The sequence below is a fragment of the Pleurodeles waltl genome, chromosome 1_2, assembly GCF_031143425.1.
Source record: "Pleurodeles waltl isolate 20211129_DDA chromosome 1_2, aPleWal1.hap1.20221129, whole genome shotgun sequence".
Taxonomy (NCBI): domain Eukaryota; kingdom Metazoa; phylum Chordata; class Amphibia; order Caudata; family Salamandridae; genus Pleurodeles; species Pleurodeles waltl.
Genome location: NC_090437.1, coordinates 625,447,859 through 625,519,947, shown reverse-complemented (window position 1 = coordinate 625,519,947; position 72,089 = coordinate 625,447,859).

Genomic DNA, 72,089 nt, shown 5'->3' with positions numbered 1-72,089 from the left:
CGGGTGCTCTGAGGCGGGATCAAGATCGCAACCAGTCGATATCCGTATATAGATCACTCCGACTCACTGATTCTGCCGGCAGGCAAAGATATCCCTTGCGGCTGCCACAAGACGTTGGGGGGGAGGTGTGACTATGGGCCGCCCGAGCCCTATAAGAACATTGAAGGGGACTTCCATTGCTGTTTGGGGCCCCGTGCGGCAAATAACTTGCCTGCTGCCACCCGCGACGGATATGTGATGCTGGAGCAGAGTGGAGAGGGACGGGGCTGTAGTGTCGCGCCTGTGACGAAACTGTGCGCTGGACACTACCTTGTAATATGGTGCTGGAGGGGTGTGCCCACTCCTCAGCACCTCGTGGCGTTTCCCCCTGTTAAGGGGCTGGTGTTGAGTGAACCCGCGGTCATGTGGCCCGGGTAATAAAATGGCGGACGGCCGGGTGCGTGGACAGAGTACACCGCGGCAGACACGAGAGAAGACCGTGTCTGCGAGAGGAGGCTATGTCCACTCGTTGGGCCTATCCCAGCCTTTAAACTTGCACTCCATGTCCGCCTCATTTCTTCACCAAGGTAGTGCCGGCCGTCGCCGACACTACAATTTGGCGACGAGGGTCTAGAACCCTCCCAGCGTGTTTTGCCCTGTGGCGGCCACAGCGTGCAGTGCTCGTGCCGCGAGGGGCTCTGAACCTCCAGGGAATGTGTTGCCTAGCAACAGCATCGATGCCGAGGCCTCGCTCCGTGGATCAAAGGAGCGTCTAGGCTGGCAGACAATCAGCTGTTGGAGCGCGAGGTGTTGGGAGTGTCAAAAAAAAAAAAAGAAGAAAAGACGGACGGCTCTCTCCAGGCAACACAATGGTTCCAAGTGAGTGTTGACAGTCCCCTGCGGTGAAAAGTATGAGACTCCTGGTATGTCAGCACAGAGGCCACGCCCACAACATAATATGCCCCAAGGCCACTGGTAATGATAAACTCTACTGCTAAGAGCCCAACTCATAGAACCACAGCACATTCTGCCTGTGCCTGCAGAGGGGGACCCAGATGACTGAGCGCTGATCCTACTGGACATAAACCCTTAGCTCTAGTTAAAACACATAAAGAATACTGCGCTGTGAGAGACACTGCCCTGAGGGATTCCCCAAATCTACGTTGGTCAAACACCCACGCCCCCAATTGTGATCCATCATGTCTGTCATACCACCCATAGAACCGTTCATAGAGGAAGGAGCTCCGTCAGCACAAGCTCCAAAGTGAAGAGACTGGGTGGCGAGAGTTATGTTGTTTTTTGAAGCAACGAAGGTAGAGGACGATCAGAAGAGGGCAATGATCATTTACCTAGGGGGAAAGGACATTTACAATATATCCAGGAACCTTCAAGAAGATGCCCCCAAAATGCATCACACCCTGATAGCAGCTCTAAACAGACATTTTGAACCGATGGCTAACACGGATTACGAGCGTTTCATTTTTAGACAAGCAAGACAACAACCAGAAGAATCCATTGACTCGTTCCACTTGCGACTGCGTGGCCTGGCCAGTACCTGTCGATTTGCAGATAAAGCGGAAGAAATACGAGGGCAGGTTATACAGGGGCGCGCATCAATAAAACTGCGTAAACGAATCCTCGAGGAATCCGGGAGGTCAATAGCGGACATCCTCATGATGGGACGCACCAAGGAACTGTCAAAGGCGCAGGCGTCTCACATGGAGGCAGCACTGCAGAGACCCATCAAAGAAGAAGCCGTAAATATGGTGACTGCACCCACGACCAAGACAAAGCAGCGCTTCCCGAGACAACAGCAGAGAAAATGTGGGTACTGCGGTGGCACACCACACCAACTGATGGAATGCCCAGCGAGAGGAAAGAAGTGCGCAGGGTGCGGGAAATTAAATCACTTTGCGAGAGTGTGTCGGTCAGGTAAATCACGCACCAGCACAGCAGTAGTCAACATCACAACTGAAAAATCTGAACAAGGGAGTGACATGGATGATGATGAAGTAGAGGAGCATGTCATTCATTCATTATTTACCATTGGGAACATGGCCCAGTCATCGAAGAGGCTTCCCAGATGCCAGGTAATGGTGAACAATCAGGACATCACTCCTGTTGTCGACACAGGGGCGTCTATAAATATACACGCTGCTAGCGAATATCAGAAAATGAGCCCGCTACCGACACTCACGAACACCAAAGTCAGAGTGTATGCTTATGGACAGAACACCCTGTTGGCCCTAAAAGGTATGTTCCATGCCACTGTAGCACATTAATCTAGTGCAGTTGGTGCTAAAGTCTATGTAGCCGATGATGGACGGGGAATGCTGTTAGGCTGCCAAACGGCAGAGGACCTGGGGGTCGTCACTTTTGCGCTTGGCATACGCCAGGAGGCGGTGGCAGTACTTTAAGGACCTTAAGGACAAGGAGGTGAAGCTGCACATTGATGAGACTGTTCAACCTGTGGCACTTAGGCACAGAAGAATAGCGTTCCACCTCAGACCACAAGTAGAAAAGGAACTTGAACAGCTAGAGAAGGCTGGCATAATCGTGAAGGTGACAGGCCCAACTCCGTGGGTGTCGCCCATAGTGGTTGCGCTCAAGCCAAAGAAACCTGGAGAAGTCTGCATATGTGTGGACATGCGCCTTCCCAACACGGCGATCAAACGTGAGAGACATCTAACCCCCACCATAGACGACCTCATAGCCGAGCTCAGTGGGTCATGTTGGTTCTCCAAACTGGATCTACGTTCAGGATACCACCAGTGGGATTTATCTAAGGTGTCAAGGTACATAACAACTTTCTCCACCCATGTTGGTTTGAGGAGGTACCGACATTTGAGTTTTGGAGTATCGAGTGCAGCGGAGGTGTTTCAAACACCATACAGGAACTGTTGAAAGATCTACCTGGCACGATCAATGTGAGTGACAACATTTTGATTCATGGCCCCACCATCGCTGAGCATCACTCCCGGCTCCGACAGGTATTATGAAGGATTCAAGAATCAGGTCTCACCCTCCATCGCCAGAAGTGTGAATTCTTAACGGATCACATACTATTTTTGGCTATGTTTTCTCCGCTGCTGGGGTAGCTCCTGACCCTGCGAAAGTGAGAGATGTCAAGGACGCTCCTCCCCCGACCTGTGTGACGGAGGTTCGCAGTTTCTTGGGAATGGTCAACTATTGTGGCCGGTTTATACAAGAGGCGTTTGAGGCAGTAAAAAATGCTCTGTCAAGTGACACCACGTTAAGGTATTTCTACCCAAAGAAAGAAACAAAAGTCGCGGTGGATGCGGCCCAAAGGGATTGGGTGCGGTACTGTTTCAAAAACAGAGCTGTGAAGATTGGTCCCCGGTGGCATTTGCAAGCAGGTCTCTGACTGACACGGAGCAGAGGTACTCCCGGATAGAGAAGGAGGCCATTGCGGTACACTGGGGCTGCAAACACTTTCACATGTATGTATATGGTCACTACCGACCATAAGCCGCTTATACCTCTGTTTAATGGCACGGCTTCAAAGCCTCCACCAAGAATTGAAAAGTGGATGCTCCAGTTGCAAGACTATTGGTGCCAGCTGGAGCATCGCCCTGGATCAGACAATCCGGCTGATTACCTTTCCAGACACCCCAGAGCTGCTTCAGACAATGAGATCAACGACGCCGAGGAGACCGAAGAATATGTCAGATTGATTTCTGATCGATCCCGGCCGAAACCTATCGCCGTAAGTGAAATTGTTCAAGTTACGGCCAGCAACGAGTGTCTCCAAAAGGTGTTCAGAGCCATCTGTGATAATCAGTGGTTTGTGGTGAAAAAACAGATTCCCACGTTGGTTTTCTCGTCACAAAGGATTCTAGGGAGCTTATACCAGATGAGAGATGGATTAAATAACCGTGGATGCTGAGGAGTGCCTTCTCCGAGGATACCAATTGGTAATCCCATCGTCGCTCATGTCCCGAGTGGTACAACTGGCTCACACTGGACACCAGGGCATGGTGAAAACGAAGGGCCGGTTAAGGCCCAAGGTGTGGTTCCCACTCATGGATGAGCAGGTGGAAGAGGTGGTAAAAACCTGTGAGTGGTGTCAAGCTTCGGGCGAACCGAATCGCCCCACTCCTGTGGAAACTGAACATGGGCCAACCTCTCCGTGGATGTCTGCCAGTTTGGATTTTGGGAGCCTTCCTGATGGGCGACACACTTTGGTTATTGTTGATGACTTTTCCAAATATCCAGAGGTGGAAGTAATCTCCTCTCTTGCTGCGGAAGTGGTGATTCCGCGTCTTGAAAAAATAATGGCTACTCATGGTCTCATATCTGAGATCAAGACTGACAATGGGCCTCCGTTTCAGAGCAAGGAACTGTCTGAGTACTTTGAGAAGACTGGTGTTAGCTACCGACGAATCATCCCAAGGTGGCCACAGGCGAATGGTGAGGTTGAACGCTTTATGCGCACGTTGAATAAGTTATTACACATTGCTAATGCAAGTGACCAGCAAAGTGAGTATGCAATAAATTCCTTCTTGATAAATTACAGTCAGACTCCACATTCCACAACTGGTAAAGCTCCGGGGCATGTCGTGTTTGGACGACCAGTGATGGACTCCATTCCACATCACAAGACAAGGGTTGCCAGTCCCATTGATCCCGTTCAGGTGCAGAACCGCTGGTCCGCCACCAACGGACTTGCAAGCCGTCACCGGGGAGCAAGGTTGTCTGATCTGAAGGTGGGAGATCGGGTGTTGCTCAAGGTCACCACTCCCGGCAGCAAATTCTGCATGCCATTCGATCCTTCCCCCTGGATGATTGTGAAGCGACGTGGCTCGTTGGTGGTGGCTCGAAGAGGGAAGGATGTGGTGCCCCGAACTGTGTCTTTGTTCAAGAGGTTTAACTGTCCCGAAAAATCTCAGGTGGATGCTGAAGTCCATGCATCTAATGATGATCTATCTTTGTTTGATAATGGCGAGCACTGTGATGAAGACAATACTGAGAGTTGAGTTGGTGTCCCGCCAGTTTTTGTGTCAGATGATGCCTCTTCCCCTGCCTCAATTCCATCCGTGAGCTCAGGGCGATCGGAAAATACTCGATACCATCTGCGCCATAATCCTGCCCCCTCCATAGGACTTCGTGACCATCTTGTGGATGTTCAATGTGTGTTAATCTGCATTGTGTGTAGTTATTGTTTTCAATTTTTGGGAGGAATGTAGTGTTGCGCTAGTGACGGAACTGTGCGCCGGACACTACCTTGTAGTATGGTGCTGGAGGGGTGTGCCCACTCCTCAGCACCTTGTGGCGTTTCCCCCTGTAAAGGGGCTGGTGTTGGGTGAACCCGCGGTCATGTTACCCGAGTAATAAAATAGCGGACGGCTGGGGGCGTGGACAGAGTGCTATGTCCACGCGTTGGGCCGATCCCAGCGTTTAAACTTGCACTCCGTGTCCGCCTCATTTCTTCACCAAGGTAGTGCCAGCCGTTGCCGACACTACAGGGGCCAGTGTGATGGACTAGGCCTGAGTTGCTTGCCGATTGGCGGCGCAGGGCATTACAGTGCTGCAGGTGCATGCCGCACAGTGCAGAGGCTGCAAGGATTGTGGGATTGGCGGCCTGGGGATACCAAAGAAGATGGAGTGGCAGAGAATCGGTGGTGTCAGTGCAGATCTGTGTGCTTAGAGATCCACCATCTCACCCATTCCCCTTACATAAACTGCTGCGGAGGTGTTTGGCTTCGAAGGGGCCCTGGGAGATGAACAGGCATGCAAAAAGAATAAGGGGTCCCTTGTTGAAGTCCGTGAGGAAGCTGGAAAGTGAAAGGGCTGCCCCACCTTCCCGGTCCTTACTGTTATGGGTGGGGTTCCCCCTTGGTGGCCCTTGGGGCCACAGAGGACCTCTGTGGATTGTCTGTGAGGTCCCTGACGTTTTCAGGCCTTGTTATCCAGTGCCTATGATCTAGTGATAATCTGGAGATGGTGGCAGTGAAGGTCTTGCTGATGACTGGACCCTAGTGATGGACTGTCAGCGGGGCCTGTGTGGCGGGCTGGAAGGGAACATATAGAGCTGCGGCAGGTCCCGATGTAGCCTAGGAGACCGCCTCGGAGAAGAAGCTGAGCGGGAGGATGTGTTAAACCAACATTCACGACTGCCCAACAGAAGATCGACAAGAATTCTAAGCACCCCAGTGGGTGGGGGGGGGGGAGGTGACTGGAGGGGCACCTGTGATGGAGAACAATGCAAAGACATCAACTGCACTACAGGCTATTCAGGATCTTAAGGTCACCAGGTAGGGCAAGATGGCATTGAATCGTCAAGACCTCTGCAATACTACAAACAGAGTCACCAAAGTGGTAAATCGTCTGTCAGAAATGGAATGACAGGATCAGGTCTCATGAGGAGTGTTTGGTGAAGATGCAGTGGCTGGTGAGTCACTGCTAGACCTAGAATCCTTGGTGTGGTTTCACCTGTCTTTTTGCCTCTGCTTCTTTTATTGTATTTTTTATTTTTATTTTTGCTGGACTTCATTTTTGCTGGGTTTTGGTACTCTGGGTACTTTACCACTGCTGACCAGTGCTAAAGTGCAAGTGCAACTGTATAAATTGTGATTATGATTGGTTACCCCTGATTGGCATATTTGATTTACTATTAAGGCCCTAGTAAAGTGCACTAGAGGTGCCCAGGGCCTATAAATCAAAGGCTTTTAGTAGGCCTGCAGCACTGATTGTGCCACCCACATGAGTAGCCCTGTAAATATGTCTCAGTTCTGCCACTGCAGTGTCTGTATGTGCAGTATTGCACTGCCAATTTGACCTTGTAAGTCACCCCTAAGATTGGCCCTAGGGAGCCCCTTCGGCAGGGTGCAGTGTATTTAAGAGGTAGGACATGCATTGGTGTGTTTTACATGTACTGATAGAGAAATACTGCCAATTTCAGTTTTCACTATTGCAAGGCCTATCTGTCCTGTAGGTTAAAATGGGGACTGCCTTTAAATGGGAGCAGATAGAGATTTGGAGTTTGGGGTCTCTGAACTCACAATTTAAAAATACATGTTTTGGTAGAGTTGGTTTTTAGATCGTCTGTTTGAAGATGCCACCTTTATAAAGTGAGCATTTTCTTGCTTAACCATTCTGTGCCTCTGCCTGCCTTTGGAATCCACGTCTAGGTCAGACTGACAGTTAGGCTGTTTGTGAATTCCCTCTAGACAGTAACACAAAGGGAGCTGAGGTGTATCCTGCGTATCCTGATGAGCCTTCCTGGGCTAGAATGGGGAGGGAGGAGCTGACACCTGCATCTGAAAGGGATGTGCCTGTCCTCACACAATGCAGTCTTCAACCCCTTGGAGTGTGTCAGGGGCCATGCCTGGGCAAGGCAGGATCTTGAGAACAACAGTGACTTTCCTTTGAAGTTTGCCTACTTCAAAGGCAGAAACGAGTATAAGTAGTGGACCGATAACCCCAGATTTTTATAACTAGTACTTAATTTGTGCTTGCTGTTTCCGGTGCGGAGCACCTGCACTTATTTCTGAAGGCCTGGGGCTTAGTTTTCTGTCTCAAGCATTTACTACGAGCAAAAGACATGTGGGAAAGACAGAGGAATAGAAAAACAAAAAAGCGTCAGAAAGGAGAAAAGCAGGAGTGATCTGAAGGGGTAGGGGGTGGCTGTTAATTGATTGAAGACGCCCTAGGTGGCTTCAGGGTTACGCTGCTTCAGTATTGTGTGCTCGCACTTTTAATTGCAACAGCCGCTTGTTTAAGAGGAGAGCTTTGAGCACCGGCATCATTTTATTTACAAATTAAGCACTGTTTATAACACTACTTGATCAAGAGGAACCACTGCCAAGGAGAAGAGCTGGGGGAGGAGTACTGCCCCTTTGCTGTGTGTGCTTTGCTGGGTTGGCCTGCAGTTGCTGCTTCTGCCTTAAAGAGGACAAAGACTGGACTTTGAAGTTTCTCCAAGGGCTTTGACTGAGTTTGTGTCAAAGACTTCATCTACCAGCCTCTGGGTTCACTTGCTGTGGACCCTAACTCGTCAGGTGGTGCCTATTCCAGTTTCTGGGCCCTCTGGAGTGAAAGCTGGCCTAAAAACAAGAAGAACCAGATGCACCGACTCCTGTGAGCCTATCTGCACACACAGTTGTGGTCCCCGCTGGAATGCTGTGACTGCAACTGACACTGCAGGCCCGATGCAGATACAACCCAGCTGACGTCCTGCGACTTTGTGAGTCCCGAGTGCCATGTCACCGATGTCCGTGACACCCGACTCTGCCGCTGCGCCAGTAGCCCTGTGGCGCGACTGCAACCGCGTGAGGTCGTCCAACAGGTCTTGACTCGCCAGATACATCGAGCCGGCCGGATCGTCAAAAACTGACACCTCACACTGTCGCTGCATCATCTCCCCTGCTCTGCAGTAAGGAACTGATGACGCACTGGATCACCTCTCCTCGACTCCGTGCACCGACTTGCTTCCTTATTTCCAAAGGTACTATACCTGCGGGGTCCATGCGACTCTGTGACTGGCACAGCCCTCCTTGTAAGTGGCGTCTGATTGTTGGGAACGACTCCATCAAAGACGCTGTGATAGCCCAAGTTGGAGCTATTGTGTTTCTAAGCGCTATATTGAAGTTTAATCTTTGAAAATATGTATCTTTGCTAGTGTATGTTGGATTTTTGCCATTCTGGTCTTGTTTTACTCAGATAACAATTGACTATTTTTCTAAGCTGAGTTCTTTTGTGGTGTTTTCATTGTGTTACTGTGTGTGTTGGTACAAATATTTTATACATTGCCTCTCAGATGACTGCTTGTGCCAAGCTACCAAGGGGGTGAGCAGGGTTATCCTAGGTGTGTATCTCCCATACACTGAATAGAGTGAAGGTCCCTGCTTGGGCAGAGTGCAAACTGAGACCCCTTTCCTAACAATCACCCTGAGGCCAGAGCTGAGGACACTGAGGGGATATCCAGAATGAACAACTTGAGGGTGGTGGGCATTCCCAAAGGGGTCGAGGGCTCTACCCCCAGCACATTTATGTGAGACTGCCATGGAAGCTGTGTCCCCAAGGAAGAAGTATTGGTATGCTTTATTATTGAACATGCTCATAGGGTTCTGACTGATAAGCTGCCGGTGGGGGTTCGGCCCAGACCGTTAATTGTGAGGGTGCTCAATTATGCTAACAGGAATGCTGGCCTCAAGGTAGCATGGAAGACTGAGCCTTTTCTGTATCAATCTATCACTGTGATGGTTTTCCCGGGCTACACTTTGAAAGTGCAACAGCAACGTCACTCCTTCCAGGAGGCCAAAAACAAGCTAAGGGCCACGGGTCTCATCTACATGTTTTTATTCCTGACCCACCTAAAAGTTATTTTTTAGGGCAAATCATTCTTCTTTGACTCACCAGAGGTGGCCTGGAACTGGATTGAGGAACAGCTATCTCAACAATCTCTCCAGCCTTCCACGCAGGGGGACACGAAAAGGGGTAGCATGCGGAAAGGGAGAGAAGCACAGAGGGAATGGCACAGGGCTCTGTGGAAGAGGTCAACATGCAGGGACAGATGAGCACGCTCACTGGAGCCTGTGCCCAAAGGTGCGAAAAAAGACATGGCCACCTCACCGGCCGTCCCTGGATCCCAAGAAAATGTTGCGGGCCAGTTGCAGGGGCCGCTACTCACCGCATGACTAGAAAACTGAGTAATTTATGGGTGACCTCCTTTATGTGTTTACCTGCAAGGGGGTGGTTTGTAGACAAATGAGACTGGTAGCCATGTTTCCTATTGTGTTGGGGTGGGGAGTTCATGCGCAGGTGGTGATACTTATCACAAGTTAGCCCAGTTGGCTTGGTTCCTAGACGCATCACATCAGGTACTTCTAGTTCACAAAGTATGGGGGGTGGGAAGAGAGGACTGGTGGACAGTTGGGGTTTGATTTATTTTTCACTTTTAGGTGTAGATGTTCAACATAGACACAGTGAATGTAAACAAGGGTGGCAGACGCATCATGGTGGCATATATGCCAAAGGCAGACCCTGTCTCATTCTGAGCTGACGGCTTTGTCTCCATCGGCCCGGCTCCCATCAAAGTAGTGTCATGGAACGCAAATGAATATTGAATAAGATTAAGAGAGGGGTTGTCCTCAAGGCGGCGATGACAAAGGAGGCGGATATTGTTCTCCTCCAGGAAACCTATCACCTGGGCAACAGATGTCCTTTTCTGGCTCGTAGGGGATACTTTCAGTTCTATCACACAGACTTCCACAGTGGTTCCAGGGGCATGGCCATTTTGATTGGGAAGCATACTCCATTGGTGGTTTCCAAGGTGTGACAGGACGGCTTGGGCCGTTATGTGGCAGTTACAGGAACTTTATAGGGTCTTTCCCTGTTCTTAATATGTGTTTATGCTCCACCCCCCCTCACAGTGGGCTTTCTGTGTATATTGGGAAACTTGGTGAGGGGGTTGCCGGAGGCTCCTTGGATCTTGGGTGGATATCTAAATGGGATGAGTAACACGAGTCTTGATTGCTCCACGACTGGGGTGGGGGTGGAGGTGGACCCTCAGTTCTTGTGACTTTCACACTCAATTTAAATCTGGTTGACCTGTGGAGGGTACACCACCCAGCAGAGAGGGATATACCTTCTGCTCTGGATTTATTGGTCCCTCTCTAGGTTGGACCATTTTTTCATGCCTGCTGGGAGTGTCATAGGGTGATGGGGGTTAGGCATCTTGCATGGGGTTTGTCTGACCACTCCCTGGTGGAGATGTTTATGAATAGGATAGATGGTATCTTCAACAGGACAACATTAGGGGCTTGTGTCACCACCAGAGCCAACAATTTCCTGCTGAGAATAGGGGCTTGGAGTATTCTCCGGGACAGCTCTGGAAGGGCCAGAAAGCTACATTGAGAGGATATATTTTCAGTTTAGCCAAAGGCCATAAGGAGAAGAATAGGCAGAGGGTCCAAGATCTGGAGTAGCGAATTATGGATCTGGAGAGCCGTTTTGCTAGTTCTGGTCAGTAGGCACTATCAAAGGACTCACTGCATACACAGAGTCTGCTCTGGGAGGAACTTACGCAAGAGGCACAGGCAGTTTGGAGGGCCATTCACAGTAAAATTTACCAGTGGGGGATAAGGCCAGCAAAATCTTGCACTGGCTTTGAACTCCCAGGTAGGCGGCAGTCCCTGTGGCATACCTGAAGTCGCATGATGGGTCACGGGTGGTGGGGGGGAACCAATAGCCCGGGCCATCACAGTCTTTTATTGGAACTTGCATCAGGTGGACCCGTTGAGTCCATGAGTGGACCTGCATCAATTTGTGCATGATCTCCCAATGCTCTGTCTGCCTCTGGATGACAGGGAATCCTTGGAAGCCGAAATCACAGGTGATGAATTGACAGCAACCCTGGCAAAGATGCAGCTGGGCAAGATGGCTGGGCTGAATGGGTTCCAACCTGAATGCTGGCATCTGGTGTGGCCTCAGTCGGGCCAGCAATTGCTGGAAATGTTTAAGGAGGCCTAGAGAGGGGTGAATTACCTCCTGATGTCAGGACGGCTCACACTGTGGTGCTCCCGAAGCTGGACACTGACGGCACGCTGTGTGAAGACTTTCGCCCTATTTGCTCCTAAATATGGAAGTGAAAATATGGGCCAAGTTGTTGACCAATTGTCTGGGGAAGGTCATTGAGCATCCTCATCAACCATCCTGATCAGGCTGCAAAGGGCCATTTGCCATAATCTGAGGTTAGTGCATAACGTGAGTGCCTTAAGAGAGTCAGTGGGAGAGCACAGAGCTTTGATTTCAGTTGATTTTAAGAAGGCCTTCAACTCTGTCCATTGGGCACACACGTTCACACGTTTGCTCTTCTTGCCAGAGTTGGATTTTGCCTCAAGTTCATCAGCTATGTTTGTCTTTTGTACATCAGTTTTTGAGCCAGGTTACGTGTGTTGGGGTAGGGGTGGTCTCAGAGTGGTTCCCAGTGATGAGAGGCAGCAGACTGAACCATTGGTGGCCTGGGTGAAGGTTGACGCATTGGTGAGGGGCTTTCAGTGGGGTGACGCAATGAATGATAGGATCTCCCTTTACACGGATAATGTTTTTTGTATTTGGGAGAACTAGCCTCATTGGGGTCTAGTGCACTGTAGGTGTTAGACATGTTTGATATATACTGGGGCCTTTGTATTAGCCCCCTGAAATCGGTGATCTACTCTATGGCACTATTCCATGGGCGTCAGTAATACCAGTTTGACTTTCTGGGTTTTGGTATTTGGGCGTGTTTGTCACAGGGAGTGCACAGTGTTAATTTGACAGAAATCTGGTGCCACAGATGGAGCAGCTGACAAGGTACGCTAAGTTCTGGACCACTCTTCCATTTTCCTTAATGGGATGCTGTGCTATCGTTAAGGTGGTCGCACTACCGAGACTCTTACATCAATTGTAAAATCACTCCTTCCCAATCGCCAAGACCTTTGCCATGAAGGTAAATGCACAATTATGGACATTGCTTTGTGAGGGGACCACCTGCATTGCTTAGATAAGTGCTGTAAGGCCGGTGCTCGAACAGTGTGGGGCTACACAGGATGTTCACTTGTATTATTGGGGATCAATCTTATATTATTAATGATTGGTGGTTCGGGGGCTCGCAGACCTAACTTACGTCCTTGAGGGGAGGGCTGTGGGTCTGCACAGCCTTCCACATTTGTTATATGGCAGCATCATGTCCAGGTCCCTCCTCCCCTGCTACTTGAGTGGTGCTGGAGGTCAGGGTGGCAGCAAAGCATAGCCACCAGCTGGAGAGATGGACTAAGTTGGAGACTCCACTTTGGCGGGGAGTATATCTTCCGTGGGTCGTGGCTCTATGGGGCTTTGTGGCATGGGACACTATTGGAATCTCAGCTCTGGGGGATGTTACACACAATGGGATACTGAAATCCTTCCAAGAGTTGCAGGCAAAGTACGCTTTACATCGTATGCAGTTTTTTTAATACTTGCAACTCCGTCCAGCTTTAAAACTGGTGCTCCAGGCAACTGCGGAGATACCCGAGTTCTCATTGTTGGAAGCTGAGCTTCTTCTTACGAACATCAAAGAACACAAGATGTCGCAGACTTATAAGATGCTGAAAGGAATGTGCCAGAACCTATGGTGGCGGTTCGTGGGGTGTGGGAAAAAGGAGCAAGGTGAACTTGACAATGGTGACTGGAGGGAAGCGCAGGAGGCTCCCAGGGAAGCAGTAGTAGCTTCACAATTTTAACACATTTAGCTAATACTGCTTCAATGTGAATATTACACCAGGGCCCGACTTCACTGTATGGGGCAGATAACAAATGGAGGGTGCTTGAGATGCAGGCGCACCCCTGAGAAGTTATTGCCACTGTACTCGTCTCTCTCATTTTGGGAAGGAGTTCTTGGGAGATTGGTGAAGGTGCTGGGCTGGGGAATTCGAGGGATCCTAAGCTAGTGCTGCTTCATATCAAAAACAAGCTGGGTGGCACACGGTATTAGAAGGCACTCATATGGTTAGGCCTAATAGTTGCCAATAGAGATATTGCAAAGGCTTGGAAGGATATGGCTGCTCTATGAGTTGAGGTTGGGCTAAAAGCATGGATTATTGTATGGGCATGGAACCCCTGCCCTCATTTATAAAACAAGAGGTTGCCCAAAGAAACACTACAATATATGGTATGGGTGGAGGTCAGAGGTATACTCTTGGAACCTTGCCCACACACACCATGGTACTACAGGAGCTCAGAAAGGTCTTACAGGGACACAGAAAGTCAACAAGAAAGAGAGGCACCCGATTTGGGAGTGTGGAGGGGAAATGCTGGAAGATTCAATATTTACTCTAGTTCCGTCTAATGGATGAACATTGCTAAAATATTGATGTGCAGTGCTGTTATGCTTAAAGTTTAATGCTATGCTTGCGTAGTTTGAAATAACGATACACGATGGTTGAAAAATAACTACAAGTTTTTTAGTGTGAGGTATGAGTAAGACAAATTATATAGTATCATTTTTAAATCATTAATAAAATATTATTTGTATGTCAAAATAAACAAAAAGTGTTTAATTTTTTAAAATAAATGTTTTAATTTTGTTTAAATATATATTGATATTTTTTAATTTTTACCTCTCGTAAGGGTATGTCATACATGTGTCTCTTCAAATGAAATATTAATTTTGATTATTAAAATGTTAGAAATGTAAATTATTTTGAGGTTAAGGGGAAATGTGACTGTTTTTTTGGGTAATGCAGAGAAGCAACCAAAGATGCTGCGCTGCATTACATCTAAATTGAATGCTAAAACACCAAGAGACATATTTACTATCTTTTACACAATGCAGGGCAGCAAGTAAAGTTGCTGTGCTGTGTTGTGTGTAAGGAAGAGGGCAGAAATGCTCCATAGCTACAAAGATTTGGAACATTTCTGCAATCTCTATGTGTTGGTGCACTGTGTGCAGCCTAGAGCTAACGCAGGCACTGATGCACCACAGTGACACCTTCCTAGAATACCTTCCTGCACGAAAACAATCATTAGAGGCATTTTCCTGTCTCTGTGTCTGCTGCAGAATGTAGTACATGTAGAAAGAGGAAATAACATGTAAAAATATGATATTTCTCCTTATTATGCCTCACTGGGGAAGGCACAGCATTTTTATGCTTTTCCCGGTTTACTCTCTTTAGTAAATATGGGAATGCACCAAAATCCATGGGTGGATGCTTGGGAACGCCCATGCCCCACCCATGGAACGACTCCCAGCTTGAAGTGTAATGCAACATATTGCAAGCAGCTGCATTGCAGTACATTTATTTATAAAGCCACAAAAGGTGGCGCAAATTGTTCTTGTGTGGATTTGTAAATATTACTGAAGCCTCAGCATTGTCTTGCAAGGACTATGCAAAGGCATGATAAATCTGGACCCAAGGAGCATATTTACTAATCTTCCACGAAACACAGGGCAGAAAGCAAAGTTGCGGTGTTGCATTGCATAAAAGTGAGAGAGCAGAAATGCAGCATATTTACAAATTGTCTCTTGCGTGGATTTGTAAATATTACTGATGCTTTTGCATTGTCCTTGGGTCGCTTTGCTTGACACGAGGACAACGCAAAGGCTTGTTAAATCTGGACCCATAACTGCAAAGAAATTAAGATATGGTACTGTTTGACAATGTACACAACCTTGGACTATGTTGCAAGGGCTGGTACATTTTTACAAGCATAAACTTAGGGCTGAAAGGGGACCCTTCTACTACATACATTTTTTAATACTTGTGCCACGTTATTTATGTGCTGTGTGGTGCGGCACATATGGAATTGTTTAGATTTAGGAGTAAAGCAACCTTTTCTGAAACCTTGTGCCTCCCGCAATGCAGTATATATTTAGGGCACATCTATGTACCTTTTTAGTACTTAGCAATATGTGTCTAAAAGCAGGAGTGGTTATTTGTGAAGCTAATGCACCAAATATAGGACACACATCCGCACATACCACGACTTTACCTTATATTGGTATAATATTTTAGAAAAATATGGATTTACATTAAAACATTCATCTCCACTCAGTAATAGATTTTCTAACATTTTACTCTGCACAAAGTGATAAAGAACGTACCCCAGCTTTATAGAAGCTGTATGTGTAAAAATACAATATATCTTTTTAAAAATGTGTTATTCCAATAGTCCAATACTAACATAAATATTAAGTAATAATTAGTCAAAGTTCTTACAAAATCTAGGTTACATTTTAAATGTATGAATGAACACTAAAAACAAAATTGTATAAACAGATTATGGTTTAATAACAAAATAGAACTAAACAACGTATAATGGTATTATCTAACAAATGTGTATATTTTCTAAATTATCAGCTAACCTACTCTGTCTATACTATATCAATTCCAATACTTAAACTAAATTGTCTGTTTAGAACATTGCACACCCAAAAAACATTTACTCAATTAATATCTACTGTAACACACAGAAACACTACTCTCAATATTTAATACTACTCTTTGCATAAAAACATTAAGTATGACATTAACCCTAAACTAATTACTTGAACCGCCTAATTATAACTATTCAAATACTATAAATGGTAACCCACACCCTCAAACCAAAAACAACAATAATACAATTTAAATATACAAATAAGTCCATTACTTCTATTATGCAATTGTATATGAGGTTTCCTGGCAGCCTATAACATCTATGGTGTTTTGTCTTAACTGTTGGTTCATGTTTCTGTTATATCTTTCAATATTTGCAAGTCTTTGGGAACTGTGTGAAATAAGGATGTATGCAATCCTTAGTTCTCTGTGTCTTGTATGTTGTTGCCCTTGGACTTGTGCAGGAGCTGGCTTTGGTGGTGTTGTAAGTGTTGTTGATGGTGGTGAGGGTGTTGGGGGTTAAGTAGGTGCAGCTGGACAAGAAGCTTTCCGCTCCATTCTTGCTTGCTCACATATCATGGATACTCTTCAAAATCCATGGGCCACAGATTGAGGACAGTTATATCGAGCTTATCTTATTGGTGTCTGGGGCCTTTTATCTGGATTCAAGTTATCTACCAAAAGTATAGTAAGGTAAAGTAAGCTTCGTAAAATAACATAAAAAAGATTTTCATTATAATTAAGTCTTCCGATTTTCCGTTTTTACTGATTTTTACAGATATATACAGAGAGAACACAATGTGTTTCCTGTCTGTTTTTATTTTTAAAAGCGGAAAAATACTGAAAATAGTGCTTCTTGTAAGAGACTTTTCAAGCTGTCTTTCATGAATTACAGGGCAAAAGCTCAGCAAATATGCATGAGGAGTTAAAAACAGGATGAGATTTCCTTAAATATAGGCATATGTTAAAATATATTCGTAGTTCAACACTAATTTGTACCTCTGGGTGTAGGGTTTTGTTATAGGTGGTGCTTAATGTGCTAAAACGTGATAGGAATCCATGCATGAGTGCAAGTGTAAAAGTAAAATGAATGTGGCAACATGCCATTTAACGATTTCATTTATTCTCAGAACATAAAATAAATATGGATAAATACCAATAAGATGGTCACAAAATAAATTTGGATAAGTACAGACAGAAATGTAAATAAATAAACACCATAAAACCGGAAGCCCTAATTATAATATAAATATGAAATACAGAAAATGGGCCATATTTATTTATTTTTCTGCTCAACACAGTGCAATAACCATTTATGCTGCACTGCGTAGCGCCAAACGGCAACAGAAAAATAGTAGTATACATACTAAGATATGGGGCTGTTTTGGCCTCCACCAGTGCAATGCAAAGACCCTTGCACCAAGCACCTTGCATCATGCAAAGGAAAAGAAGGAGTACATTTTATAATTTCTCCCTCAGTACACCAGTCTCAAGGCGGAATAAGTCTTTGATGTAAAGTTCTGTCCACCCATGTTACTGAATATGGATTTGGAACATACCCCATGGCTTGTTGCTTGGAAGTACCCATTTACCACCCATGGAATGCTCTGTTGAAGCAAAGCATCACAAAGTACCACAAAGAACTATTTTGACTCTTTAAACTTTACTCTATTTTCTAGGTCAAATCGAGATTTGTGCTGTGACAAAACTCCTACCATTACACTTTGTTTGGGGTTTACTTCACTTTTGTGATGCAAATACAGCGCTGTAGGCAAATCTGTTTCAAGTTTATTATCTTATACATATATCTATAATATAATTTTATATTCAATAATCAGACAATTCATTTTACAAGTATTCAGGATTACAACATAGAAATAAGTTTATTTTTACAAACGTGTTTATTTAATGAAGAAAGCAATAACCACAACCCAGCACAGTAAACATGTTTCTGCACTGTCTATTATTATACTGAGCAACGATTTGGCAGATTGTTTTGTTTGACTATACCCAACACAGAATTGAAACTAGCAATGCGTGAAGGCAAGGAATTAGAGGGATAGTGGCACCTGGAGTACCATTCTAAAAAAAAACAAAAAAACAGCAGCATTGAGAGTAGCCCTTAGGGGACACAATAAAGTAGTATTTACTGCTAAATCCAATCACCTTAACGAAAAAATGTAACTGCACCAAATGACACAAGGGAGATAATTAGACGTGCTAAACGCCCCCAGAACTATGATTGTCTCTCTGTTAGACCGAAACCTACTGAATCTTCGTGCGAAGGTTTGATTATTTTTCTAATAAAATGTAGAAGATCTGTGAGGCCCTCCAGCCAGCGGATTCCATGGTATTGTGTTTCTAATTGCATTATTTAATCATATCCCAACCTACAACTTCTCCAATTCAATCCAATTTCTTTGCATTAGTCTTTGGTATTTCTAAGTTGCTCTTCTTTTGACTACCTGCTGGAACCTTGCCCCTCGCGTTCATGAAAGTTAGGTCCTGCATTTCTTCATCGGGCTCTTCTGGATTTATGTACTAAATCAATGAGATTGGACACTGTTCCAGAAGCATGGAATTAAGTGTTGCTTTTACCATTGTTGAAAAAAACTCACACTGACCCAGCACTTCTCATAAGTATCAACTGATCATCATGCTTCTTTTATCCATAAAGATTTTGGAGAAGGCCGTTATTGACTAATTATTACCCTTTTCAAAATGTAATACGATTGTTGATGAAGCTCAACTGGGGTTTACATCTGCTCATGAACAGTTTAATCTCAGTTTTAGATGATATCAGACTTTTGGTCGACCAAGGTAGTTCTACTGCGTTGGTGCTGCTTGATCTGTTATGGCCGGTGACAGTCTCCCATGATTGACTGTTTAAGTGCCGGCAAGACACAGGCGTTAATATTCCCACCTTTACATAGTTAAATTTGTATTTGTCAGACAGATTTCAGGAACATATAGGTCCCCGTCATTCCGAGGGATACGTGGCTTCTGCAGCCAACATGGCAGATGCGATTTGAGTAAGCTTCACTGCTCAACCAGATTATCTTACCATTATCCTGCTGGGGACCTGCCATTGGAATGTCCTACTGATGCTATTGCACTCGCCACAAGTATAATAGTCCCCATAAACAAAGTGGAGACTGCGCACGGTCGGGGAGTGACACTGCACCTGACTGCCACTAAGACCCAGGGCTGGCGCTGCGGCCCACGAGACACAGAAACCCTACCACTGAACGTCGCTCACTTGGAGCATTGGATGTGAAGGCTAGCTGTGGCGGACAGTGGAACGGGGGAGTCTGGTGTGCTACAGACACAGGAGGCCCACAAAATTGGAGTGGCAAGTCAGGGTGCGTACACCTAGCAGCCTGCTGGAGAGGCCATTCTCTACACGGCCGAGAATTTCCTCCCCACATCATGGCAGGGTAAGAGCGGATTAAGGGAGTCTGCTCCCAGGGTGGAGCTGCCATGGCAGTCGGCATTGGGGCATGGTGCTGCCACATCGGCTTTCTTCACTTACCCGACCACCCCAGAGGAATGCTGCCTCCTGCATTGTTGCTGTGCAAAGTGATTTTCAGTGAGGTTACAACATGGGTGCCCACTGCTTGCCCTCCCTGTTGAGCACCCACACCTCACACGAAGCACACAGGTGTGGCGGGCCCTCTATATGCTTCGCTTCTTTCAGGATCCAAACATGAGGCCCCACAACTAAGGCATACATTACGTCACTATAGGGAAGCATAGACACATTTGCCTTGTGATGCCAGCATAATTCAACTGTACAACGATGGCCTTCTAACACTGCCTGCTTTACCGCGCACTATGACTAATGGCCAGGCACTGCATCCCTCAGTCAGGCCTTTACTTGTGGACCGCATGTGAAGGCGACTCAGACCTCCTATATATTACAGCTGTAAAAGGAACTGTTGGAACATTCTTACTGCGCCGGTTGAGGCTCCCTCACCCCTGCACATCATTACAAGTGTCCATTCTTCCTCTTTGAGAGGGCTGCTCAAGCTGCTGCTTCAGGGTGCTCTGTCGATGATGGCAAGGGGGGCCCTCTCCCACACAATTACATTGATTATCACTAAGGAGCTGACTGATAAAAGATTGAAGCAGCTTCATCTCCGGCCACAACACCACCTGCTCCGCAAAGATCTATGTCGCCTCTGACCTGCTAAGTGTGTGTTGTGTTTGTTGTTGAAATCCGGGGGCACTGGGGTTGCCTGTGCTGCTGCTTTACAAGTGCTAATGAGAGTTGACAAATGGGCCCTGTGAGAAACGTCTGTACTACCCTAGTCCAATCAGCTGTTACATAGAACCATGGGCAGACCCTGCATAACTGTCAGTGTACACTTTTGAGACCCTCTACTGACCATGAACGACCAACAGGTGATACCAGTTTCTCAGAAGCAAAAACTCCTCCTCTCTCTTTGAGTGATGAATGGGACTCTGTGCTGAGAGTGGTGGAGAAACTCGACACCACTCTGGAAACCACGCAAACGTCCCTAGAAAACAAAACAGATGCTATGACATTGGATTTAACGATACTCAATGCTGACGGTTGTAAACTTGCTGATAAAGTACATTCTGCAGAGCTAATCATAGCAGAGCTACAACCAAAGACTAATGACATCGACTCCACTGTGTGCAAGATGTTGGAACATGTCCTTTCTCTGGAACGTCTCATTGAGGACGCTGAGGGCCGCTCGTGCCATAACAAAATATGTGTAATTGGCCTACTGGAGGTAACAGAGGGACAGGACTCTGTTGCTTATGTGGAACACTGGCTGCGGCAGTTGTTGACCTATGATTCTCTCTCTCGCAGTTCTTTTCTGTGGAACGTGCCGACTGAAACCTGCTGCTCCGCCCGCCCCCTGGCTCCATCTTCAGACCATTTCTATTTCACTTACTGCACTACAAGGATAGAGACATAGGCCCACATTAAGACATTGATGGCATAAACCGCCTACCGCCATGGTGACGGCCGCCAAAAGACCTTCACCGCGACTACCATCCGTTCGCCAGATTATGACCACAGCTCAACTTCTGCCACAAGAAGGGCGGAAATCTGGCTTTGGCCATACTGGCGGATGGTGATAAGGTGGTGCCGCTACCACCAGCACCACCACGCCAGTAGACCGCCGCCATCCGTATCATGACACATGATACGGCCTGGCGGTGTTCTGCTGGCAGGCGCTGCTGGCGGTAGCAGCGCCCCGTCCCATTCCCTGACAGTAGACCACTAAGTTGGGTTTCTGACAGGAGAGAGGGTTGGGGGTGTTGGGTGTGTGTGGGTTTGTGTGCATGAATGTGTGAGAGTGTGCGTGAATGCGTCTGTGTGTGTAATGTTGTTTGCGTGGGTGTATGCATGTGTGTGAATGCGTGTAAGAATGGAAATGTGAATGTGTGTACGGATGTGTGCGAGCATGAATGGATGTATGCGTGTATGCCAGTGTGAGTGAGTGGGTGCATGTGTGGTGCGTGTCTGCGAGTGGGTGCGTGTATGGGGGGAGTGGGGGATCGGAAGGGGGAGCGTGGATGGAGGCGGTTTGGGGGTGTCTGGGGAGTGTTTGGGGGGGTGGGTGAGCCTCCTGTCACTGGTAGGGCCTACCGCCATGGTTTTCGTGGTGTTGCTAATGCCACGAAAACCATGGCGGTCGGCTAGCTCATAATGTCACCTGCGGTACAATAGTGGCCGTCGGGCTGGAGACTGGCCGCTTGGAGCAAGACAAACTTTTTTGATTCCTCTCAGGATGCCTGGGACTTGTTGGAAGAGGCAGGATATCCCACAACTGAACGACCTGCACAGATTAACACTGCAAACCTTGTCAGGACCAATTCGAAACGGCATGGCAGATGCCTCAGATCACGACACACCACATGACTGAAGGCTGTTCTTCAAGACCTGGAACAAGTTATAAAGGAAAGATGTAGAGCACTACAGAGCTCTGCAGCCCTATGTGATAGAGATTAGGTCTTGGATCCAGACGAAGTCTCTCACAAGTCGGTTAGCGACGTTGGCTCTTCTACTACTTGGCCTTCCACATCGGACTCAGTGACCCTTCTTGGAGTCACCCCGCAAACATCTGATGTTATTATCTGATGCCCTTGCCCTCCCATTGTAATGTATCTGCAATGTGTTCTTCTTTGCCTGCAGTGTTACAGATCATTGCTATGGGACCATTGTCCGGTCGAATTCAGATAATCCTTGTTCCACCTACACTTGCCACTGGGAACATAAAGTACTGACACTATGCCATGGACAGAGACGCGGTATACTTCACCTCCTTTGAACGGGGTGCCCTCCTCATTGGCTGCTAAGTTTACTTCGCCCCATCAGTTCTATGACTGATTACCCCTCACAGGCATTGTTTATTGTTTGCAGTTTGACCCACGCCTCCTTCCAGAATGGCTCTCCAGCGATAACTACACTGATGCAATACATGCACCACTGCACTCCTGCTTTCACATGCACTGAGCTCACAATGTGGGCGAAACGTCCCGTTACCTATGACCCATTTTAATATACTCAGGTGGAATGTGAGGAGCATGCACACACTCTCACAACGCTATTCAATTTATTCTTACCAGAAACAGCGCTATCCACATATTGCATAGTTACAGATGACTCGTCTCATATACACAGAAAGCAATAAACTACAGAGGCAGTGGCAACAGCAAGTATTTTCCACAAATTACTCCACCTACGCTAGGAGGGCCCTGATATGGATCAGACCTGGGACCCCATTTGTACTCACAGACACAGTTCAAGACCCAGAAGTACGCTTTGTTATTATAATAGGACACCTAAACTGTGGCCCCATAATCACAGGATCTGTTTATGCACCAAACACGGGTCAAGCTACCTTTTTCCACGTGCTTGCAAATACATTATCCCGCTGCAGTACCACGCTGTGGCTACTTGAAGGAGATGTTAACTATGTCTTAGACACCGCACTTGATCGCTCCTTTCCCCCACTACCCTGCATACTTGCGTACTCGAATGCTCAAATGCTGACAGATTGGCTCACACAATGGCTGCTAGTTGATTTTTGGAGCTCCCGTAACACTTATGCGAGGGAGTATTCCTTCTACTCTGTACCCCATAAGTTGCATGTACGCATTGACAGGTTAGTGGGTGCACCATCACTACTGTGGAGAGTATAAGGGGCGCACTCACTCCGATCACAATCCTCAGATACTGCAAATGCAATGAGGGGCTGAACCACCTCCTATAGCCACTTTGCGCTTGCAACCCACTTTATTGGAAGATCCTTCTTTCAGGACTTCCCTTGGGTCCATATGTATGGCCTATTTTGACATTAATGTGGACGCAGCTTCCACTAAATTGATAGAGTGGGGTGCTTTCAAAGTAACAATACGGGGCCAGTGCATGGGCATCCAGGGCAACATGAGACAGCAGCTTACCAGAGACATCACCCAGATAGTAGACACACTTATGGGCCTGGAAATAAGAGTGACTAGAGATCTCAACACAGCCGGAGAACTGGTGAAGGTGCAACATGAACACATTACACTACTAGAGAGACTACGGTGCCTTACTTTTGCCGCACACTTGTCTGGCACACACTCCACAGCTGATAAAGCCAGATAGCTCTTAGAGTGGGGCTTATCAGACAAGATCGGCCTCAACAAGCCATAACAGCACTGTGCTCTGAAGCAGGCCCAGTGCTTTATACATAACATGCCATGCATGACAAACTCACATGACATTATACACAGATATATCAGCCTCTTGCAGGTGGTGAAGCAAGTGCTTCTGACTCTCTCTTCACTAACCTGAAGTTGCCTTTCATTGCCATGGACCAGAGATCAGAACTAGATGGACCTATTATGCTTGCAGGAATTAAAGATTCCATTCAAATCCGTAGGCCACTGGTAAGACCCCAGGTTGTGATGGTCTGCAGGCAGAATTATACAAAACATATGTTACTCAGTTGGCCCCACATCTGTTGCAAGGTATACAAGAAGGCTGTTTCCCTTGGCAACCTGCCTGCTTCTCAACAAGAAGCAACAATCATCTCCCTGCCCAAACTCAATAAAGATCCTGAGCTTATTATTAAAATATCGGCAAAAATACTTAAAGATCGATTAGCACCCCTGGTCCTGTCTTTAGTTCATCCAGACCAAAATGGGTTTGTCCCTGTGTGCAACACCTCCCTAAAATTGTTCAACCTCTTTAGATTCATGACTTATGCTGGCCATGCATGCCTCGTGCGGGGAGTTTAGTTTTAGATCTTGAAAAGTCCTTTGACTCCCTGGAATGGGGGTACCCTTTTGCTGTACTGCCGCGCTACGGCATTGGTCATCGCTTTATTTGCTTAGTTAAATTATTATACACTACCTCCCATATTAGGATTCAGACAGGACCTCTTTTTTCAAGATCCTTTGCCATACATAGAGGGACAAGACAGGGATGCCCACTGTCGCCCCTGCTGTTCTCATTAGCAATGGAACTGCTGGAACTGGCAGTGCGACAAGATGTAAAGTTATGGGGCATCCCATTGGGCGATGGGATACATGTGATATCTTTATTTTGCAGACAATATATTACTGAACATCAGAGACATGCATGATATGCCCGCCACAATAGCTCTAACACTTGCTCACTTCGCTACCATCTCTGGTCTGAGGTAAATTGTTCTAAATCATGCTTGTTCCCCTTTATCCCCGAAGTTCCAGACCCCTGCATTGAGCTTGGGGGTACGTGACTAGATTGGCTGCAACACATGTTCAGGTACCTTGGAGTGCAGATATATTACTCCATGACCAATATATTTTTGGGCAATGCCACGCGATCAGATGCGTTCCCAGATGACTTTTAGTGCGCGCTACCCCTAGTGGTCGCAGGTAGGGTGGCATTGTTAAAAATGGTGGTATTGGCCCCCCTATTATATTACTTTGCTAATCTTCCTATTTACAATCATGTTGCTTTTTTCTGTACACTCAATCAGCAGATCCGGAAGTTCATTTGATGCAAATCACGATGTACTGTGGCATTAAAAAAGCTTTGCTCTCCTGCAGTCGGGGAGGACTGGCTGCTCCAGGCATTGAGAAATATTACCTTGCTGTCTAGGTTCAATGGGTTGCACAATGGCTAGCTGGCCTACACCTACTGGACACAGGCACTTCCTCCACTGGCTTACATTTGCCCGCCAAATTCCATTTATTTCACCCTTGCACACAAGCGTGAGTACCTGGTGCGTTGTTGCTGGGAGTGGCATACCGCTGCTACTGCAGATGCCTACGCATCACTAATCATGGGACCCCCTATGCACCAGGTTTGCCGCTACTGTGTACACCGCAGACTGGAGGGCCCACATCTGTGGCTGAACTGGTACCATGGCATTCCACTGCATTGCACATACTGGCGACCTGTATAAGGATGGCACATTGGTGACATATTAGATACTGATGGAGGAAGATGGCTGGTCCCCTGGTCAATGTTTGTTACATAACTCATTACTCACCACACTAGTGACCCATTGGGATGATCTGACCACCGAACACCTATGCACCTTACGATCCAATACATGCATGTGATGGGGGAAGGGCAGACACCTCATACGCTGGCTTGCCTATTCTCTCTACACCCACACTGCATCACAGCTGTATACTGTACACAGAGCTTATCTCACACCTGCTAACATCAATACGTTTTATAACAGAGTAGATGCGGCCTGTCCGTGATGTGTGCAGGTGGATGCTGACTTACTGCATATGCTGTGGTCTTGTCCTTGTTTACATGCATACTGGACCGGCATCACATCACCCTTAATGGCATGCACTGAATGCCCAAATTTACACAGGTGGGAAATATCTCTCATTGGAATATATAGTAGGAGCAAATAACATAGAGTAACTTCCCATTTCTTTGATCTGGCTTTATTGTAGCAAAACATCTTCCTGCCCCTAGATGGAAATCCCCCACACTCAATGATTAATTGGGCACAGGCTCAAAGGAGGACATGCTTGGCGTGTGGAAATACCCTATTGCTGAATATTGGAACACTATATTATTGGACATGCAAGATAACAGCACACACAGAGCAGAAAGTGGCAATGATGCAATGACAGTGCCTACTGATGTGTAGATGAAGCCTGTGAGCAACTGTTATTATTAATTTTGTTTCCCAGGATGCTCTTCACCCATGTCACTTATAGGGCTGGGGGGGGGGTATTTCCTCCAATCTCATACAGTGTCATGTTTTGATAAAGCATGAGGGGAGCAGTGCCAATTCACCAAGAAGTTGATTTGCTGATTTGCCTCGTTTGTAACAGGGGGTAAAGTGGGCTTTGTTGTTAGATGTCTTTCACAAAATACGAATCTGCACTACATGTCAACTATAGCTCACCTGATTCACAATTTCAGTTACTTGTTGTCAAGAAGGTCATTACATAGCTAGCTGACTGATCATGTCAATGTAGATCCTTATGGACATATTGCCTCCTATGAACTTACTTGCTTATATTATTTGATATTATCCAGGCTTAGTAGGATATATGTTCCACTGCACTTAGGTTGTATTACCAAAACGACATCAATACCACTGTGTATACTGATCACGATACGTTTTATGTATCCCTTTATATACTGTGAGAACCGACAGCTCTTTCAGATTGTTTTTGCGCTAATTAAAATGCAAATGAACAGATTCAAGCAAATAAAATGGGTCTCCATACTTCCGAGTTTCCGGATTTAGCAGTGACCACTACATTCTTTAATTTATGTGTTCTTGGTTCTTTTGGCCTAAGATTTCGTGTTACGCAGATGATGGTTAGATCATGATGTATCGACTATCTTTAAAGGCTACATGCTGGCAGAAGTGGATTGTATCAGTTTTACTTTATTGTAAATAAAACAAGACAAGGAATCTGGTTGTTGCTGGACTAAACTCTCTTTGAATTCTTCCTTTAGGTTTTAGGACAGCTGAACTGGAATCCACCCTATACCCAGTAGCCTGTGTGTGGAACTTGGGAGTCCTTCTTGTACAGGACCTTCCACTAGACAACCATGCCAGTAAAACGTTATCTTCATGCTTTGGGTTGTTGAAAGACCTGCTTAAAATTCTGTCTTTTCACCAAACTCATACAGAGCCATTGGTGGCACAGCCTATGGGACCTAGTCGCCTGGATTATTGTAAATCATTGTCTTTGCCTTTGTCCATGATATATATAAACTTCAAATTCCTCAGCCACCAGCACTACAGAAAAGGGTTGGTTTTTGGATGGAAAAATGTGATCTACCCTATGTACACAAATGTGGTACCATTTTAACGAGAGACATGGGGGAGTGCTAAGTGATAGGAAAGGTGCGGCTCCCTATAGATTATAGAACTTCTCTCACAGAAATGTGAGGGAAATGCATGTTTTTATGCAGAGTTAGAGTTTAGCAAGGGCTTCTGGGTAAAACACCTTGTTAGAAACACACTTCCCTATACACCGCTTGGTGTCTAGTTTTCAGAAATGTTTGGGTATGGTAGGTTTTCTTGGTTGGCAGCTGCGCAAGGGCCCAAAATCCACAGCTACCCACATTGTAAACAAAACATGAATTCTACTGGATAAAATATAATGCTCTCAAAGAGCGTTTTGAGGTGTATTGTGTCATAGGTGCAGGGCCCAGTCATACATGTGAGACACCATTTTTATCGAGAAACTTGTGGGAACACAGAATAGCACAACAACTGGAATTGCCAATTGGATTTCTCTGCATTTGTGTCTTTCAAATGTAAGCCACTATATAAAAAAGAAGACATTTTGCAAATTGCCCTCTGAATTAAATGCAAGTATAGGTACCCAGAAATGCAGAGATGTACAAATAACCACTGACTCTAAACTCAACATCTGGTGAACATTTCAGAAATAAACAGGCTTCATATAATTGTTTTTACTCTTTAAATTTTACCATATGAATTGCTGTATAATTGGGAGACAAGGAAAAACCACTGTAAGGTGCAGCTTAGCTTTTGGCTCTGCTTACCTGCGCTTGGAGAACCTAGAACCCCCCTATATCTTCACAACTAGAAGGGTCTAGCGGACGTAGTGGTGCATTGCTTTTGTTAGTCAGCCATGTTGCAGATGAAAACATTGTCATGAAAGGCTGTTTTTTCATTCTCATTGTTCATATTGTTTTAATTTCAACAGTTCTTGAGGGATCTACACAAATGACCACTTGCTGAATTAAAAATTGTGTTCACTATTCAGAAAACGTACAGCTTTCTGGCATCACCCATGGATATCACACCTGTTTCTACCATACATTGGAAGTAGGTTAAAAGCTCCAAAATAAAGAAAAATTGGCTTCCTCTTCAAAAAATATCAAGACGGTGGTAGAAAAATGTTTTGAAACAGCTGTACATGTTCCTAAAAGCTGCAAAAATTGTGATTTTTAGCACAGCAAACCTTTCATTAATGACTTTTCTAGAGAAAAACAGATTTTTTGCAGAGCACTTTTTCCCATTTTGTTTAGCCAAAAATACCCCACAAAGTTTACCTGTATTTTGGCTATTTTCGTGGTCCCCTCCAGGGAAATCTACGAGCCTTAGGTAAGTTTAAAGGCCCCGTCGTGATGGGAAAAATGTATGCCAATTTAGCATGGATGCCTCATAGGGAAAGAAAAAGTTTTGGAAGTCTAAGCTCCAAATAGTCAAAAAATGGCTCAGCAATGAGGTGGAAAAGTCTCAGCAGCTAAGGAGTTAAATTATAATCATATGTCTAAATTGTTGTTTTCTTTAAGACCAAAATTGTGATATGGTGGGAACAAGCTGGATGTTGAATAATAGTAATTTCATTAATTACTGTAATACAGTTTTAAGTTTGAAAAATAATATGTCTCTTTTTCAACATATCGTGGATTGAAAAATTACTATTTTCTTCTGTGTAAGCTTGTGACCCACATCCTGAACTAAGTAATAGCTGACTTCTTAGTGTAGATAATTTATCTATATTTAAAGACAAGGTTGGCTAAAATGACTGGTTTGATTACAACACAGAAACTAGATAAATTAATTTGTTTCAGTCCTTACATGACACAGTAATGCATTCCCTAGCCTGGGGACAAATGCATCAAAACAATCCAAATATGACCAGGCTTAACAAAATCTTCGATTCTTTAGAAGATGGGCCACAGAAAATATCATTGAAAATGGGTGTTGTGTCACCAGCCTATTACTACAGAATCTTGCAGCCTCGCCATAAAATGATGTGTGGATATGTTTTTGGAGATTTTACAATATGAGCCATACATGATTGAACCTCAAGCGTCTAGTAAACCTTGACAAAATCACAATAGGTTTCAGTGTCATAGTAAATTCAGGGGCAAATCCGTGCTCTAGCTTGTTCTGACTGTCCAGAATGAACTCATTTGGATTGGAATGCTGTTGCTAACTACAGACCAATAATGCTGAGTAAACCTGCTCTTCCATTGTGAGCTCTATATCCAAGTCGCCCTCGATCAGATCAGTTGCCCTTCTAACCCGTGTTCCAAAGGGCGCCATGGTAAACCGAATAATCGTGTGAGTAGTGACATCTTAATTGTATTGGATATACATTCAGTTGTGTTTATGAAGTATCAGCTATGCATGCTTTATAGGCTGTGAGGAGTGGGATAGGCAAATATAATCATCATACACTCAAGCTGATTTGAAAACAAATGTTAAAAAACAATATTTTTCTCTATCATTATTTCACTTCAATTCTACCAATTCAACCCTTTCTCTTTTCCTTTCGCTATCTAAAAAATATCTATCTAGCTAAACCCTCAAGTTTGATTGTGAATTACTGCATCTCACCAAAATCTAATTTGCTTCTCTAAATATAACTGTATCTACTCAACCTCCTCTCTCTCATGGTCTCAACTCTCACTCTGACATTGTATGTACCTACCTCTATCGCAATTTGTGGCCACCTATGCAAGGCAACAGCAGTCCACATGGTGCACTTATGTATTGGGACAGTGGTAATAGCAGAGTATATGCCAATATAATCTGTGACGCAGTAATTGTTGATATGCCTGTGCCCCCTGAAAAGGCAACGCCTGTCCTGAATGTAAGGACAGGTGGAAGTGAGGGAATTCTGCCGACGTTGAGCATTGTGGCGGAATGCGGTCTTGAACCGCTGTGCAATTCCTCATTGGATAATATGGGGCTCTATGGAGAACAGTGGCCAATCGGGATGTAGGCCGGCGGTGACGGTGTACACCGCCGCAGACATGACCTCCATTTTCTACCTTAATCTTCACTTGTTTCCTGACCTTCCACAGGAGAACACCTACACTGCGTGTGCTGCTGTGACCTGTGTCTGGAACCTACCATGGCCTGTTTGACCGTGGAAAAGGCCCCTGCTTTCACTTCGGAGGAGATGGAGCGACTGGTGGATGGGGTCCTACCCCAGTACGGACAGCTGTATGGGCCTCCAGACCAACAGGTGAGTACACTTTGGCCACAATGCATGTGGCAAGGATGCATGGAGATGTGTTTGCAAGCATTGTGTAAAGGGGTGTGAGGGGATTGTCTGTTGGCAGTGTAAATGTTGTGCGCTGGGCTATGTGTGTGCCAATAGTGATGGAAACGGGTATGGTGGGCCATTTGTGTGACAGGCCTGACTGTGTTTAATGGTGTTCTCCTATCTGTATTGCCTCTGCAGGTCAGCGTCCATCAAAAGAAGGGAATATGGCGTGCCATCGCCAAGGACTTGCGGATCCTGGGGGTCTATGGCAAGCGGAGCACCCACTGTCGGAAACGATGGGAGGACCTGAGACACTGGGCACGGAAGACTGCAGAGGCCCAGCTGGGGATGGCCTCCCAATGAGGAAGGGGTGCCCGTTGGACCCTGACACCCCTGATGGCCTGCATAATGGCGGTGGCCTACCCTGAGCTGGATGGGCGCTTGAGGGCATCACAGCAGCCACAAGGGGGTGACTAGCCATATCACTGGTAGTACAATGCTTAGTGCTTAAGTCTGTTCCTAGTGTGTGACTGTGATGTGGATGCCAATAGTGGTGTTGATGCAGTCACTGACCCAGTGTATCCTTTGTCTCTCTCTACCCCTTTCTTGTTTTGTCATCCTGTCCTTGTGTGCATTAGCATAATCTCACAGAGGAGCAGGGGCACCGGCCACAGAGGGAGCTGTATCCCACATGACCCAGGAGGCAGAGTCCACCAGCACCGAGGGAACCAGTGGGATGGAGGGTGAGGGGAGCACTACAGGGGAGACTGGAGAATACAACACAGACTCAGATACCTCTTCCGATGGGAGCTCTTTGGTGGTGGCGGACACCTCTGTGACCACTCCAGCTGCAGGTACAGCCACCACCCCGTACCAGCACCGCCCTCCCAGCAGCCCCTCAGCGAGTTTCCTGTGCCTGCTCACCCAGGAGGATGAGCATCTCCTTCGCCCGAGGCACCTCAGGCCCTGCCCCAGTGAGCCCTGTTGCCCTAAGTGAGGAGGCTAGTGACCTCCTGAGATCCATTCTGTAGGGCAATCAACCATTGTGAATGCCATCCAGGAGCTGGCATCACAGATGCAGCAATGCAATGCATTCCTGGAGGGCATTCACAGTGGATTAGTGGCCCAACAGAGATTGATTCAAGCTCTGGCCTCCTCTCTAATGGCAGCCATTGTTCCCGTTTCTACTGTCCCCCTCCAACTTCCACTTCCCAGTCCCATTATCCTCAACCCCAACCCATCCCAGGCACACATACAGACGAGCATGCACACAAGACAACACCCAAGAGTGGCACAGGCAAACACAAGCACTGCACTTCATCCCACAAGCACTCACGCAAACACCATTCAGTTGCAGACAGGACAACATGCAGTGCTACCCTTGTCTCCCCCTCCTCCTCCTCCTTCACCTTCATCCCAGTCGTGTCCACACTCACACCTGCATGCACTACATCAACATCCACTACCAGCATCACCACACCAAGCAGAACACATACCTCACTGGCAGACACCTCCACAACAGCCATGCACGCGTCTCCTCTATCCTCTCCCACCATGTCTGTCCCCCCTTCATAAAAGACACAAATGCAAGCACTCATACACCCAACAGCCATTCACCTCACATCAGCATACAGCCCATGAACCTGCACTCAAATCCAGCAGACATACACCTCCAACAACCACTCCCTCAACATCCACTCCCATTACTCCTCCTGTTAAACGTCCCTAAAAAGCTCTTCCTTTCCCAACTTGACCTCTTCCCTCCCTCTCCCCCACTCCTGCCTGTATGAGCAGAGTACCAAGGACACAGCCCAGCACCTCAGCCAAACAGTCCACGGGGATAGTGGTAGCAACACCTACTCGTGGTGGTAAGGATACCACACCTCCATCGAAGGAGGGGAAGGAGCCTGCACCACCAGGCAAGAAGGGGAAGGAGCCTGCACCACCAGACAGGAAGGGGAAGAGCCCATCCCCCCCCTGCCAGGAAGGGTAAGGGATCCAGGCCCATGTACTGGAGGAGACAAAGCCCTTTACTCCAGTGGAGGCTGTCAGGGTGACACCTCCATCACCACCAGCTGTCACAAGGCCCCCACCACCAGCTGATGAATTGCAGCCATCAGAAAGTGCAGAGGATGCCCAGGAGGCTCCTCCATCCACCACCAAACTGCAACCATCAGAAAGTGCAGAGGTGGCCCAGGAGGCTCCTCCATCCACCACCACACTGCAGCCTTCCAAAAGTGCAGAGGTGGCCTCGGCGGTTCCTCCATCCACCACCACACTGCAGCCATCTGAAAGTGCAGAGGCAGCCCAGGAAGCTCCTCCATCCATCACCACACTGCAGCCATCTGAAATCACAGCGGCAGCCCAGGAGGCTCCTACATCCACCACCACACTGCAGCCGTCACCTTCAGCGGACGCCATGTAGGCCACACTCCAGGTGCTGCTGTACGAGTTGCCCCCTCCAGAACCAGTGGGAAAGTCACTCACCTGAGAGACTATGGCCTTGCACTCCCCAGGGCAGAGCAATGGGCAAGTTGCCCCATCCAGAACCAGTGGGAAAGTCACCCACTCCAGAGACTGTGGCCTTGCACTCCCCAGGAGAGAGCAATGGACAAGTTGCCCCATCCAAAACCAGTGGGAAAGTCACCCACCTAAGAGACTGTGGCCATGCACTCCCCAGGACAGAGCAATGGGCATGGAGCCCCCTCCAGAACCAGTGGACAAGTCACCCACTTGAGAGACCGTGGCCTTGCACTCCCCAGGACAGAGCAGTGGACATGGAGCCCCCTCCAGAACCAGTGGGCTTGTTCCCCCATCCGACTGAGGTTCCCCGTCCTCCCCCTAAGGTACCTGCCTATTTGCAAACTGATGCCCCTGCAGTGTACTATCCGGATGTGGTCAGGATTTGAGTTGGGTCTTAGACTCTGCCCTGTGACCATGTGGGCCCTTTGAACATTGGACTGGGCAGTGTCCCTTTGTATGCATGTGTACATATCTGTTTCATTGACAAATCGGACTAGTTATTTAGATGTTGATCTGATTACAATCACTTTCGTCCATTCCTATTGTCCGTGCATTATTCTGCCATTTTTCGGGGGCAAATTGTTTTTCGTGTGCAGCTGCACGTGTGTGTGGTGTGTGTGCGTCTAGTGTGTGTTGTGCGTGTGTGTGTCACTCTCGTTTTCCTCCCACCCTTCCTTGTGTGCTAGGCGGCTGTACTCACCGTCATCCTCTTCGCCGCCGTTGGTGTTACGTAGAAGATCATTGGAAAGACTTGCAGTTCAGGTTCCATGGCAGCGTTGTTCTTCTCTGTGTCTCCAATGGTGAGGCCTTTCTCTTCTGTGATGCATTTCCGCCAGGGTTTTGATGGCGTTGGTACCACCCTGGAAAAGGTGGCGGGTTGATGTGTCTTAATATGGTGGGTGGTACTTTTTTTTTCCACCTGGCTGTTGGCGGCTACCGCCGTGGTGAGTGTTGTTTCCGTCCTGGCGGTTGATGTGGTACATTGGCTGTCTATGGGAGTTATCACTGCCATGGTCATAATTTGGCAGTACTTACCGCCAACCTGTTGGCGGTATTGCTGCCACTTTATCACTCACCGCCAAGGTCGTAATGAGAGCCTATGTCTGTTTCAACCCATCAAACATGTCTCTTGGCCTTCCCTTTGCCTCAATACTCTTTTCCTAACCCTCTTTTAAAATGGCTTTTCTGGTTTCCGCTACCTTTACCTTATATGTCTAGTTTATGTCTCTGACTATATTTAGATATCTGGAATTTCTCTCTCTGTCTACCTCTACTTGTTTCTGACTTTAAATCTCTGTAATACATCTCTTTCAAATGCACCACTCTCGATACTCAATCTTTCTGTATTACACACTCCTTTCTCTATACATTTTCTTCATCATATTTCCTCTCTCTCTAAAACTCAACCACTTTGCCTATCTTTAAATAACTAACTCTTCCACATTCTTTAACTATGTATTTTACCTTCACACTACCTCAACTTTCTATCTTTACCCTAAGTCTTTTTTAAACTTCTGTTTATTAAATAACATGGAACAAGCAGCAACACAATTGTAATGTGTCCACGAGCTCATTGTGCAGGATGGTACATTTGTACAGCGATGCAGTTACGCAGATATACAGGAAGTATAATGACATGAATCCCAAATCAACCCCCCCACGGGGTCACCCAAAGAAGATATAGTCCACAGAGGCTGGATTTAGAAAAGGCCACAGTAGTTTTTCCACAGGTCCCATACTTTACAAAATTATTGAGGACATCCTCTCCCTTCATAAACTCATTCATGCCCCATTCATCAATCCAAGTCTGAGCACTATCTCTCCAGTTGTGGTAACGTCAGAACTCCCCACAGCTGTGCCAAACTCCGTCTTGCCACTACTAAACAGAGACTGCAGAACAATTGTGGGTTATCTGGTGCCTTCAGTATCGCCCCATATCCTGAGGACACAGAGTTTCTCCTTGGCGTTCTACATCACTCTTCCCCAGTATGGTTGTAGAGCGGGGCATTCCCATAACGTATGCAGGAATGTTCCCACTTAGCCGTAACGTCAGTCCTAAAAATCATAGCTAGCAGTAGCCTGGTGTAGTAGGTTGTATGCAGGATATTCAATTAAAATAGGCACAACCCCATCTTAATCGCCATATCCCTGCTCAGGTCCTGCTCCTATACCCCTCTTAATGTCTCCATGGCATTCAGCAAGTTGTTTTTAATCTTTTTATGGGTGAGAGATATTGCCTTACATAGTCCTGGCCTACAGTAGATTGGTCTCAGGTATCTGGTTGCCCTCCGGGATATCCTTAGCCAGTGCATGCCGGAGTCACAACTATCTAAATACCTCCCCCCTCAGGTAACAACTAGACGGGCACCTTAAATGTAAGGCAATATCTCTCAGCTATAAAAAAAAAGATAGGATTATCCACCAGTGGATTGGCCTCAGGTATCTGGGTACCCATGGGGACATCCTTAGCCAGTGCATGCTGGAGGCACAACTATCTAAATACCTCCCCCCTCAGGTAACAACTAGTCAGGCCCCTTAAATGTAAGGCAATATCTCTCATCTATGAAAAAAAAAAGATAGGATTATCCACCAGTGAATTGGCCTCAGGTTTCTGGGTACCCTCTGGGACATCCTTAGCCAGTACATGCCAGAGGCACAACTATCTAAATACCTCACCCTCAGGCATGATGGAATTCTCTTCAAGCAGTCACAACTCTTTCATGGACATGCCCACCTATACATCTCTTAAACAGCTAATGCTGATTACGTCCCATTGCCAGAAACTGGATTGGCTCAGTGCCTCAGGCAATCTCCAGGAGTGTGATAGTGGGGAGAGGCCATTTAAGGTTCCCGACCATCCCATCCGGTGGAGTACCACTCTGATAAAGCTCAACCAGTGCGCTCTGTTTCTCTCCCCATACAGGACTGTCATATAGTCTTCTGTACCCATCAGAGTCCTGTCCCCCCTCACCAATTGTTTCTGGAGATCATTGTATACCCAGTCATTAACTACAACTAGCTGGGCAGTCCAATAGTACAGGGGAGGGTTTGGGATTGCAATCCATTCCTCGTGCACCCCTTAGGTAAGTTTGGGCAAAACAATTCTCGGAGAGCCCGATCTCCAGAGGAGCTGTCGTAATATACGGTCCACACCTTGGAAGAAGCTATCTGAGATGCATACTGTGCGTTCTGTGGCGTATACAAGAATCTGGGGAGGATGATAATTTTTTATAATGCAACCCTTCCCAGCAGTGATCGTGGTGGTGCTTGCCAGCGTGCAGCATCCCTCCTGATTTGCACCTATATGCCATACAGGTTTTGTCACAGAAACTCCTCGGGGGATAAGGTGACGTAGGTCCCATAGGTACCAAAAACCATGACCAGAAAGATACAAAATCCCGTCTGGGAGGAGGGCAGGGTTCCATGTCGTGAGGGGGTAAAGGACTGATTTCGACCAGTCAATGCAAAATCCGCTGCAGTTTTCAAACACTTGTATAACTTGCATTATCCTGTCTTTGGAGGGTTCCGGATCCATGACATATAGCGAGATATCATTGGTGTATATTGGTATCTTTCCCACCCAATCCAAGTCCCACAGGCGACCTACTTAAGGGGTTCCCACTCACCCATCATGCCAGCAGTTCCAATGCGAGAATGAACAACACAGGGTAGACATGGGCATCCCTGTCTAGTGCCCCTAGGCGCATGAGAGATTGTGGAGTAGTTGCCATTAACTCGCACATAGGTTAGGCATCAAAGTAGAGTAGTTTCACCCATTGTATATATCTCGGTCCAATATTCATTTTTCCCAATCCTTGAAATAGATGGGGCCACTCCAGTGAGTTGAACTCTTTGGAAGCGTCTAGAGAGGCAAGCGCTGCCGGTGTTGCGACTTCAGCTGTCTAAGTCAGGCACACAAACAGGCACCTGAGGTTCCGCCTAGTGTTTCTTCCAGGCATAAAGACAGACTTGTCAGGGTGCACAAGAGTGGTGATTACCCGGGACAGAAGGTTGGCAAGGACCTTACCTAAAATTATAGTTTTAGCATTTAGTAGAGGGATGGGTCTATAGGAGCTACACAGCTCTGCGGGCTTAACCGCTTTATTGATGATTATAATTGTAGCTGTTCGAGTCTCCCCGCTAGGCAAACAGCCTCCAGTGCTGCTTGCTACATCTGTAGGAGGTAATTAGAAATCCTGCTAGTGACACATTTGAAAAGTTCTATTGGCATGTCGTTAGGGCAGTGGGTTTTGCAGGCTGCAGGCTGCAGAGCTCCAATCTCATCCTCTATCCCCTTCACCATTATAGACGTATCTAGTCTCACCCTATCAGGGCCCAAAAGGTAAGGTACTGGGGTGTCTCGAAAAAGGCACTTATATATCGGGTGAACTCGTCAGCAATGTGGGTGTTGCTAGTGAATTTCCTCTGAGCCTCATTATGAAGCTCCTTAACCCATCTCTCTGCCTATACCCTCCCGCCCAGCCATGCCAGTAGTTTCTAACCTTGTTGCCCACCTTGTGAATCCCACTCTGCCCAGCAATAAAATGTTTAAGTGCAGCATCCGTGGCTAGATCTAAATGGTGGTGCACGTCTTCATTGCGGTGAAGTATATTGGAGCTTTCCAGTTTCAGGAGTCACTCCTCGACATCCTGTATACGCTGCCATCTCTCCCTACGTTTAGCTGCCACTAATGAAGTTGTCTGTCCCCGCAACACTGCCCCTACGCCTCCAATACGACCACTTTTGATTGCAGTGGGCTCATTTCCTCTAAAAATAAAGGGACAGATTTACGAAAAGTGGCACCACAACTAGTGCAGCGCCACTTTTCTTGGACCCCTTAGCACCCCTTAATGCCACCATGTGTACGCCGTATTTAATATAAAGTGCACTATGGTGGTAGTTAGGGGACAAGCTTCAGAATTTTTGACACTTTTTCCGATCTTTGCAGTATCAGCGTAAAAAATTCTGACGCTAATCCTGCAAAGCACCCAGAGGCCCATTGAGACCAATGGGAGCCTTCCTTTAACAACTGCTCTGAGCAGGCATTAAAAGTGCAGAAAACTGCCGAAAGAAATGACATTTTTTCTCCCCCTCCTAATGGGGGAACGCTCCCTTTGCACAGATTATGCCTGGCGCAGGCATAATGTAGCGCAAAGCGTTACTTTATAAATTGGGCTCTGTGATTTTGGCCTCGTTGGACCACAGAGTAAAAACAATGAAGCTAATGTGGCGCACGGAGGTGCGCCTCAAGGTTTCATGGTTTAACGCTATTCACCTGCCACCCCCCCTCTGTTTCAGTAACCAGGGATCCAAATTCCACCCTCTGAGGTCACCTCCTCTGCAAATTCCTAATTCTGGTTACAAAGGCAAGTGGTCCGAAATCCCCTGTGAGCGGCCCATACCCATGGCCTGTACACACCCGCTGTGAACAGGTAATCCAGCTGGCAATAGGAATCATGTGGCCCACAGTATAAGGAGTATTGTTGAGTTGCACTTTCTCCAGACATCCTTAAGGTTGTATGTTTCTATAAACTGTTTCAACGCTTTAAGACCCCCAGATGTACTCTGCGTGAGGCGGTCAATGGGTTTGTCAATTACTAAATTAAAGTTGATCCCACCTCCCTCAAGACCAGCTGCCTGTATCGAAGCACCAGGTCCGCGGCCTGGCGCCGGAGATACTGAAATACCAGCCACCCTTTGATCTCAAAGGTTAGTCCATTATCTTCCCAAGAGAGGATCGAAATGCGACCCTCCCTCAGGGTTTCACTGTCGTCTGCCATCTACCACTGACTGTTGGTGTACCGCTGTGCATCCGACATATCCTGCCAAAGGATTACAGTACCCGCTTTGCTTGTAGGTCTGCCACTTTGCACCAAATAGAAAATGAACTTCAAATATGCAACATTCTCCCCAAACAAAACCCACTGCCGGCTTTAGAGCGGTGTGGCCGCACTGAGCACTGACTTGAAGGGGGGCACTGACCTCAGGGGGTGCTATGTTTAGCAATAATGTAGGATTCAAAAGCACCTGCTGCAGAGTTAATTCCGCATCCAGCTTTCAGACTGCAATGAAAATGTCAAGAGAACTCTTGTGGTTAATGTTCCTGTTAGAGAGAGAGAGAGATCAGAGTTTTGTCTAGTGGCAGTTTTGACTAGCCATAAACTAGTGTAGAGTGTTAATATGCGTGCTGCATAGAACAGATCTATATTTTAATGTGAATAGGTGAGTGGATTAGTAAAGCCAGCCTCTACCAGCACTTTAAAACAAATGAAATGTATGCTAGAGAGGGGATAGGGAGAGATGAGGGGCACTTTTGCTGGGTGGTAGTGAGGGAATCTGAGGAAGAGGTCAGGGGGGTGGGGCATCAGAAAAGATTGTCACACTAGGCACTACCAGCGATAAAGCCGGCCCTGCAACACCCCTACAACATGCCCCTCTCTCGCCTCAAGGCACTGCAGGCTCAAGCTACCCACCACCCCAATGCGCTGGGAGCCTATCACCTCTAGCATAATATAACAGGCTAATAAGCTAATATGGAAAACAAAAGGAAAGAAGAGGTCCTCACACACTTATCTTTGTTCCCCAATAGAAAACAAATAGATTAAACCATTTGGAAAGGCACTGCTCCTCATCACAGGCAGCAGTCAGTATCAAGCAGATCCCATCATTCCATTGTCCAGATCAGTCTTCATTTGACTCCTGCCACCGCAGGGATGGCATACTCATTTACAAATGGATATCCTGTTGCATCCGGCGTAGAACAGTCAGTAGGCACAAGTCCAGGCTCGAAGTCTGTCACAGGTATATCCTTTCGATCATCTCTCCCAGCACTTCTCCTGTGACCACCAGCCATTCCCCTCTGTAGCGACCAGCGCCCCCACCGGCCTCCAGCCCTCAAGCCAATCCGTCGCCTCTCCCAGCGTCAAGAAGCTCCAAGTTTTCCCCTCTGCATTGATGCAGAGCTTGGCAGGGAAGAGCATTGTATATTTGATTTCCTGGCCCCGTAGGGAGCGGTTGCTATCATTGAAGAAGCACCTCTGCTTTTGGACGGCCATGGTGAAGTCTGGAAAGTTAAGGATCACAGAGTTTTGAAATTTCAGGTCCCCCATGCAGTGAGCCACTTGCAGGATGACATCAAGGCCTCTCTACTTATATATCTTAGCTATGCTTGTACGGGGGCTCTCCAGGCCACGGAGGAAGCACCTGAGCCCTGTGCGCGCATTCCACCCGAAAAGAACTTGGAGAGTCCCTTCAATTTCAAATGGTTCATAATTACGTCCTCCAAAAATATATCAACACTGGGGCTCTCCACCATCTCCGGCACCCCAAAATGCGTAGATTATTGTGACCTGATAGCCCTTCAACATCTTCCATCTGGGCCTGAAGTACAGTAGTATCCATTAAAAAAATGTATATATTTCTAAAGTTTTTGCAAAAAACAAAAAAAAAAGTCTCAAAAATGATCAAGCTGCACTGATTTTGGAAGGAACTCAAAGGGAGAACACCACAGCACCCATAGCATGTCACACAGTTCATGGAGCGTCCACAGTGCAACATTACGAAAGTAACAATATACATTTCCTATCCCATCCCACCAAGGGCGCCTGGGCCTATATAGATTCCGAGCTGGGTGCAAGTCCTGGGCCGCCGTCCACCAACTCCATCCCATATTATTCCATCCAAAACTGCCAAATCTTGTGAAATTGGCAGGGGCAGCCTCTGCTGCGGTAGGTGACCTTCTCCTCTACCATAAAGAGATCTATCCCCTCCCTCCATTTTTGGATAGTGGGCACCTCTGACGCACCCCATGGAAACATCCCTTTTAGCCACCACCAGCCACAGGGCACTAAATGGGAGCTGAAAGGGTGGATCCAGCATGAGCGTAACGTCCAAAATAGCGCTGAGTTCCCGAATTATCAGCCCGGTATGCCTGTATGGGTGGGCACCCCCAGAGTGTGTGTATGAAGACTCCTATAGCCTCACTGCATTGTATGCAAGTTGGTGTAGGAGCCCTGGCCACACTGTGTAACCTGCGCCTATCATAATATACCCTGTGTAGTACTTTGAATTGGATCTACCTCAATAAATAATTTATGGTCACTTCCCTGGGTGCATCAATTCAGTCTCCCAATCTATGTCCTCTAAGTCTCCTGCATCACGCTCCCATCTTCCTCTAAGTGTGCCCAGAGTATCTAGCATGTTGTTATTTAATGTTTAATAAGTGAGGGATATTACTCCTTTCCCCATCTTCTCCTTAAGCAACCGCATATTCCAGAATCTCTGTCCCTGTCAGACCTTCGGCCAGCCAGACATGCCACAACTGTGCATATTTAGGAAACTCAGGACCAGATTTACCAGATTCCCATCAGCCAAAGAAATCTCTGCTGCGCTACATGAGAAGGAGGGAGCAGGAGAGCACCATATTTAAGGAAATATGGCTCTTTCCTCCCATCTCCCTTGCACAGGCTCTGATTTTAGGTGTCTAGCACCACGCACACACCTTAGTACCATGGTGCTAGGGTGTGTGCGTGAGTCTAGCATAGGTTTTGTACTGGAAGGGCAGCCTTCCAGTACAAAATACTATGCAGAGACACACTTTACAACTTTTCCTATGTTGTATGTGTGCTGCACAGTGAAACACACATGCAAAGTAGGAAAGGAAATGAGAAATGAAAACATTTCTCCTTTTACTGCCTGCTTTTCAGTGGTGTTACTTTTTTGGTGCTAAACCCTGTCTACTAATGTTAGTAAATAATGTATAGTGTCAAAAAGCATGGGTTGTTGCATAGAAACGCCCATTTACCACCCCCATAATGCATCCATGGTGCTAAGCATTGCTAAGCATTGCAAAGCAGTGCTTTGTGCTGCTTTGTGTTTGTTTTAGGGTATGTTCTAGCACAAAACAAGCTTTGTGCTGGTAAGTAAGTAGATAAACAAAAAGTTTGCATTGATTTGCGTCACTTTTGTGATACAAATACAGTGTAAAATCTTAGTAAATATACTCCATAGTCGAGTGTAAGTGGTAGTTTCTTTAGGAAGCTGGCCTGGTGTGTGGTGGACACTCATGGTGTTATCACCCTCTACCAGGTCCTGGTATCCCTATTAGTTAAGTATAGGCAGTGTCTAAGAAGCCAGGGCTCTCTAGAGGTAGCTGTGGATTAGCAGCCAAGACCTATCTATGAGAAATGCAAAGCTTATTCAATACCACTATAGCCACACAGCACTCTCGCACATGAAAGAACCATACAGTGTTACAAAAATAAAGGTACTTTATTAAAGTAACACAAACACTAGAATACTGAATAGGCAATCCCCCAACTGGAAGTAAGTAAACACACTATTATATACACATTAGCAATCAGTAAATAGCATAGAAAGCAACATGCATTGGTAAAAGCAATAGCAAATAGTGAGGGACTTAAGAGAAGGCCAAACCACATACTAAAAAAAGTGGATTGTGAAAGGCAGATGTAGAAAAGTACCCTCTTTTTAGCATGCTTACCCTCACTTTTTGCCTGTCAGTATGCTTTAACTGTTTTCATGCGGGTCCTGCTAACCAGGACCCCAATGATTGTGCTCTCTCCCTCCAAATTTGGTTGCTTAGGACTTTGCACACCCCACAATTGGCATACTGGTGTCCCCATATAAGTCCCTGGTATATGGAACTTAGATACCCAGGGCATTGGGGCACCAGGGGTCCCCACTGGGATGCAGCATGTATCGTGACACCCATGGGAGCCCACGTAAAATGTGTCTGCAGGCCTGCCATTGTATCCTGCGTGAAAAGGTAGATGCACCCTTACACTACAAGTCACTGCACCAGGTCACTGTAAGTCACCCCTATGGTAGGCCCTCCTAGCCTAGAGGGCATGGTACAGGTACCTTTGTGTAAGGTCACCCCTGTATGAGCAGAGGGGCCGCTACGAACTCCAGCTCCATTACACTGGACTTCGTAAGTGCGTGGAAGCTATTTTAACCGTGTACTTTACCTGTGTCCAGTTATATAATGGACACCTGGAATTGGGCATGTTTGGTATCAAACATGTCAGAATCATACCCCAATACTGCTGCCACCCCTCAGACAGGTTTCTACTCTCCCACCTCCTGCTGCTTGACCAGCTCAGACAGAGGAAGGCAAAACAAAGGATTTCTTGTGGGAGAGGGAGGTAACACACTCTCCCTTGAAAATAGGTGTTACATGGCTTGGGAGGGGTAGCCTCCCCAAGCCACTGGTATGCTTTGAAGGGCACATTTGGTGCCCTCCTTGCATAAACCGGTATGCACCAGTCCATGGACCCCCAGTCACTTCTATGGCGCAAAACAGGACAAAGAAAACAGGAGTGACCACTCCCCTGCCCAACACCACCCCACTTGATTCTGCCATCTTGAATCCGAGGTAAGAAGGGGTCCCTGGGAACAGATGAGTGGCCAGGTCAGGTAGGTGATGTCACAGCCCCCTCATGATGGGTCGCCACCCTGCAAGGTCACCAATCCCCCTTCCTAGGCTATTTAGGGTCTCCTGCTTCGGTGGGTCCTCAGATTTGATGTGCAAGATTCCAGTAGGACTCCTCTGCATCATTTACTTCATCTTCTGGTCACTGGAACCTCAACTGACCCCTCCAGGAACCGACAATCTGCAACTACATTGACGACTCTGCTCTGCATCATTGCTTGTCTGCCTCCTTCTAGCAACTGCAACATTTCCCCGGCTGTGCATCCTCTGAGGGTAGTGAGTCTTCAGCCTCCCAAGAAGTAAGAGGGAATCTCCCTTGGAGTGAAAGAGTCACTGTCCTGCATCTGCAGGCACCAACTGCCACCACGATGGGTTGTGGGGATATTCTCTCCTTCAGAGCTGCATGGATCCTGCATCACAGGTGGTGGTCTGGAGTGGTCCACTCGGTCCCCTCTACCAGCTATCCAACGTGGGAGACGGTAGACCCTTGCCTCTCGTTGCAGGACAGTATCCTTGTGTTTGTTCCTCCTCCAAGGGATCTTAAGGCTCTGTGTAGTCCCGGCCCCTAGCACTCCTTCCTGCAAAGCACCGTCTCCTGCCTGCTGCTCCAGCGATGTGGGACTCCTCTTCAGGTGTGCTGAGTGGGTCTCACTGTAAGTCCTGTGCCTGCTGCCAGTGGGTTGCCTGTGGAGGCTGCCTCCTCTTCTTGTGATTCCCCCAGCTGCTTAGGGTCACCCCAAACTCCCCTTCTTGGATCGAGTTCCCTGGACCTTGCTGTTCTTCTTCAGCCTTGCAATCCTTCTTTTCCGTCTCTTGCATTTGCCAAGGCTTGTTGGTGGTTTTCCAGCACTACTCACTGACTGCATCGCGACCGCTGCCATGGGATGTTACTTGCATCACTACTGGGACTCCTTTTCAGCTCCTGTGCTGCACTGCTGACCTTCTTCATCCACCATCGACCTGGTCCTTCATCCACAAAAGGGTGGGAAGTGGTTCCTGCCACCACCAGACACTCCAGCAAGAACTGGACTTGGTCCCCTTTCTTTGCAGATCCTCCTTGCAGACCCACCTTTGGGTTCTTCCAGTCTTCCAGTCTTGGTTGGGTCTTGCATAATTCTTTTCCAAAGTCCTCCTGTTCGTTTTGGGGAAAACCAGGTACTAACCTGCTCTCTTGGTCGTTGAGGGTCACTCTTTGTAGGAAAGTACCCTCTTTCTAGGCATAGTTACCCCCATTTTCTGCCTGTTGTCGGTGTGTTTGACTGTGTTCACTAGGATCCTGCTAACCAGGACCCCAGTGATTATGCTCACTCCCTGTAAATTTAGTTACTTGAACTATACACAACACACATTTGGCATACTGGTACCTCCCTGTACGTCCCTATTATATGGTATCCAGGGCATTGGGTTACCAGGGAATCCCATGGGCTGCAGCATGTATTAAGCCACCCATAGGGAGGCCATGTAAAATGTGTCTGCACGCCTGCCATTGCAGCCTGCATGAAAAGGAGCATGCACTTTTTCACTACAGGTCACTGCACCAGGTGTCAGGGCCGCCCTTTCCTCGGTATATGCACGTCGCTGAACAAGAGGCCCACCTCCAGGCAGCACCAACTCAGAATGCCGTGATGGTGCTGAGTTTTCCAAATGCCAGGCGAGGGGAAGGGAGATTAGGAAGGGAACCGGTAGGAGGGAGATCTGAAAGGCAGGGGTTAACGTAGTACAAACACAACTATATGAATATAACAGTTATCACACAGTAGAGCAGATCATCTTGGCATCAGCAATGCTGTCGAGTGAAGAGGGCGAGTTTTCACAAAAGTTTGCTTCCAACTTTCACAGCCCAATGTGACAAGGAGCTCAAAAATCACAACCAAGACTCACTCGAAATCATAGGAGTTAAACTATCGCAATTCCACACCGAACGAGAAACCTAGTAACAAGATCCTGCTATCTAAACATGCAGCCAAAATAAAGTCCTACAAAATGAATCCAAAACTCAAGCAGAATTTCTGTCCTTTCTAACTGAGGGTTTTCACTAGAGAAACGCTAACTGAAACGTCCTCCCCTCCCTGAGAACAATATTGGAATGATCATCAAAGTCTTTAAAACAGGGAACAGCAGTAAACACAAATACAATGTTTCAAGTCTTTCTTTAGATGTCAATAAAAGCGGGCGCATATGTACAGGGCAAAACTTTTGTGACTCTGACCTTTCGCCTTCGCTTCCAGGAATAATTGCAACAGAAGTCTCTGTTGAGGTGAAGTGTCCGGCTCTAGGTTGCCGAGGGATACAATAGTATCCAGATATGAGTGAGCTGCTCGGAGGAACACACTCACCGTAACGAGTACGACCTACTCATTTAAAGGGGATGACATCAAAGGGAGCACTGGGGAGATTGGCTCTTCCTTGCACGAAGCCTCCAGAATAGTGAGCAAGCCCAGTAGGGTGTGGCTGGTATTTATAGAGCAGCCACACCCCAAGATGGCCACCGCCAGTGCAAAGCTGGGAATGGTAGTCCAATCATAAACCCCAGTTTCCACAGAGTACATGGCAGTGGTAGTTGCAGCGTAACTACCAACGACCAGTGCCCTTCAGCCCAATGTGCTCTACCACACGGGAGTGCAGCGAGCGAGCTTTTTGCACAGGAATTGACTATTAGCAGAGGTGTAACATGAGAACTGCGGATGGCTGCAGTGGACACAGGCCCTGGACCGCGCGATACCGTGCCCCCACTGTAAGTCACCCCTATGGTGGGCCCTCCTTGACCAGAGGGCAGGGTGCAAGTACCTGTGTGTGAGGGCACCCCTGCACTAGCAGAGGTGCCCCAGAACTCCAGTTCCATTTCCCTGGATTTCGTGAGTGCGGGGACGCCATTTTATGTGAGTACAGGACATAGGTCCCTACCTATGTCCAGCTACATAATAGTAACTCTGAACCCGGACATGTTTGGTATGAAACATGTCATAATCATGCTGCAATAGTGTTGCCAGTATTGGAAGTATTATTCTATGCACTCTGAGGGCTCCTTAGAGGACCCCAGCATTGCTTCTACCAGCCTTCCGGGGTTTTTCGGGCAGCCTACGCTGCTGCCACCCCTCAGACAGGTTTCTGCCCTCCTGCTGTGTGATCTGTTCAAGCCCATGAAGGCAGAACAAAGGATTTCCTTTGGGAGAGGGGGGGTAACACCCTCTCCCTTTGGAAATCAGTGTTACATGGCTTGGGAGGGGTAGCCTCCCCAAGCCACTGGTATGCTTTGAAGGGCACATTTGGTGTCGTCCGTGCATAAACCACTGTACACCAGTTCAGAGACCCCAGTCCCTGCTCTGGCACGAAGGTGGACAATGGAAAGGCAAGTGACAACTCCCCTGTCCATCACCACCCGAGGAATGGTGCCTAGAGCTCCTCCAGAAGATCCCTTGATTCTGCCATCTTGAATCTGAGGTGGGCAGAGGCCTCTGGGAGCATCTGAGTGATCAGGTCAGGTAGGTGATGTCAGAGCCCTCTCCTTATAGGTGGTCACCTGGCTAGGTGACCAACCCCCCTTTTAGGGCTATTTAGCGTCTTCCTCTAGGGTGGGTCCTCAGATTCGGCTTGCAAGATTCCAGCAGGACTCGTCTGTAACCTCTGCTTCAACTTCTAGCCACTGGAACCACGACTGGACCGTCCAGGAACCGACAATCTGCATCCACGACAAAGACTCTGCTTGCAGCATTGTTTCCACTGCTCCTTCCAGCTTCTGCAAAAAAATTCCCCAGCTGTGCAATCTCGGAGGGTGGCAATTCTTCTGCCTGCATGAGAAGGAAGAAGGAATCTCCCCTGGAGTGATGGAGTCACTCCCCTGCAACCGCAGGCACCAACTGCAACGATGACCGGCTTCGTGGATGTCCTCTCATCCTGAGCTGCGTTGATCCTGTCATGCGGGTGGTGGTCTGGAGTGGTCCATTTGGTCCTCTCTACCAGCTGTCCAACTTTGGTGGAGGTAAGCCTTTTCCTTCCCACGGAGGACATTACCCGTGCACTGCATTTCTTGCAGCTACAGAGGCTTGTTGGTATCTCCTCCAAGGGATTGCCAGGCTCCATGTAGCCCCAGCCCTCAGAACTCCTTCCTGTGAAGCACAGCCCTCTGCATGCTGCTCCTGCTACGTGGGATCCCTTCTCCAGTCGTGCTGCCTGGGCTCCTCTGCGACTCCTGGTTCATTTTTTAGTGGGTCTCCTGTGGGGGCTGCCTTTTCTTTGCTGGACTCTCTGTCTTGCTGACCCTGTGGGCCGAGTCCTCCTGGACCTTGCTGGTCCCTGGCAGCTCGACTTTTGCTTCAACGCAACTTCTGCCTTTGTAAAGGCTTGTTGGTGGTTTTTCCACACCACTGACCAACTACAATCATTCATCCAGCGTGGGACATTGACTGCATCCTCCAGGAACTCTTCACCAACTCCAGGGATGCATTGCTGACTGTCTTCGTCCTACCGGGGTGGGTGGGTAGTGGCTCCTGCCCCCACTGGACACTTCTGTGACTTCTGGACTCGGTCCCCTTCTTCTAAAGGCCTTCCTCTTCAGCAGCCTACCGCTGGTTTCTTGCAGTCTTGTCTGGGTGTTGCATCATCTTCTTTTCCGTCCTTTTGGGTGCTTTCTGTAAAATCGAGTAACTTACTCCTTTATTCCTGGTCACTGGGTGGCACTGTGGTATTCACTTTTGGGGTTTCCTAGTTCCTTCAGCTCCCCTCTACACATCCCACTTACCTAGGTGGGGGTCCTGCATTCGCATTCCATTTTTTCAGTATATAATTTGGGCTCCACCTAGGGTCATTATTGTCTATTGCTATTACACTGTTTTCTACTGCTTTTTATGCCTATTTCTGATTTCTAGTGTACATATCTAGTGTGTTACTTACCTCCTATAGGAGGGTTGCCTCTCCAGTACTTCTTGGTAATTGTGTCACTAAAATAAAGTACCTTTATGTTTGTAACACTGAGTGTTTTCTTTCATGTGTGTAAGTGCTGTGTGACTACAGTGGTATTGCATGAGCTTTGCATGTCTCCTAGATAAGCCTTGGCTGCTCATCCATAGCTACCTCTAGAGAGCCTGGCTTCTAGACACTGCCTACACTACACCAATAGTGGATACCTGGACCTGACATAAGGTGTAAGTACCTTGGGTACCCACCACACACCAGAACAGCTTCCTACATTGGTGGTGCAGCGGTGGGATAGGCACTTGCATTTGCCTTACCACCCTGTCACTTGGTACATTCCACAGAAAAGACCACTAACTGACTAGGGGTACACACTGCACTTAGTGTCAGGGAGTTAGTCTCTTAAGTTTGGGTAAGCTATGGATTTAACATAGCCCTTGCTCCAAACGTCTGTATGAAGACTAAGTGAGTCTAGCTAGGGACCCCACTCCACTCTAGCTAGCTGCCATGTCTTCAGCAGAGCACACCTCTTAGGACATGGATTCTCCCTATGAGAACCTGGCCTTCCAAGAACGTAGGGAGATGTGTGCTGAGAGAAAGCTGAAGACAGGGAGAAATCCAAATAAGAGTCTGCTTTTGGGCATACTCCTCCAGGATGACCAGGAACATGCTGGTAGCCAGGAGGAGGAAGATGAAATAGAGTCTGACCCTCCACTGCTAGAAATAGACGACTTAGCTTCTGAGGTGGGTCAAGAAGTACCCAGGGAAGATCAGATAACCTCTAGGCACACCCACAGTCCTGTTAGGAGCACTGTTAGCAGTGCAAAGGGGGGTCACACCAGTAGGTCCACCTTTGTCCCTAGAGGGCTGGTTGAGAGGGTGTCCAAGAATAGGAATATATCCTCCTGTTCCCACTCTAACATCTCCTCAGTATCTGAGGGGACCCACTGTACAACTCCAGGGAAATATTCCCTAGACAGGGAACTCAGGCAACTGAGGCTGGAGGAGGCCACGCTGAGGCTGCAGCAACAACAGCTAGCCCTAGACTGGGAGGCCTTGGCAGTGGAGAGAGAGAGGCAGGGGTTGGGGTTAGCACCCCTTGGTGGCAGCAACTTTAGTTTCAGGGAACCTAGAGCCAGGGAGGACTCTTGATTCAAGGAATCTAATCGAGGTTGTCCCCCCCACAAGGTGGGGGATGACAGTTACAAATGGTTCACTGCTATCTTGTGGCTCTCCTTCTCTGACAAGGGCAGGGACAAACTCCTGACTGTCAGAGAAGAGGTTGCTGACAACTACACAGTCTTAAGATCAGCATTCCTGGATGGATTTGGTCTCACCACAGAATAGTACAGAATCAAGTTCAGGGAGAACATGAAAGAGTCCTCCCAAGATTGGGTAGACTTTGTAGACTGTTCTGCTAAGGCTTTAGAAGGCTGGTTACATGACACCAAAGTCAGTGACTATAAGGGCCTGTATAATCTGGTCTTGTGAGAGAATATTTTTGCTCAGTCTGATTTGTTCCACCAATACTTGGTAGACTCTGATCTGACCTCTCCCCAAGAATTGGAAAAGACGGCAGAATTAGGGTGAGCAGAAAAGCTCATACAGGGGGTGACAACAAGAAAAGGAAGCAGGTACGTGTCAGGACAAGGATGGGGACAAAGAGAAAAGTAAGGAGTCTTCATAAGGGCCCACAAAACTCTTCTAGGGGTGGGTCTAAAACCTCTTTCTCTTCCTCCAATTTTAAAAAGCCTTGGTGCTATGTTTGCAAAAACAAAGGTCATTGGTCAGGAAACAGCTCCTGACCTAAGAAAAGCACTAAGCCAACCACCACTACAAACCCCACTTCTACTTCTCGTGTCCCTAGCAATAGCAGTAGTGGTGGGACTACTAACAGTAGTCAGTCCAAAGATGTAGCTGGTCTCACTTTGTGAAATGTAGTGGGGGCTGATTGAGTTAGGGAGACAAAAGAGGCTATATTAGTCTTTGATGGGGGCATTAATCTTGCCGCCCTTGCTGCCTGTTCCCTTAACATGGATAAGTACAGGCAGCAGCCTTTGATAAATGGTGTTCAGGCAGAAGCCTACAGGGACACAGGTACCAGTGTTGCTATGGTGACTGAAAAACTCTCCTGAGCAACACCTACTTGGTCACCAGTACCAAGTGACTGATGCTCATAACAACACTGTATGCCACCCCATGGCAGTTATTGATTTAAGCTGGGGGGCGGAGGGGGAGTATCTGACCTATCTGTAGAGTGTCTACTAGGGAATGACTTGGGGACTTTAGCTTGGGCTGAAGAGGAGTTAGAGGCCCATGCAGCAATGCTGGGCGTCCCAGGGCGTAACTTTGCCCTGGCTAGAGCACAGGTCAAACAGAAAAAAGATCAAGGAAACTTGGAGCCTGGAAAAATGGCCCAAGAGTTTCCAAAGCCTAAGGGTAGGAAGAGCAAAAAGGTGACCCTTACCCATATCTCCAGTGAGGATTCCCCCTCTGGAGGATAAATCTGCTACCTTGACAGAACCTACACCAGAGCTCGTGGGTGCAGGGGGACCTTCCATGGAGGAATTCAGTATAGCATGAAAGACGTGTCCCACACTGGAGGATTTGAGACAGCAAGCTATAATTCAGGAGGCAGGGGATGTCAGTGGCACCCACAAGGTGTACTGGGAAGACAACCTCTTGTATTCAGAGCCAAGGGACCCCAAGCCTGGTGCCACCAGGAGATTGGTAGTCCCCTCTGCAATACAGATAATGGTGGTCATTACAACCCTGGCGGACGGTCCCGCAAACAGGCCGGCGGACAAAAAAAGGGAATTATGACCCTGGCGGAAATCGCCAACAAAGACAGCCACTTTAACACACCGCCCGGCGGTCACCGCCAACAGACAGGCGGAAGACAATGTACCGCCCATAGTATCACAACCCGCCAATCCGCCACCTTTTCCGGGGCGGATTCACCGTGGTTAAAAACACAGCGAAAACAGCTTTTGCAATGGGAAAACACTCACCTGAACACATCCCACGAGGAACAAGGACTCCATGGACCCGGAACTCCAAATACTCCCTGCCCTTGTGTTTCTGCTCCTCTACGACCAACAGCTACGTAGGCGCCGAAGACAACGGTGAGTACTGCACCTACGACACGGGGAGGCAAAAGTTAGGGGGACACCCCCGAAACACCCCCACCCTCGCATATTACAACATACACACCAATGCATTCACTAAAATCACAGTAACAACCCACAATCCCCCGGAAGAATGAAAAGACAAAGCGAAATTTGGTCAAACATTGTAATGCGGCAACATACATGTCATACAAAAATATACAGATATATATATATGAAAAACAGTCATAATTATATACAATACGAGAAGTAGTGCAGATATGTACATAACAATGTCCGTGCACCAACTGTCCAAAAATGCATGGGCGAGGCCCACAAAGGATACCTGACCACAATCGGAGAGAAAACTGCCGGGGCATCAGATAGAAATACTACAGGCACCTCAGGGGGAAGGGAATGGGGGGCACCTCAGCCGGATGACGGCAAAGCCAGATCCACGACGGGGCTCCATGCCCATTGATGTATCCTGGGGAGTGCAAAGCCACAGCCTCTCAAGTCTCACAAGTGGGTGGCTTGCCCACTGTGCCATACTGGGGAGTGCAAAGCCACAGTCTCTCAAGTCTCTACAGTGGGTGGGGTGCCCACTGTGCCATCCTGGGGAGTGCAAAGCCACAGTCTCTCAAGTCTCTTCAGTGGGTGGCTTGCCCACTGTGCCATCCTGGGGAGTGCAAAGCCACAGTCTCTCAAGTCTCTACAGTGGGTGGGGTGCCCACTGTGCCATCCTAGGGAGTGCAAAGCCACAGTCTCTCAAGTCTCTACAGTGGGTGGGATGCCCACTGTGCCATCCTGGGGAGTGCAAAGCCACAGTCTCTCAAGTCTCTACAGTGGGTGGCTTGCCCACTGTGCCATCCTGGGGAGTGCAAAGCCACAGTCTCTCAAGTCTCTACAGTGGGTGGGTTGCCCACTGTGCCATCCTGGGGAGTGCAAAGCCACAGTCTCACAAGTAGATGCAGGTCTCCACTGGTACTGGGGGGGACTGGTGCCCAGACTGGATGAGTCTCCCCGTGAAAGTTCCTGTCCTGTCCCAGCTGCACATGGGATAAGGATGCCTGGTGTGGCGGTCCATTCATTCCTACCCGGTGCTTGCCCTGTTCAGCAGTGTTTTGCCATGGCGGTTCTGGACTGTTCAGCGGTGCTTTGCCATGGTGGTCTTTGCCCTGTTCAGCGGTGCTTTGACATTGCGGTTCTGGACTGTTCAGCGGTGCTTTGCCATGGCAGTCTTTGCCCTGTTCAGTGGTGTTTAGCCATGGCGGTTCGGGACTGTTCAGCGGTGCTTTGCCATGGCGGTCTTTGCCCTGTTCAGCGGTGTTTAGCCATGGCGGTTCTGGACTGTTCAGCGGTGCTTTGCCATGGCGGTCTTTGCCCTGTTCAGCGGTGCTTTGACATGGCGGTTCTGGACTGTTCAGCAGTGCTTTGCCATGGCGGTCTTTGCCCTGTTCAGCGGTGTTTAGCTGTGGTGGTTCTGGACTGTTCAGCAGTGCTTTGCCATGGCTGTCTTTGCCCTGTTCAGCAGTGTTTAGCCATGGCGGTTCTGGACTGATCAGCGGTGCTTTGCCATGGCGGTCTTTGCCCTGTTCAGCGGTGCTTTGACATGGCGGTTCTGGACTGTTCAGCGGTGCTTAGCCATGGCGGTTCTGGACTGTTCAGCGGTGCTCTGACATGGCGGTCTTTGCCCTGTTCAGCGGTGTTTAGCCATGGCGGTTCTGGACTGTTCAGCGGTGCTTTGCCATGGCGGTCTTTGCCCTTTTCAGCGGTGCTTTGCCATGGCGGTTCTGGACTGTTCAGCGGTGCTTTGCCATGGCGGTCTTTGCCCTGTTCAGCGGTGTTTAGCCATGGCGGTTCTGGACTGTTCAGCTGTGCTTCGCCATGGCGGTCTTTGCCCGGTTCAGCGGTGCTTTGACGTGGCGGTTCTGGACTGTTCAGCGGTGCTTTGCCATGGCGGTTCTGGATTGTTCAGCGGTGCTTTGACATGGCGGTTTTTGCCCTGTTCATCAGTGTTTAGCCATGGTGGTTCTGGACTGTTCAGCTGTGCTTTGCCATGGCGGTCTTTGCCCTGTTCAGCGGTGCTTTGACATGGCGGTTCTGGACTGTTCAGCAGTGCTTTGCCATGGCGGTCTTTGCCCTGTTCAGCGGTGTTTAGCCATGGCGGTTCTGGACTGTTCAGCGGTGCTTTGCCACAGCGGTCTTTGCCCTGTTCAGCGGTGCTTTGACATGGCGGTTCTGGACTGTTCAGCAGTGCTTTGACATGGCGGTTCTGGACTGTTCAGTGGTGCTTTGACATGGCGGTTCTGATACGGACATTGGTGTGTGGCATGACGTTCCCTACACTGGGCATTGGTGTGTGGCATGACGTTCTCTACCCTGGACATTGGTGTGTGGCATGACGTTCTCTACACTGGGCATTAGTGTGTGGCATGACGTTCCATCATTGCCCAGCGGGGCTGTGGCAGCCGGGGCCCTCCAGGGCACTGACTCCGGCGGTGGCGGTGGTCTCCTGATCAGTGACGATACTTGGGCCCTCCGGGGCTGTGACTCCGGCGTCGGTCTCCTGACCAGTGACAATACTTGGGCCCTCCTGGACTGTGACTCCGGCAGTGGCCTCTGGACCAGTGACGATACTTGGGCCCTCCTGGGCTGTGACTCCGGCGGTGGTCTCTGGACCAGTGACGATACTTGGGCCCTCCTGGGCTCTGACTCCGGTGGTGGTCTCCGGATCAGTGACGATACTTGTGCCCTCCTGGGCTGTGACTCCGGCGGTGGTCTCCTGACCAGTGACGATACTTGTGCCCTCCTGGGCTGTGACTCCGGCGGTGGTCTCCGGACCAGTGACGATACTTGTGCCCTCCTGGGCTGTGACTCCGGCGGTGGTCTCCTGACCAGTGACGATACTTGGGCCCTCCTGGGCAATGATCCGGCGGTGGTCTCTGGACCAGTGACGACGGTGCTGGCGGTTGTGTCTCGACCGCCGGAAATGATGGTGCACTTCTCCGCCGTGACACTCACAACAGGCTGGGCAGACTTCCTCTGGCCCTTCCCCACCTTTGGTGGAGTCACAGCTGACTCTCCAATCCCCTTGGAACCCATGTGAGTTGGTTTCCCACCAGGAGCCTTCACACGGTCCCGTAGTCCACTCTCCAATTTTAGAGCCTTTACAGGGGGTGGGCTGCCAGTGCCTTGGCTCCGGGTCATACTGCCTGCCCTGGTGGCCGGTGCACTCCACAAACCTTGAACACGCACCACTGGTATTGGAGGCTTTTTGGCTGAGGCGCTACGACGGGACTGATGAATTGGAGGGGGGGGTGGGGGCAAAAAGGTAACTTTACAGAGGGACGGTTTCTGACGAACACTGGGATGGGTAGTTGGAGGGGGTCTGGGAGTGGAGGAAGAGGAGGTGGTTGTCGGAGGTGTCACTTTAGCTGTTTTGGGTGAAGGTGCAGGTACTGGAGGCTGTCATGAGGTGGATGGATGTTGGGTGAGTGATTGCCGGCATTTGTGTACTTTGGGAGGGGGCGTCACAGACACACTGGGAGAGGACACAGGGGACGTGTAAATGGCAGTGGAGGTGGTGAGTGCAGGTGAGCGGCTTGTGGTGCTGGGTGTCCTTGTGCGATTCATGGTGCCTGTAGATGTGGTGCATGCAGGTGAGAGTGTAGACGAGATTGGGAGGGAGGAGGGAGAAGAGGAGGAGAGAGACACAGTGGAGGCAGTGGATGTTGCGGTGTCTGTACGTGGGTGAGGCTTGGGTGAGTGCCTGTGGTGTGTGTGGTGCCTATGTTTGCTTGAGCTACTTGTGTGTGCTGACTTGTGTGTATGCTGGTCTGTAGGTGTGCTTGGGATGGGCTGGGGTACAGGAGATTGGGTGGAGGAAGTTGGAGGGGGGAGGCTAGACACAGGGACAATGGCTGCCATCAGTGCTGAGGCCAGAGATTGCAGGGTTCGCTGAAGGACAGCCTGACCAGAATGAATGCCCTCCAGGAATGCATTACCATGTTGCAACTCCCTATCTACACCCTGGATGGCATTCACAATGGTAGACTGCCCAACAGTGAGTGACCTGAGGAGGTCAATGGCCTCCTCACTGAGGGCAGCAGGGGTGACTGGGGCGGGGGCTGAGGTGCCTGGGGCGAAGGTGATGCCCACCCTCCTGGGCGAACGCTGAGGGGCTGCTGGGAGGGCGGGGCTGGTAGGGGAGGTGGCGGCTGTACCTGTAGAGGTGGGGGCACAGATGGTGCCGCCACCACAAGGGAGCCCCCATCGGCGAACAAGTCTGTGTCGCTGCTTGGTGATCCGGTGGCCGACATGAAGCTCCCCTCGCCCTCCGTCCCACTGGTGCATTCAGAGTCCGTGGTGTGGCCCTCCATGGCCATGTGGGATGCAGCTCCCTCGTGCTCCGGTGCCACTGTACCTCCGCCTGATGATGCTGATGTACAAAAGGACAGGGAGAGCAGAAAAAGGGGGGGGAGACAGAAGAAAGAGAGTTTTAGTGCATGGCATACCGCTACCGTTGGCGGACAAGACAGACACAGCAGACCCCTGCGTTACGCCGTGCTCCTGCCCTCTGCACATGCAATTTCTGGGATATGGCCTACATGGCAATGGTGGACATCTGCACACATGGATGCCACAGGGGCAACTATACCTCAACTTGCCACTCTGCTGAGGTGGGGTAGAGTGCCACATGGCCTACATTACGGAGGGGCCTTGCCTACCGAACTCGCTCTGGCCTAGGGACACCCACAACCCACCACCCCCACTCAGACACCTCCACTGCACGCAAAGTCCGCAGAATGAGAGTGTACTCAACCCCCTGTGTCTGCTGTGATGCCCTCAAGCGCCCATCCAACTACGGGTAGGCCACCACCAGGATCTGGAACATCAGGGGGGTCATGGTGCGACGGGCACCTCTCCCACGTTGGGAAGCCATCCCCAGCTGAGCCTCCGCCGTCTTCTTGCTGCAGCGGCAAATGTCCTCCCATCTCTTACGGCAGTGGGTGCCCCGTCTCTGGTGGGCCCCCAGGGTCCGGACCTCCTTGGCGATGGCACGCCAAATGTCCCTCTTCTGGTGGGTGCTGACCTACATGACATGCACAAGGAAAGAGGAACAGTCATTACCAACTGCACCGTCGTTGTGAGTGGCCCCCTCCCTACTCTGGCCATGTGGCCCATTCATTTCCATGCATTAATGTTCTATGAACTCTGCCCCCTTTCCTCTTCCAACCAGCCCTCTCCACCCAGGCCTAGCCCATACAACGTGCTCCCTGTGTACTAACCTGTTGGTCTGGAGGACCGTAGAGTAGCGTGTACTGGGGGAGGACCCCGTCCACCAGTTTCTCCAACTCCTGTGCAGTGAAGGCAGGGGCCCTTTCCCCAGATTCAGCAGCCATCGTCGCTCCAGACCGAGGTCACAGCAGCACTTGCAGTGTAGGTCCTCTCCTGTCGAAGGTCAGGTATCTAGTGATTGAACAGATAGAAAATGGCGGTGACGTCCGCGGTGGTGACGTCCGCGGCGGTGCTCTTCATCACCGCCAGCGCACCTGTTCATTGGCTCCTGGGACCCATAGGGTCCAATGTTAACCAATGCATTATTGCGCCACGGTCTACGACTTCCTACCACGACCGTGTACAACGCCAGCGCAGTTACCCCACAATCCCATTGTCCCCGTTTAGAGGTCAGGCAGCCGCCATTTCAGGGGCCCACATGGCTTAATTTACCTCTGCGTCACACATAGCTAGGCCTACACTCAACACACATACAGGAAGGGTTTTGTGAGTGGTGTAGTCTTGTGTGTAACTGTGGGTACATACCTGGAGGAATAATAACTGATTCTTCGCTGTTGTCCTTCGTAGGCACCGTCAGCTGGGACATGTGAGAAGATGGCGGAACCCTCCGGTATACCGACCGCTGGTGGTCCTGTTGACAATGGAAGAGAGACATGTCATCGTCACCTACCGGTTTGACCGTGCCACAATCCAGGAACTATGTACCCAGTTGGAGCCAGACCTGATGTCACCAATCCGCCATCCGACTGGAATCCCCCCTGACGTGCAGGTGCTATCAGTGCTCCATTTCCTTGCAAGTGGGTCATTCCAGATAACAGTGGCCATGGCATCAGGGATGTCCCAGCCTATGTTTTCCAACGTCTTGCCCAGAGTGTTGGCTGCCCTGCTGAAACACATAAGGAGATACATAATTTTCCCTGAGGTGGAGGATTTGCCTACAGTGAAAGGTGACTTCTATGCCCTTGGACATATCCCCAACGTCATAGGTGCCATTGATGGGCCCCATGTAGCTCTGGTCCCCCCCACAGGAGTGAACAGGTGTACAGGAACAGGAAGAGTTATCATTCCATGAATGTCCAGATGGTCTATTTGGCAGACCAATACATCTCCCAGGTTAATGCTATGTTCCCTGGCTCAGTGCATGACGCCTACATCCTGCGGAATAGCAGCATCCCTGATATGATGGCTCAACTCCAGAGGCACCGTGTATGGCTATTGGGGGACTGTGGTTACCCCAATCTTTCCTGGCTATTGACCCCAGTGAGGAATCCCAGGACCAGGGCAGAGGAACGATACAATGAGGCCCATAGGCGGACTAGGAGGGTGATCGAGCGCACCTTCGGCCTCCTGAAGGCCAGGTTCAGGTGCCTCCATATGACAGTTGGATCCCTATTCTACTCACCCAAGAAGGTGTGCGAGATCATCATCGCCTGCTCCATGATCCATAATTTGGCTTTGCGGCGCCAGGTGCCTTTTCTGCAGGAGGATGATCCAGGTGACGGTGTTGTAGCAGCTGTGGAGTCTATGGAGCCTGTGGACAGTGATGAGGAGGAAGCTGATGAAGAAGACAACGACAACAGGGAGTCAGTCATACAGCAATATTTCCAGTGAGACACAGGTGAGAACATTTTCATGTTTAACATTACATTAACTTTCACACGTCTACCTTTATCCTGTTTCTCGAATTCAATCACTATTTGGTAACTGAGTTGTACCCTTCCATTACGGTTTCACAGGTGTGGTTACCAACGTGTCATCTGCTTGCATCCTTCAAGGACTTGTGATGTGTGACATAGGTATGTGAGCCTTACAATGGGAAACCCATTATGACACTGTCATTGATAATACATATTTACTAAATCACAGACTGACTCCAGATTGTTTTGTGTTTCAAGGGTGTTTATTGAAGTGCTCAGAAATGGGAGGGGTTTGTTAAATGAGGATGGGTGATGGTGGAGGAATGTCCATGGCAGAGTCCAGTCTATTAGTCTCACAGGTGCACTGCCCATCTGGGCATTGGAAGTGGAGCTGGGCCAGTTTAAGTATGGACAGGGGAATAAGGTGGTACAGTGGGAGGACAAACAGGGTGGTCTCATTTCCTGGCGGGGGTCTTGCCATCTTGCTCTGTCTTGTTCCTGGATCTCAGGGACTGCTTGCGTGGTGGTTGTCCGTCTGCAGGGGGTGGGGTGCTGGTGTGGTGGTCCTGTGGCGGGGCGTCCTGTCCACTAGCGCCGGCGGAGGTGGTGGGCATTTCATCGTCCTGGCTAGTGTCAGGGGCCCCTTGGAGTGCCACGGTGTCCCTCATGGTGTGCTGTATGTCCTTCAGCACCCCTACGATGGTGCCCAGGGCGGAGCTGATGGTCCTGAGCTCCTCCCTGAACCCCAAATAGTGTTCCTCCTGCAGGTGCAGGGTCTCCTGCAACTTGTCCAGGACCGTCGCCATCGTCTCCTGGGAGTGGTGGTATGCTCCCATGATGGAGGATAGGGCCTCGTGGAGAGTGGGTTCCCTTGGCCTGTCCTCCCTCTGTCATACAGCAGCCCTCCCAGTTCCCCTGTGTTCCTGGGCCTCCGTCCCCTGGACCGTGTGCCCACTACCACTGCCCCCAGGTCCCTGTTGTTGTTGGGGTGGTGGGTTACCCTGGGTTCCCTGTAGTGGTGGACACACAGCTGATTGACCTGTCCTGGGTAGGGAGGTTTGGGCCCGCTGGGTGGGTGCTGTGCTGGTTTTACCAGAGGGTGGAAGGTCAGTGTTGGGCTGTGCCTGTGCAAGGGGAACCGACTGTCCCGAGGCCCACGATGGTCCGGGCTGGTCATCAGGATCCAGTAGGGCAGAGCTGCTCTCGTCACTGTGGGCCTCTTCTGGGGGTGGAGTGGTGTTGTCTGGACCCTCTGGTGTGGTGACGGTCCTTCAGGTTCCTGCAGGGGCATAAGAGCATGATTATTGCATGTGTGTGTGTAATGGTGTGCAATGTTTGGGTGTTTGTGTACCCCAGTGCAAGCATTCCTGTGTTTGGGTTTGTGTGATGATAGTTGGGGGTTGTTCTGGGTATGTGCAGTGGGCATGCTTTAGTGAGGGGTGGCCATGCTTAGTTGTCTCATGCAGGGCTTGGTGTTGGGATGGGTGGTTTGTGTTATGGGTACATTAGTGAGGATTTGGAGTGATAGGGGAGGGTGTGAGGGTTGGGGTGTGTGAGAGCATGCAGGTAGGGTGGGGGATATGATAGTTAAGATTTGACTTACCAGTGTCCCATCCTCCACCGACTCCTCCGAGGCCCTCAGGATGAAAGATGGTCAAGACTTGCTCCTCCCATGTTGTTAGTTGTGTAAGAGGAGGTGGGGGTCCGCCGCCAGTCCGCTGCACCGCAATGTTGTGCCTAGAGACCGTTGAACGCACCTTCCCCCGTAGGTCGTTCCACCTCTTCCTGATGTCCTCTCTATTTCTTGGGTGCTGTCCCACGGCGTTCACCCTGTCCACTATTCTGCGCCATAACTCCATCTTCCTGGCTATTGATGTGTGCTGTACCTGTGAGCCAAATAGCTGTAGCTCTACCCGGATTATTTCCTCCACCATGACCCTGAGCTCCTCCTCGGAGAAGCGGGGGTGACTTTGGCGTGACATGGGGTGGTGTAGGTGGTGATGAGTGTGGTGAGTGTAGTGGTGTGTGGTGTTTTGTGCGTGGATGTTGTGTGGGTGATGGTGTGGTGTGCCTCTGTGTGATGGGGTTGTCTATTCTGTGCTATCTCTCTGGCCTTCGTTCGTGATTATTTGGTCTTAGGGGTTTGTGGGTGTGTGTTTTATATGGTAATGGGTGTGTGGGAGTGGTGTGTGTACGTGTATCAGGTGTGTGTATTTCGAAATGTCCAATGTGGCGGTGTTTTGTAGAAGTGTGTGTATTTTGAGCGCAGCGGTGTGTACCGCCAATGGAATACCGCGGTTGAATGACCCCCACGTGGATTCATGGGTCGTAATAGCATGGGCGTGTTTCTGTTGGCGTGGAGGTGGAGGTTTTGTTATCGCCAGTTTATCACTGACCTTTGGTGTGGCGGACTTGTGTGGGTGTCTGAATTTCGGCGGATTCCGAGATGTGTGTCATAATAGCTGTGGCGGAATTCCACGGCCACGGCGGTGTATTGGCGGTCTTCTGCACGGCGGTAAGCGCCTTTTACCGCCAATGTTGTAATGACCCCCAATGTCTGTTGACCCTTGCACATGATATTTCCCTGACAGGTCACCTGGGGTAAAGTAAGACTTGGGACATATTTGTCCCTTACTTTCACTGGCCCCACGTCAGAAGACATTAAGGAGTTTTGTCGTTCCTCTGTCACCTGTCAAGCCGGTGGCGAGACAGGTGGCACCCCAAAGGCCCCCTTAATTCCACTTCCAGTGGTTGGGGTTACCTTTGAGAGGACTGGGGTAGATATTGTTTCCCCCCCTCCAGTCCAACCTACAGCCTCTGGGAACAGATTTATTCTGGTGGTGGTGGACCATGTCACCAGGTACCCGAAAACTATTCCTCTAAGGACCACTATAGCTCCGGCAATGACAAAAGCTCTCCTTGGAATTTTCTCAAGAGTGGTCTTTCCTAAAGAGGTGGTATCAGACAGAGGGACCAACTTCATGTCTGCATATCTTAAAGCCATGTGGAAGGGGTGTGGGGTGACTTATAAGTTCACCACCCCTTATCACCACCCAACCAATGGTTTGGTAGAAAGATGTAACAAAACTCTCAAAGGCATGATCAACTCAGAAGGAGATGGGATGTCCTTCTGCCATGCCTCCTTTTTGCCTACAGGGAGGTCCCTCAGAAGGAAATGGGCTACAGCCCCTTTGAACTTCTGGTTGGGCATCCTGTTAAGGGTCCTCTTGCTCTTTTGAGGGAAGGCTGGGAGCAACCTCGCAAGCCCCCTAAACAGAGCATAGTGGACTATGTACTTGTATTGTATTATATGTATTTGTAGAGCGCATTTCAGCCGTAGCAGCGAAGCGCTAAAGTAGAAAGGTAAGCCAGAGGAGTCCTAATAAGAGTAAAGCCAGTAACTGGAGCTACAAAAAGCGACATCCTCCTTAATGCGAAAACAGGCAAGTTTTAAGCCGCTTCCAGAAGCAGAGGTACGTCCCCTCCTGCCCGATAGACAGTGGAAGTGAGTTTCAAAGTCTCACTGCCACCACCGAAAAAAAGGCTTTATTCCCCCATCTAGCCCTACAGCTGCGGGTCACTGAGATAAGGTGAAGAGCAGAAGATCTAAGCTGGCGACAAGGCAGGTAAGGCTGCAAGGCAGAGCTAAGATAATTACAGCCTTCCTGGTGGAGAGCCTTATAAGTGGGGCAGAGTGTCTTGAACATAATCCGTTTTTCCACCGATAACCAGTGCAGCTGTCTCAAGCTACTGCTGGCCGAAGCAGAGCGTGGGAGATCCAGAACAAGGCGAGCCACAGCATTCTGAATCAGCTGTAATCAATAGAAGGAGACTTACTTATGTTTAAGATCAGAACATTACAACAATCAAGTTTAGAAATAACTAAGGTTGAAGTCAGAATTATTTTATGTTCTTCCTGAAGAAAGGGGATTATTTTCTTTAGCATTTTCAGAGACCAATAACAACATTTGACGGTATGGTTGACTTGTTGCTCAAAAGAGAGAGTCCTGTCAAATAAAATTCCGAGGTTTCTGGCCGATGAGCTCAGGACTGGATGCTCATTACAGGACTTCGGCCACTGGGGGGGCTCCATAAATTGGTGTCTAAGCCAAAGAAAATAATTTCCATCTTCTCTCCGCTCATTTTAAGCCAATTGTGGCTCATTCAGTTTTTAATCTTACTCATGCAATTGTAAAATCGGTCTGCCACCTCCTCCCAGTTCTGGTTGACAGGGATGATCAGCTGAGTGTCATCAGCATAGGAAACCACTTGAAAACTGAACAAGCTAACCAGTAGGCCACTGGGGCAACATAGAGACTGAACAAAGTAGGGCTGAGTGAGGACCCTTGTGGAACGCTGCAGGGAAGTTGAAACGGGGTCGCTTTGTAATCACCGCAGCTAACCGTAATGGATCTATCCTTCAAAAAAGATTTTAAACTATCAAGGGCCTTTTCTCTAACCTCAGATCAAGGATGGCTGAGTACATGAAAAAGGCCTCTAAAAACCTTCAGGCCAGCCAGGAACTGCAGAAGCAGTGGCATGACCAGAGGCTGTACTGACTGTTTACCAGTCAGGGCAGAAAGTGTGGGTCCTGGAGCCTGTGGCTCCTAGGGCACTCCAGGACAAGTGGAATGGTCCCCACACAGTAGTGGAAAAGAAGGGTGAGGTCACCTACTTGGTAGACCTAGGCACTCCTAGAAGCCCCCTCAGGGTGCTTCATGTGAACCGCCTGAAGCCCTACTATGACAGGGCTGATATGACCCTGCTCATGGCCACTGATGAGTGACAGGAAGAATAGAGTGACCCTCTCCCTGACCTCTTCTCCCACACTGGAGCTGATGGCTAAGTTGATGGTGTAGTCCTTGCTGACTGCCTTTCTGAGTCACAGAAAGAAGACTGCAGGAATCTCCTGGGAAAGTTCTCAGAACTGTTTTCATTGACAGCTGGTCAAACCACTTCGTGTGAACACACCATTGATACAGGGGACCATTTGCCAATAAAAAGTAAAATTTACAGGCAACCTGACCCTGTCAGAGACTGCATCAAATGTGAAGTTCAAGAAATGCTAGATCTGGGAGTAATTGAGCACCAAGACAGCCTCTGGGCTAGCCCAGTGGTAATGGTCCCAAAACCCCACTACAAAATGGTAAAAAAGAGATACGGTTTTGTGTTGACTATAGAGGGCTGTCACAAAGACAGATGTTCATCCTATCCCTAGGGCAGATGAGCTAACAGATACATTGGCCTCTGCCAAGTATCTGAGCACATTTGATTTGACTGCTGGATATTGGCAGATCAAATTATTAAATGATGCTAAGCCAAAGACTGCATTTTCAACCATTAGAGGTCACTATCACTTTACAGTGATGCCCTTTGGTCTCAAAAATGCACCTGCCACATTTCAGAGGCTAGTGAATACGGCCCTCTGAGGATTGGAGGCCTATTGTGTAGCTTATCTAGATGATATAGCTATCTTTAGGTCCACCTGGGAGGATCACCTAGTCCACCTGTGTAATGTCCTTACTATCAAGGCCTCTAAGTGCCAGATAGGGCAGGGGAAGGTTGTATATCTGGTCCACCTGGTAGATGGAGGCCAGATTCAACCACTACAGGGGAAAATCCAAACTATTTTGGATTGGACTCCCCTCACTACTCAGACCCAGGTTAGAGCCTTTTTAGGCCTCACTGGGTACTACAGGAGGTTAATTAAGAACTATGGCTCCATTGTAGCCCCTTAATGATCTCACCTCAAAGAAAATGCCAAAGAAAGTGTTATGGACAGCTAGCTGTCAAAAAGCTTTTGAAGATCTCAAATTGTCCATGTGCTCTGCACGTATTTTAAGAAGTCCTGCCTACTCCAAGCACTTCATAGTTCAGACAGATGCCTCTGAGATAGGAGTTGGGGCAGTGTTATCACAATTTAACACTGAGGGCCAGGGCCAACCTGTAGCTTTTATAAGCAGAAGGTTGATCCATAGCAAAAAGCATTGGTCAGCCATAGAAAGGGAGGCCTTGGCTGTGGGCTGGGCCTTGAAGAAACTGAGGCCATACTTGTTTGGCACTCACTTCCTTGTTCGGACAGGACCACAAGCCCCTTCTTTGGCTCAAACAAATGAAAGGTAAAAATCCCAAACTGTTAAGGTGGTCCATATCCCCACAGGCGATGGACTATACAGTGGAACATAGACCTGGGAGTAACCACTCCAATGTAGATGGACTCTCCAGATATTTCAAATTAGACAATGAAGACTCAACTGGACAAGGTTAGCATTATTGTCCTTCATTTGTGGGGGAAGGTTGTGTAGGAAAGTACCCTCTTTCTTAGCACAGTTACTCCCATTTTCTGCCTGTTGTCAGTGTGTTGGACTGTTTTCACTAGGATCCTGCTAACCAGGACCCCAGTGATTATGCTCTATCCTTGTAAATTTGGTTGCCTGAACCACACACCCTACATTTGGCATACTGGTATCCCCGTACATCCTTAGTATATGGTATCCAGGTACCCAGGGCACTGGGGTGCCAGGTGATCCCCATGGGCTGCAGCATGTGTAATGCCACCCATAGGGAGCCCATGTAAGATGTGTCTGCAGGCCTGCCATTGCAGCCTGCATGAAAAGGTGGTCACTGCACCAGGCCACTGTAAGTCACCCCTGTGGTAGGCCCTCCTTATCCAGAGGGCATGGTACAAGTACCTGTGTGTGAGGGCACCCTTGCACTAGCAGAGTTGACCCCACAAACTCAAGTTCCATTTTCCTGGACTTTGTGAGTGCGGGGATGCTATTTTATGCATGTACTGGGCATAGGTTACTACCTATGTCCAGCTACATAATGGTAACTCCGAACCTGGGCATGTTTGGTATCAAACATGTCAGACGTATACCCAAATACTGTTGCCAGTATTTGAAGTATGATTCCATGCACTCTAGGGGTTCCTTAGAGGACCCACAGCATTGCTCCTACCAGCCTCCTAGGGTTTTCCAGGTAGCCTATGCTGCTGCCACCCCTCAGACAGGTGTCTGCCCTCCTGCTGCTTGATCTACTCAAGCCTAGGAAGGCAGACCAAAGGATTTCCTTTGGGAGAGGGGGTAACGTCCTCTCCCTTTGGAAATAGGTGTTACATGGATTAGGAGGGGTAGCCTCCCCAAGTCACTGGTATGCTTTGAATGGCACATTTGGTGCCCTCTGTGCATAAACCAGTCTACACCGGTTCAAGGACCCCCAGTCCCTGCTCTGGTGTGAAACTGGACAATGGAAAGGGGAGTGACCACTCCCCTGTCCATCACCACCCCAGGGTTGGTGCCCAGAGCTCCTCCAGAGGGTGCCTTGATTCTGCCATCTTCCATCCAAGGTGGGAATAGGTCTCTGGGAGCACATGAGTGGCAAGGTTAGGCAGGTGATGTCAAACCCCCCTCCTGATAGGTGTTCACCTGGCTAGGTGACCAATCCCCCTTTCAGGGATACTTAGGGTGTTCCTTTGGGGTGGGTCCCCAGATTCAGCTTGCAAGATTCCAGCAGGACCCCTCTGCAACCTCTACTTCGACCTCTAGCCACTGGAACCATGACTGGACCCTCCAGGAACCAACAATCTGCATCCACGACAAAGACTCTGCTTGCAACATTGTTTCCATGTCTCCTTCCAACTTCTGCAAAATTTCCCTGGCAGTGCATCCTCTGAGGGCAACAAGTCTTCAGCCTGCAGGAGAAGGAAAAAGAAATCTCACTTAGAATGAAGGAGCCACTCCCCTGCAACCGCAGACACCAACTGCAACCGGCTGCAAGGATCTCCTCTCATCCTAAGCTGCGTGGATCCTGCACCGTAGGTGGTGGTCTGGAGTGGTCCCCTTGGTCTTCTCTACGTAATGTCCAACTTTGGTGGAGGTAAGCCTTTGCCTTCCCACGCAGGACAGTGCCCCGTGAACCACGTCTCTTGCAGCTACCAAGGCTTGTTGGCACCTCGGCCAAAGGATATTCAGGCTCCATGTATCCCCAGCCCTCAATACTCCTTACTGTGATGCACAGAACTCTGCATGCTTCCCCTGCAGCGTGGGACTCATCTCCAGTTGTGCTGCATGGGCTCCTCTGCGACTCCTGGTTCCTCTTCCAGTGACTCTCCTGTGGGGGCAGCCTTTTCTTCTGTGGACTCTCTGCCTTGCTGAGGGGCACCCTAGAACTCCACCCATGGGTTGAGTCCTCCTGGACCTTGCTGGTCCGCAGGAGCTCCACTTTTGCTTCACTGCTACTTCTGCCTTTGCCAAGGCTTGTTGGTGGCTTTTGTATGCCATTGAATGACTGCAATCATCCATCTAGCATGGGACGTCAACTGCATCCTCCAGGAGCTCTTCACAGACTCCTGGGCTGCATTGCTGACTCTCTTTGTCCTACCGTCGACCAACCCCTGCAACCACAGACAGGTGGGTGGTGGCTCCTGCCCCCACTAGACAATTCTGTGACTTCTGGACTCAGTCCCCTTCTTCCACAGGTCTTCCTCTTCAGGAATCCATCACTGGTTTCTTGCAGTCTTGTCTGGGTGTTGCATTATCTTCTTTTTCGTCCTTATGGGTGGTTTGGGGAAAATCCAGTAACGTATTCCTTTCTTCCTGGTCACTGGGGGCACTGTGGTACTTACCCTTGAGGTTTACTAGTTCCTTCAGCTCCACTCTACACATCCCACTTACCTAGGTGGGGGTCCTGCATTTGCATTCCATTTTTTCAATATATGGTTTGGGCTCCCCCTCGGGTTACTATTTTTTCATGTGTGTAAGTGCTGTGTGACTATAGCGGTATTGCACAAGCTTTGCATGTCCCCTAGATAAGTCTTGGCTGCTCATTCACAGCTACCTCTAGAGAACCCTCGCTTCCTAGACACTGTCTACACTTCACTAGTAGGGGATACCTGGACCTGGTATAAGGTGATAAAAAAATAGGTGCTCACCACACACCAGACCAGCATCCTACAGAGGTCCCCCACCCAAGGAAGTGGAATCAGTAGAAGGGAGCTGTAAGAACTAGGAACCCCAAGAGGTGAGTACCAGAGTGACCCCCAGCAACTAGGAGAGCAGAGGTAAGTACCTGGCTTTCCCCAAAACCAACAGGAGGACTTTGGAAAAGGATTATGCAAGACCCAACCAAGACAGGAGGAACCCAAAGGTGGATCCTGAAAGAAGAGGACCTGCAAAGGAAGGGGACAAGACCAGTTCATGATGGAGTGTCCAGTGGTGGCAGGAGCCACTACATACCCTTCTGTGGATGCTGGACCAGGTTGGTGGTGGGTGAAGAAGTTCAGCAGTGCAGCAAAGGAGATAAAGATAAGCCCCAGAAGTGATGCAAACGATGTCCCACGTTGGCAGTCATGATGCAGTCATTTAGTGGTGCTGGTAAACCTCCAACAAGCCTTGGCAAGTGCAAGAGACAGAGAAGAAGGTTTACATGGCTGAAGAGGACCAGCAAGGCCCAGGGGACTCAACCCAAGGAGGGGGGTCTGGGGTGAGCCTCAGCAGCTGGGAGAGTCAGAAGAAGAGGATGCAGCTCCCACAGGCAAGCCACTGGCAGCAGGCACAGGAGTCGCAGAAAGGCCCACTCAGCTCACCTGAAGAGGAGTCTCACTTTCCTAGAGCAGTAGGCAGAATACTGTGTTTTGCAGGAAGGAGTGCTGGGGGTTGGGGTTACACGGAGCCTGAAGATCCCTTGAAGGAGGAGGAGGAGCAAACAAGCCTTAGCAGCTGCAAGAGTTGCAGTGCACAGGGATACTGTCCTGCCAGTTGAGGCAAGGGCTTACCATCTCCCACGTTGGACAGCTGGTAGAGAGGAGCAATTGGGACCACTCCAGATTACCATCTGTGATGCAGGGTCCATGCAGCTCTAGAGGAGAGGAGATCCACGCAGCCGGCCATCTTTGCAGTTCGTGCCTGCAGATGCATGGGAGTGACTCCTTCACTCCAAGGGAGATTCCTTCTTGTTTCTTATGCAGACTGAAGACTGGTCGCCCTCAGAGGATGCACAGCAAGGGAAATGTTGCAGCTTGCTGGAAGGAGTCGGAGAAACAATGTTGCAGAGCGGAGTTGTTGCTGGAGTTGAAAGTTGTCCATTCCTGGATGGTCCATTTTCAGTCCCGGTGGCCAGAGGATGAAGTAAACAATGCAGAGGAGTCCTTCTAGAATCTTGCACGTTGAATCTGAAGACCCACCCAGGAGGGAGACCCTAAATAGACCAGAAAGGGGCATTGGTCACCTAGCAGGGTGACCACCTATCAGGAGGGGGCTGTAACATCACCTGCCTGACCTGGCCACTCAGATGCTCCCAGGAACCTCTGCCCACCTTGGACTCAAGAAGGCAGAATCAAGTGGCCACCTGGAGGAGTTCTGGGGTAGTGATGGACAGGGGAGTGGTCACTATCCTTTCCATTGTCCAGTTTCGGGCCAGAGCAGGGACTGGGGGTCTTGGAATGGTGCAAACCGGTTTCTGCAAGGAGAGCACCAAATGTGCCCTTCAAAGTATACTGGTGGCTTGGGAAGGCTACCCATCCCAAGCCATGTAACACCTATTTCCAAATGGAGAGGGTGTTGCCTCCCTCTCCCAAAGGAAATCCTTTGTTCTGTCTTCCTCTGCATGAGCTGACCAAGCAGCTAGAGGACAGAAACCTGTCTGAGGGGTGGCAGCAGCGTGGGCTGCCCGGAAAACCCCAGAAGTCTGGTTGAAGCAATGCTGGGGGTCCTCTAAGGAGCCTTCTGAGTGCATGGAATCATGCAACCATTACTGGCAACAGTATTGGGGTATAATTCCAACATGTCTGACACCAAACATGCCTAGGTTTGGAGTTCCCGTTATGTAGCTGGACACCGGTAGTGACCTGTGTCCGGTACACAGGTAAAATGGCTTACCCCTGCTTACGAAGTCCAGTGCAATGGAGCTGAATACCTAAGTACCATATACTAGGGACTTATAGGGGGGCACCAGTATGCCAATGGTGGGGTGTGCTAAGTCCTGAGCCACCAGGAAGAGAGGACGGTCAAAACACAGTGAAAACCTCACTGACAGCAGGCAAAAAGTGGGGGTAACCAGGCCAAAAAGAGGGTACATTCCTACAACGTCTAACTTTTTGGGTAGATCGGTTTGCGTCAACAGTGGCCTTGAGGTGCCACACCTGGATGAAGACATCTAGTTTTTCAGGGGATGTCCAACAGACCCTTATGGACATTCCCTTTGATGTCACCTGTATTTTCGGATATGGCTTGGTCCCTCAGCCTTTTGACTGCCCCTCGCCCCCAACAGTCCACCTTTTGCCCCTTTCGTGGCCTGGAAAGGGGCTACCTGTAGCGAAACCGCCTTTCTCAGCCACGTGCCACCCACGCTAATCAGCCCCGTCGTGGCCAGTGATGCGGAATGGCTGGGTTCCCTGTCGCACGTGCTCAGAGGTCTTCCCAGTCCACCCCTATCCCTGCTGCAGCCTCCAAGCTTTCCTAGTCTGTCTCCCAAACTCAGACAAATGGGCGGCAGGACGCTTGCCCCTCTGGGAATTCATCACAGTGGACAGATGGGTTTTGCAGAGCATCTGAAGGGGTTACTCCCTCCCCTTCGAGACTGCCCCTCCAGCCATGCCCCCATCCTATGACCACTTACCAGAGGATCGTCTGGCACTTCTCCACGAGGAAGTCACTGCTCTCTTAGCCAAGAGAGCCACAGAGAGAGGTCCTGCACCAGAAGTAGGCTGTGGTTGTTATTCCCGCTACTTTCTGGTGCCCAAAAAGGACTGGGGCTTATGTACTATCCTAGACCTTCGGGCCCTCAATCTCTTCCTCAAGAAGGAGAAGTTCAAAATGCTCACTCTGGCTCAGGTCCAGGATACTGTAGCGTTGGACTTGCAGGACGCTTATTTCCATATACCCGCCTTGCCTGCCCACACACGCTACTTGCAATTCATGGTAGGTCACAAGCACTTACAATTTACCATGCTTTCCTTTGGCCTTACCAGTGCCCTACAGGCGTTCACAAAAGTGAAAGCGGTGGTTGCAGCTCATCTGCGCAGGTTAGGGATTTCAGTCTTCCCCTACCTCAGCAACTTACTGTTGAAGGCGGACACGCCACAGAAGTCGTCCCCCACCTTCAGACTAAGGCGAACCTTCTGCACCAAGCTGGGGTTTACTATAAACATGCCGAACTCACACCTGACTCCCTCTCAGACACTCCATTTCGTCTGAGCTGTTCTGGACACAGTGCAGTTTCAGGCCTTATCTCCCAAAAAGCGCGTCCAGGATATTCAGGCTATGATTCTGATGTTTCAGCCTCTATCCTGCGTTTCGGTGAGAATGACTCTGAGGCTGCTGGGCCTCCTGGCCTCCTGCATCCTTCTAGTGACACATGCCAGATGGCATGTGCAGGCTCTGCAGTGGGACAAGAAGTTCCAGTGGGTGCAGCATCAGGGGAATCTCTCCGACATGGTTCACATCTCGGAGGGGACTGAGAAAGATCTGCAGTGGTGGCTTTCGAATCAGGATTGGGTCAAAGGCAGATCCCTCTCCCTTCCCCAATGAGATCTTACAGTAGTGACAGATGCATCACTTCTGGAATGGGGCGGCCACATGGGAGAAGCGGAGATCAGAGGTCTGTGGTCTCCGGCGGAGTCTGAACTCCATATCAATCTTCTGGAGCTCCGGACGATCAGGCTTGCATTGAAAGTATTCCTTCCCTCTCTCAAAGATAAAGTGGTGCAGGTGTTCATAGACAATACTACTTCCATGTGGTACTGCAACAAACAGTGCGGAGTAGGATTCTGGATCGTTTGTCAAGAGGCTCTGCACCTCTGGACATGGCTGGCATACCAGGGCATTACCCTGGTTGTTCAACATCTGGTGGGCTCTCTGAATGCCAGAGCAGACAAACTCAGCCGTTGATGCACAGTCGATCACAAATGGTTTCTTCATCCAGAGGTGGGGCAAGGTTTCTTTCAGCAGTGGACAAAGCCTTGGTTAGATCTGTACGCTTCTGCAGAGAACACGCAATGTCAGCTCTTTTGCATGTTGGAGTTTCCAAGGTGGCACACGCTCTGCTATGCTTTTTGTCTCAAGTGGAACTTAGGCCTGCTTTCCATCGTTCAGCCTATACCACTTCTGTCCAGAGTTGTGAAGGAGATCAAGAATGACCGGGCCCCAGAGATCCTTGTGGCTCCGGACTGGGCACTCAAAGTATGGTATCCAGAGATACTGAGCATGGCCACAGAACCTCCAGTCAGACTCCCACTTCAGGAGGATCTTCTGTGGCAGCAATAGGGGACGGTCCTCCACCAGAACCTGTCCAATATTCACCTTCATGCATGGAGATAGAGCGGCAGCAGTTGACAGCTTTTGACCTTCCGCCTAAAGTCTGTGATGTAATCTTGGCAGCCAGGCGTTCCTCCACCAAAACGGTATGTGGCTGTCATTGGCATAAATTTGGGGTATGGTGTACCAACAAGTCTCTGAGGTTCTTTTGTTCATCCTTTCTTCAGCCGATCAGGGCTCTGCTTTGGGCACCATTAAAGGTTATTTATCGGCTATCTCAGCTTTTCTGAGATTGCCAGACCAATCTTCCCTTTTTAAGTCTCCTATTGTTGTTAGATTCCTTAAGGGACACACCCATTTGTTTCCTCCCACTCCGTTTATCATGCCCCAGTGGGACCTCAATCTTGTCCTCACTTACTTAATGTGTGCTCCTTTTGAGTGATTATATCATTGTCCTTTGCAGCTCCTTACTCTCAAAACTGCATTTCTTGTTGTCATCACCTCTGAGATGCAGAGAGAGTGAGCTTCAGGCTCTTTCTTCTAAACCCCCGTTTTTGTTTGTTCACCCTGACAAAGTGGTGCTACAC